Source organism: Pistacia vera, unplaced genomic scaffold (assembly GCF_008641045.1).
Source record: "Pistacia vera cultivar Batoury unplaced genomic scaffold, PisVer_v2 Contig68, whole genome shotgun sequence".
Classification (NCBI taxonomy): domain Eukaryota; kingdom Viridiplantae; phylum Streptophyta; class Magnoliopsida; order Sapindales; family Anacardiaceae; genus Pistacia; species Pistacia vera.
In genome coordinates, this window is record NW_022196534.1 from 336652 (window position 1) to 408740 (window position 72089).

At 33.0% G+C, this 72089-nt stretch overlaps 2 protein-coding genes, 1 long non-coding RNA gene and 1 pseudogene across 3 annotated transcripts; 2 read left to right on the forward strand and 2 right to left on the reverse strand.

Moving 5' to 3' along the window:
- Positions 1-5221: 5221 nt before the first annotated feature.
- On the forward strand, positions 5222-14593 carry LOC116113474 (probable LRR receptor-like serine/threonine-protein kinase At1g56140). Its single transcript, XM_031399630.1, has 24 exons — positions 5222-5360; positions 5439-5628; positions 5714-5785; positions 5867-5938; positions 6027-6098; positions 6212-6283; positions 6600-6671; positions 6792-6863; positions 7076-7147; positions 7235-7309; positions 7425-7496; positions 7612-7683; positions 7763-7828; positions 8922-8987; positions 9121-9168; positions 9321-9385; positions 11272-11645; positions 11799-11997; positions 12099-12263; positions 12818-12936; positions 13235-13445; positions 13548-13779; positions 13878-14028; positions 14234-14593. The coding sequence occupies exons 1-24, from the start codon at positions 5222-5224 to the stop codon at positions 14591-14593; spliced, it is 3108 nt and encodes a 1035-aa protein (XP_031255490.1).
- Positions 14594-24615: 10022 nt separating this feature from the next.
- Positions 24616-28142, reverse strand: LOC116113496. Its single transcript, XR_004125419.1, has 3 exons — positions 28050-28142; positions 25206-25375; positions 24616-24726 (listed from the first exon to the last, which is right to left on the reverse strand). It is a non-coding gene; the product is annotated as an uncharacterized LOC116113496 (long non-coding RNA).
- Positions 28143-57111: 28969 nt separating this feature from the next.
- LOC116113475 lies at positions 57112-58910 on the reverse strand (annotated as a pseudogene).
- Positions 58911-62081: 3171 nt separating this feature from the next.
- On the forward strand, positions 62082-65752 carry LOC116113519 (single-stranded DNA-binding protein WHY2, mitochondrial). The gene is made up of 8 exons (XM_031399671.1): positions 62082-62220; positions 63135-63256; positions 63388-63473; positions 63569-63661; positions 63894-63988; positions 64228-64301; positions 65037-65125; positions 65419-65752. The coding sequence occupies exons 1-8, from the start codon at positions 62186-62188 to the stop codon at positions 65533-65535; spliced, it is 711 nt and encodes a 236-aa protein (XP_031255531.1). The 5' UTR covers positions 62082-62185; the 3' UTR covers positions 65536-65752.
- The last annotated feature ends 6337 nt before the right edge of the window (positions 65753-72089 follow it).

The window sequence follows — 72089 nt, forward strand, 5'->3', positions numbered from 1 at the left end:
CCAGTGGTTAAATTAACAATGGGAGCGGAGGATGACTCTATTTTGGTAAAAAGTGTGGAATCTGAAGTAATGTAATATGTTGTTCCGCTATCCAAAATCCAAGGCTTAGTGAAAACTAAATTAATAGAAACATTAGAAAATAGAGATAACTTGCAACATTTGCAAAAGAATTGTTATTACCATTGGTATTGTTTGGTGTCATCATGGATAAGGCACGAGCAATTTGTTGGAGTTGATTAGTAGAAAGGCTATGAGAAGAGTTGATAGAGTTGTTGCTTTGAGAGTTGTCTCCATGTGTGTTTTGTGAGGACTCTGTTGCATTGGTTGAAAGAAAAGAGTGTCCCGGATGATATAAATGACGAACAAAATACGGATTTGAAGAATCCATACCTAAATCATTTCTATTGGTGCTAGGATGTTTGGAAAGAGATTGAGAGAAAAGTTAGGATTTTGTTATGCCGGAGATGTTGGAGGAGTTGTTGCGGGAGATGTTGATGGAGATGCTATTGGAGATTGATAACCTCTTGTTAAAATTTAATAAGCCCAGATAGTTGTAAGTGTTGAAAATGATTCAATACGTACCAGAAAAATTCCCAAAAAACATTAGAAGGGTCACAAACTGTCAGACCTAAAACCCAGCGTCCTTAGACATTTATCGTCTTGTTAACAAAATTTTCCTGGACATGCATATAACCATATAAATAGCTACTCACTGTCTTAAACTAGGCTCTAATACCATATTAAATTGCAAAGAAAAGTAAAAGAGAAGAATTGTAAAATTGTGTTGTGTATTGAATAATGAAAAAGTGTTACAATATATAAACGTAATTCTAGCTATACAAGGTAATGTAATATTCGCTAGGGGTGAGCAGGGGTAAAGGGTAGAACCAAAACCGTAGGTTCTAGGTAGGAACCAAAACTGGCCTTATTAGGTCCTGTTCCAGTTCTGGAAAATTGGAACCCAACTCCTGAGTCCAGTTCTGATTCCTATAGTGTTGGAACCGAGAACTGGAACTGAGGTTCGAGTACACTAGTAAGAGCTGATACTAACTTGTAATTTTTGTAAACTATTGGGGGTGTATTTGTAATTTTTTAGGGTGTATTATAATTTTTCAAAAAAGTAGGGGAAATTGAAATTTACCTAGGTACTCGGAACTGTTACTTATGTTTCAGGATCTGGTTCTAGGTTTCTAGGAACTTGAACCGACTGGTTCTAGATTTCTAGGAATCAGAACGGGAACCGACTAATTCCAATTCCTTCAAAAAATGTAGGGTACTCAAAATCGATCACCTCTAAATTTGCAATAATAATAGTAATCTTGTATACTAGGTAATAAAATATACACATAATCATGCACATAAAGAAATAAAATAAGTGTAATATCCTATGCCTTAATTTGATAATTATATGCCAAATATAACGTGATCCTATGTTAAAGAAATATTCCCTAAACTAAAAAGGAAACAAATAAATTCAAAAAAGTGGAAACCAAATAATAATCTTAATATATTAAAAATCAGCAAAGATTTTAGGGTTTAGGGTTTATAGTTGATTAATACAGATTTTTCATAAACAGTGATAAACTAGTCAATAGCCACTTGTAAACCACTTGATCAAAAGAATAAGGAGGTATTTGTCTAAACTCATAAACTAGTCAAACTAGTTTATAAGCTCTAAAATTAAACTGACATGTTTGTTTATAACTTGTTTAAGCTTATAAGAAAAAAAAAAAAAAAAAAAAGTTGGGGGGGAGATTTTTTTTTTTTTTTTTTTTTTTTTTTTTTTTTTTTTTTTTTTGGCTCTAAGCTAGTTTGACCAAGTATATTATCACATTGTCCTTGTTTAATTTTAAAATTTTATAGTATACTCTTGTTTAATGTAATACCCTTTTTAGTCATTTTATAATAAAATGTACTTATAAACCACGTTTTACCAAATACGTCCACTACTTATCAATCACTTATAAGTATTTTAACCAAATACGTAATTGCTTAAAATTTTAAATATTTATAAGCACTTGTTTAACTTATAAGCACTTGCTAATTTTCATAACCTCGTATAAACACTTGACAATTGGAACCGAGAAGATGCATTTTTATTAAAGCCTGGTAAATTATTTTTAGTGAAAACAACTTTTAGGACACTCATTTATTTTTATTTGAAACAAGAAGATATTTAGATAAAAGTTGGCGTTTGGTATTAACGAGACTCCAATTTTCCAATAATTTCCACGACATTGACTTTTTCATCGAAACAACATAAATTTTAGATCAAAGTCGGTGGACTGACTCCAATTTGCCCATAATTTTCGCAACCAAATAATAGACCCGACTCCAATTTGCCCACAATTTTCGCAACCAAAAAATAGACCATATGAATGGTGTATAAGTATTCCAAACTTGTGTTCATGTATATTTATCATTTTATATAATATTACAGTAAAACAACTTTATAGTGATATTTTATATAGGGATAACCTCTATATAATAATAAAAATTTATAATCCCAATTAAGGATAGTTATAAATAAGAATAAACTTCATAGTATAATACGTTATAATTTTTTTAATTCCCGTTTTAAAAAAGTTGCATGTCTCCATATATTAATAATTATTTGTATATTGCCTATATATATATACACATTAAAGGTTTAAGATGAAATACAATATTTATCTAAAGTTTATGATATATGCTTTAGAGTTGTTATCACGTCTTCTAACTATTGAGTATGTAATAACTCGCAAGCATGAACACATTCTTGTTAAAGCTAAAATATTTCTAGCTTCTCAAGTATATTTAGAGCTTTTTATGAAAAGTTTTGTATACTATCATAATCAGGATTATTTATTTTCTCTTCTTATTTAATTGTAATAATAATGACTACTAAAATAATAAATTGAAATCCTAATACATATTACTAAAACATAAAGTACAAAATAAGAAATTAAAACAGTAATTTTTGTAACTACACTTTTATTAAGTGATGATCTAATTATAGTAATAAATTAGTTTGATCCCATTATTATGACTATAGAGAGATTTTACTATATATATGAAATATGTCAAGTCATTATTAATACACCATTATCACAAGAGTTATTAAAGTCACATTTAGAATGCTCTAGCTAGTCAAGACGTCCTAATGTTAATATCATCAGGATTGTGCTTAATCACCATTAGATTTATTAAATTAGCCTGACATGATATTTTACAACTCAAACCAATGGTATATATTCATAATCTTAACAAATTAATATATATATATATATATAGCGAGTTGGAGCCTCATCAATCTTGACGGATCCAAATCCAATAACCAATAAAAAAAAAAATACATCAATAAATCTCTCTATTTCCTGTTAAACTAGGTGCAAATGGTCTAATTTCATTCCCACTAGTATCCTTTTTTTTTTTTTTTTTTTTTTCTTCTCATCAACTAGTACCGATTAATGAGAAAGAGACATGTGTGAATTGGTACAATTATTGGTAGTGGTAGCATCATGTTCAGGATTCCAAGAGATATCGTATTGGGTTTGGGTTTTTTTTTTTTCAACTGCTCTCGATCCATGTAATAGAATTGAGTAGATCATATATCGTTCCCGGAAGCATATCCACAAATGAAATTCATTTCTTGTACAATACAAAATGAATTTAAGATAGTTGCTTTGATAAAATACTTTGTAGAGTCAAAATATCTTCTTTTCTACTTTCCATTTTGTGTAACTTAAATTATTAGTTTGAATTTAAAATTATCTATCTCATTCAAATTTCACACTGAACTTTTAATATATACCTTGATCACTATTGCAAAGAAAGAAAGAGGAGATTCTCAATAAAATCAAGATAAAGATCAATCAAGGATCTTGCCCCTCTTAGAGGGGGGAATGAATGAATATATGTAAAATATTTTTTAATGTTGTTAATATGATTTTATTGTATTATTTATGAATCATTTTGATACAAAAGTTGAAACCTTATTTTCTTTAAATTTTCAACATTTTTAGTGTGTAAGACTTGATCACATCTATCAAATTACTTTTCTAACGTGTAAAACAGATCAAAAATATGGATCTTTCAAATTATTTGCTGATTCAGTTTCCTTATTTAATTCATAATACGCGTCAAACTTGGATTCTTTGCGATTTTTAAAATAAAAAGAATAGTGATAAATAGTTCACTTTTAGTTTGAGTCTTAGAAAATAGAAAAAGATTATAAAGCACAAATTAACCCAATTTGTATATTTATATGTGTATAAAAATTTACATTTAAATGTAGAATTAGATTGGAAATTAATTCCCTGGCTTAGTTGCCCAGAAACTGATTAACGTGGAATAATCATAAACCACATAAAGAATGAGAAAATTATTAAGTTGACTAGTGAAGTCTCAACTGGGACAAAGAAGAAGTCTTAATATAAATTTAAAGATGGCAATTGTGCCCGGATTTCCTACCCGGCCCGTACTTGATGTCATGATAATTACACATTATTATTCTTGAAGAAACAGTATTAAACAAGAGTAATATTGGTTTATACATGTAACGACAATGTTGATGAAATCAGCCGCTTCAGTTTCAGCAATTGTTTGCTTGTCTGTCAGTTGCATTTTTTTGCACCTTCTTGTACTTGATGTAGCTCAAACCCAATCTCAAGCTACTACAACTCCTAATGAAGGTCTGCTGCTAAGTAAAATTTTACTTATCTTCTTTTTATTATTTTAATTATGAAAGATGCTTCACATTCAGACTCTGTCACTCACTTCATTCTTCTCATTTTTTTAGTTGCTTCTTTTCTGATAACAGTGGCAGCATTGAATGCAATATTTGAAAAATGTGGGATTTCTGCAAATCAAAGTCAATGGAATATAAGTGGAGAGCCATGTAGTGGAGCCGCCATTAACGACCAAATTGCTTCTTCCAAAATGAGTCAACTAAAAGCAATTAAAAAAACTAGAAATTAATAATATATTAAAATATTACTCCACTTATAACTTCCTAAATGGGTTGAACCGCTGACTCCAACAACTTTTCATTATTTCAAAGAAAGTGAAAAAAGCGTAATTTAATTATTTATTTTAAATATATAAATATAGAGTTAAGTAATTGCTTTTTGATTATGGAAAAAAAAAATAGCCAAAAGATTAAAAGATTGATAATATATTCCATTATTATTCTTCTTGAAGAAACAATATTAAACAAGAGTAATATTGGTTTATACATGTAATGATAATATTGATGAAATCAGCCGCTTCAGTTTCAGCAATTGTTTGCTTGTATGTCAGTTGCATTTTCTTGGACCTTCTTGTACTTGATGTAGCTCAAACTCAAGCTCAAGCTCAAGCTACTACAGCTCCTAATGAAGGTCTGCTTCTAATTTCTATATTCATTTTGATTATTAAGATGATTTTCTTGCTTATTTATTTTCTTCTTCTGGTAACAGTGAGAGCATTGAATGCATTATATGAAAAATGGGGGATTTCTGCAAATCGAAATCAATGGAATATAAGTGGAGATCCATGTAGTGGAGCCTCAATTGACGACTCCATTGCCATTGATACTGATGGTTACAACCCATTTATCAAATGTGATTGTTCTTACAATAATAATGCTCTTTGCCACATTATCGAGGTGTAAGTAGAAAAAGACAGAATTTTGAGAACTCGAGCCTTTATTTAATTTCAGGGATGCTTACTTTTACAATTTCTTAAATTATAGGAGAGTTTACAGACTGGAAGTTGATGGTGTGATCCCAGATGAGCTATGGAGTTTGAATTTCCTCATAAGACTGTATGGTTTAGTATAAATATGTTAACTCTCTTTAATTTGAATTTGGTGGTCTTGAATATTAATCTTACCGGTTTCCAACAGGGACTTGAGATATAATCTCTTGTCAGGTCCACTTTCTTCATCCATCAGCAATCTAACTGCAATAAAACAGTTGTAAGCAGCAGATATGAAATTTTAATTTTGAAAGTCACACTATTCCCCCACTCTTTTTTTTATGCTAATTTGTTCTCATTTTGATCAGGAACTTTGCACTTAATAGATTTTCTGGGCAGCTTCCAAAAGAGCTTGGCATGCTCCCCGAGTTAGTGGGATTGTAAGTCTGAAGTTTATCCCATTCGTAACCTTATAAATATTTATCTAAATGAACTCTTTAGTGTAATTGCATTACAATTTTATAACTGAAGAACTAAATTCTTGGGGATGTAGAAGTATTGGATCAAACAACTTTTCTGGTTCTGTGCCACCTGAGCTTGGTAATTTATCAAATTTAGAGGAACTGTATATGGGGACATTGAGACTCTCTGGTTCTCTGCCATCTGAGCTTGGTAATTTGTCGAAATTAAAGACATTGTAAGTTGTTATAGACTTTCCAGTTTCATTTTCAATGCAAAATTTTGATTATTTAAGCACAATAATGCCAAACGTGAAATTCCCAGCTGGCTTTAGTCTTAGCTTTAACATAAACCAAATTCGCAATTACTTCACACAAGATTACACTATCATGTGTCGCATAATTCACTTACTTGATGATGGCTTTATTAGAGTCAAGTTATTGAATTTGTAAGGAATTTATAAATATTCTTTGCTTTGTCAGATTTATGGACAGTTCTGGAGTGAGTGGTGAGATTCCTTCGAGTTTCGCTAATTTAAAGAACCTGGAGAAAGTGTAAGGACTTTTCATTATGTTAATCTGCTAAGGGGAATTTTTCTTTTAATACAAATATCCACTCTGCTGATGAAAAATGGCTTGGATTAGATCTTAATCGAATTGTTCTATTGTGCTCAGGGTGGCTTCTGATGTGGAACTTACAGGAAGAATTCCTGACTTTATAGGAAATTGGTCAAATCTTCATACCTTGTGAGAAAACTATTCTATTTATTTTTTTCATTATTTTGTTCTCAGTCACCCCTGAATTATTTTAGGTTCAAGCTTCTTAGTTAAGAATTGAGTTTCAAATACTGTAATTTTAATGTTTGAGATTGGGAAAATCTATTCGGGTACTTTAAACGTTCCTACTTTGAATGCTATGCTAGTACAGTTCAAAATTTCCTTTGCATATGTTATTGTAGGAGGTTTCAAGGAAATTCGTTTGAAGGACCGATACCATCATCTTTTTCCAGTCTAACTAATCTGACTGAGTTGTGAGTGTTCACCTACAATATTTCATTGATTATGTTTGAATTTTTCAGTAATCAATACTAACAGTCTTATAAAAAATGAAAATGTAGGAGAATAAGTGATTTATCCAATGGGAGCTCCTCATCCTTAGCATTTCTACTGAATATGAAAACATTAACTTACTTGTAAGGCAACATTGTCAAAGTTCTAATATCATGTGTTGAATTGCCTCATATATACTTTTTGTGTTTTTCTTTGTCTTCTTTCTTTGATCCAAAATGTTTGTTGCATATACTATAGAGAATTAAGGAATAACAAAATTTCCGATTCAATTCCATCTAATATTGGTGACTACCAGAATTTGCAGTACTTGTAAGTTATCTATTCTTTGTTCTCTTTTTATTTTTACCTCCATTACCATTTTTTATTTTTTTTTTTTTGCAAGTTTTCATCTTATAATTGTGTAATTCTATTTTTTTTTCGTGAGGGATTTGAGTTTCAACAATATCAGTGGACAGATTCCCAGCTCGCTTTTCAATTTGGGTTCGCTGACTTACTTGTAATCTACCATTTCTGATTTGTTCTGTCTTTTACTTCCCAATTTACTCGTTATATTGAAACATGACTTTTGTACTCAGGTTTCTTGGAAACAACAATTTAAATGGTACCCTCCCGGAAGAAAAAGGGACAACTCTTCTCAATATGTAAATACTTTTGACATATTTGTCTCAACCTCATTACAGTATACCCAAAATGGAATGCTTTACTAATTAATGTTTCAACTGAAAAGGTAATAGTTACAGGACGAGTTTTTCCGGGAACCCTAGCTTTTAGCAAAAGTCACTCGAGCGAAAGGCTAAATTTGCATTTATATTAATCTATACTGACAAAAGTGCATTGCTTCTGCTGGCTAAATGCATGTGAATTAACATGTCTCGCTAAGCTTGTTACCTGTGGGGTTCCAGGGCTGACTTTTGTATACAAAGCCGAAGTCTGAGGGGACATATTTCCCTTTGCCCTTGGGGTAATAAATGCTGCCGTAAGTTTGTAGACAAGGAGCAGTCTTGGAACAGGGAGGTTTCTAGGAAAGAAGATGGGAGTTGTATTGCCGAAGTCTGGTGTGTCATTTATGCTTTTTATGGGTGTAACAGTACTAAGAAGCTAATCCGGGGGAGCGTTTTTGAATTCCTCATCTGGTGCGTCTGGGGAGGAGACATGCTGAAATGAGGCTCCAGAACCATGTTGCAGGCTGGGCAAATTTGAAAATTAAAAGGGGCAAAGGACGGAGGGTAGGCTGGTTATGCTCGTTTTTGGGTGTTAAGGGGGTCTAGTGCTGGGGTTGTAGAATGGGCCTTTTGTGTGGACTTTTGAGTTTTGACGTGGGCTGGTTGTATGGCAGGATGTGCAGATGTATGGGCCACCCTTTAGGTTATGCAGAGGTCCTTATTTGGGCTATGTGGCCTTGTATAGATATTTTGCTTTTGTTTTTTTTTCTAAGGCCTGTTTTTTTATTGGGCCTTTATGTAGAGGATTGCACATCCTTTTGGTCTTCGGCCTATTTTGATTAGCTTCTCCTTGGACTTGTCCAAGGTAAAAGCATATAGGAGAGTTCCCTCTCCTTCCTTGTTTTTTTATTCTTTTTTTAATATAATTACTGGGCTTACAAAATAATAATAATAATAAAATCCAAAAGCTTATAGAAAAAGAAAAATCAGTGTGATTTTAATAATATTTGAATTTTATACTCACTAGCAGTTGCATTGTGTAATTAACATTCTCCTCACTTGATGCTGGCAGAGATGTATCTTACAATAATCTATCCGGTAGCCTTCCTCGTTGGATTCAAGAACAAAATTTACAACTGTACGTCCTTAATTTTTTTAAACATATAATTTACTATCCATTTCACATTTTCTAATATAATTTTTTACTTTCTAGTATAATATTTACACAATGATGAAACTAACAATCAGAGTGCTATTGGTGCAACGTGTAGTAACTTAGTGGCAAACAACTTCAACCTAGAAAGTTCTAATTACAGCAGGTAATTCTCTTGTTTAGTGTTTCGTTAAAATCCTTAAGACTTTCTATAACAATATTGAAAATGAATAGTAATGGATAACTTGTTGAAATGGGTTCTTTAGTTGTTAGTTCCCGTTGTCTAACATGATTTCTATGTTCCTCCCCTTCCTTCAGTGTTCTCCCGTATGGGTTGCACTGTCTCCAACGCAATTTTCCTTGCAATCGAGGTTCTCCAATCTGTAAGTACAACTTCTTCATTTCATGATTCTGAAAGTTTAGAGTTAAAATTTTGTTAGAGTAACGTCTATTTTAATAGTCATCCCAAATTTAAATATTCTATTAAAAACACTTCTAATAGCCTCCATCAGTCCACAACATACACAACAAACATAGGAGCTCTGTCTACACCAATGTTTGTCAAATACATCAAGGATTATATATTTTCATAATATATCTACGTTCATGGTTTTGAATTAGGTTAAACTAAATAGATATTATTCTTTGGATTTAATCATTTGGATGTAGGTTTGGATGGGTTTGTTTTCGAGTTTCACACAACCGTCAAACACCCAAAATGCGTCTACTTAGTTATAAGGACCTAAGCCTTATAAATTGAATCGTAAATTCATTTGCTAACAAAATGTGGGATGTAACAAACTCTTCACTTTATGGATTTTACATCCTCGTGAGGCCGTCACATTGTCAACTAATCCTCGGGGAGACTAACGTAGCAACCCACCACTTAAATCGTGGATATTCAGATGTGGAATCGAACTTAAGACTGTAGGTCTATCCACATTATTCCTAATTCATCCTATCTATTTGGACTATCCATAGCGGGGTTATATGTTTGTTCTTGTCTTTGAAACATCACTATATAAATACAATATCAGAATACCACAAAAAGGAAATAAAAATCATTTTTATTATTATGCAATAAGGGGTGTTGGGAATTAGTTGAGGAATTATTTAATTTTCATGTGAATTTTGATTCAACTAATGTTTGAACTTTTGGGTTTTTTCTTTCCTCTCTCCCATGAAGAAGAAAAGATAAACATGAAATAGACTAAACGACATGTTCCCACCCAAGGTTTTGCCAATCCTCAAGTTCCAATCTGAAATTAGTCCAGTCACCAAACGTAACCTCCCTGGAAACGTTTCTCTCTGGGCATTGACTTTTTAATTTCAAATTATAGTAAATGACCATTTTTATCTTTAACTGTTAAATGAAATGAAACTGTGGTAATTTAAAGGTGGGAATCTAAAATTTTTGAAACCAAGGTGGGACCTCGTGAGTTCGCGAAATCTTGGGTGGAGACATGTTGTTTACTCCATGAAATAAGACAAAAGTTAAAAATTTTAGTGTCATATGTAAATTAAATTTAGAATCAAAATTTGCAATTTATTCTAATTTTGCCTTTTTTATTTATGATTTTTTAGTAAAACAAATACATATGAATAACATAGAGAAATGTAGCAGTAGCAATTAGAAATTATTAATTATTGGAGTAAATGAAATGAATTAATATTATAAATTATGTAGATTTTTTTTAATATATTCTCAAAAAAAAAAAAAGTGAAACACCTAATACAAAATGCCTTTTTCTTCCATAAAATGCATGGAGAAACAAAGAAAGAAATATAACTCAAAAAAGGCAAGAAAAACATATTCCTGAAAATTTAAAAAAAAAAATTATAGAATAATGTCATTTCTTTTTAGGAGGCATGTTGTTTAATTAATCGATTAATGCTTTTATTTTTTTTATTTTTTGAGATAGTATATCTAAAAATTAAAATTATTGGGAAGAGAAAATGATATCATCAATGAAATTTATGTATTTTGATAGTTTGGAAATTTGTAAAAATAGTTATCTATCTTCATTATTTCCTTAGCCACCCTCAAAATTTTAATTTACTCATAACAAAGATATATTTTTTATTAATATACCCTTCTAATACTTTTTTTGTTCTCATTGTTGAAAAAGAAAAATGATTAATATAAAATATATAATCACAACTAATTAAATAAAAGTAAAATAATAAGTGGCTAGATAATATAAATCAAACTTTTAGACATACATATTCTTACTATTTACCTTGATAAGAGGCTAAATTGTGTATGCAGATTCGAGCTTTGCAATTAATTGTGCCGGTCCAACAATTACATCTCACGATATTGTGTATGAGAGTGACAATGAGCCTCTTGGTCCAGCTACATACTATTTGACAGACACAAATAGATGGGGAGTTAGTAATGTTGGATACTTTATTGGAAGCAATAATATACAGTATAACATTATTTCTACGTCTACAGTCAAAAATACTCAAGAGTCGAGACTTTTCCAAAGAGCTCGAATCTCTGCTTCATCTTTAAGATACTATGGTGTAGGCCTTCAAAATGGAAAGTACACTGTAACTCTCCAGTTTGTAGAATTAGCAAATTTCACTACTACCGGATGGAAAAGTTTTGGGAGGCGTGTTTTCGATATATATGTTCAGGTATCTATTACATATTCAGATTATTTTAGCCAAATTTGCCTGGTTGGGGTTAAAGCATGATGAATGACCTTAAATGTAATAAGTTCCCAATATCTTTCCTTTCAATTTTTATTGCATGGTTTTTGTTTCAACTTCTAAATCTGTTAATTCCAGGGAAATCTTGTTGAAAAAGACTTTGATATAACAAGGGTAGCAGGTGGAGTCCTTAGAAGAGCAGTTCAAAGAAAATATCCAGCTCAGGTATTCAAAAACTACATGGAAATCCACTTGTTTTGGGCTGGGAAAGGGACCTGCTGTACTCCTGACCATGGCACATATGGACCCTCTATTTCGGCCATCAGTGTTACCCCAGGTTCAATAAATAGCAACTTCTTTTTTTGTCCCTTTTCCACTTTTTGGTTGATTTCCTTGCATTATATAAGATATTGAGTCAATTACTGAGCTTGAATACAGATTTTAAACCTACTAAAAGCCCTCCAAGTGGACCAAGTCAAACCATTGAGAAGAATAAAAAAGGCCTAATTGTGGGGATTGTTGTTGTTGCTGGGGTTGTATTTCTGTTACTTGCAATTTTCTTCGTTGTGCGAAGGAGAAAAAAGCCACAAACTGTTGATGATGGTAAATCGAAAGATCTTTGCTATTACTGCCTCCTTATCTATCATATTTACTAACTATGAAAATACTGATGTTAATCTACATCTGGTTCTAGTCTTTTATTTAGGTTACCATCTCGGCGATATGCTAACTTAATCCTTTTAAAATGTTTGAATAAGAAGGCGAGCTACATAACTTATCAAGTAAAATTTGGCTCAAGTACAAGAAAGCTATTGTATATAAAAAAGAACAATGTATTTTACTAATGCTTGCTCAATTCGTAAAGCAGAGTTACATTAGTAAGTTCTTAAGTGCATTACAAGATAAGAATTGGATTCTAGGTTAATTAAAAGGAGCAAAACTATGCCATCTTTTTGAAATATATGAAACTCTTGTCATTTTAGTTTTTTACCAAATTGGTTACCCTTCAGGCACAAAACTGTGTTACAATACCACCATAAGACAATTGCATCTGCTATTTCTAGCATTTCACATGTTTGACTTGATAATGCCGCTAAGGTATTTGATTAGACAAACAAGTTCCTGATAGTAAGCTACGTTTGTTGTTGAATTTTCAGAACTTGTCAGCATGGATGTTAGACCATACACTTTTAGTTATGAGGAACTAAAGACTGCTACAGATAACTTCAGTATTGAAAATAAGCTTGGAGAGGGAGGATATGGACCAGTTTATAAGGTAAGTCATTGTTTTAGTCAGCACCAAATTAGTGGTGAGCACATTTGGTGCCTTAAGATTAACTATTTTTTCTAGAACTAAATACAAGTTTCAACATTACTTTTTATCCTGGATTAACTTGAAAACACAATCTTTTTGGCTTTATATCAATAAATAGCCAGACAGTCTTTGAGTTCTGTTCTCTTTGGTTCATTAAATAAAGACAAGATGTGGTATTTGGTCAATAATAAGCATATAAAATTGATCAATTGTTAATTGATTTTTCTCACCATTTCAAGTTGAACTTTTTACGCGATAGGGAGCACTCAGAGATGGAAGAGTAATTGCTGTGAAGCAATTATCTATAGCATCCCACCAAGGGAAGAGCCAGTTTGTTGCAGAAATTGCTACTATATCTGCCGTGCAGCACCGTAACCTAGTAAAACTTCATGGGTGTTGTTGTGAGAGAGCACAACGACTCCTTGTTTATGAATATCTGGAAAACAACAGTCTTGATAAAGCATTATTTGGTATGCGAATAGCATATATGTAGTAATAATTTTTTCTTGGGAGTCCTAGCATTATTGGTCATGTCAATAATAGTTTAAACTTTTGTGACTTTTACGAAGCAGGAAAAGAAAGTTTGGACCTTGACTGGTCAACGCGTTATGATATTTGTTTAGGAGTAGCAAGAGGTCTGGCTTATCTTCATGAGGAATCAAGGATTCGAGTTATACATAGAGACGTGAAAGCCAGTAATATTTTGCTTGATAGTAATCTTATCCCCAAAATATCAGATTTTGGTTTGGCCAAATTTTATGATGATAAGAAGACCCACAAAAGCACTCGTGTTGCAGGCACAATGTAAGACTTTTAATTAACACTTGAAATTTATTAAAATATTATGTTTTTTCATTCATTAGATTATTGAAATGAATTTTTCCTCTATTGTATTGATGTAGTGGATATGTTGCACCGGAGTATGCCATGCGTGGATATCTAACGGAGAAGACTGATGTGTTTGCCTTTGGTGTTGTGACTCTAGAGGTTGTTAGTGGGAGGCCAAACTCAGATTCAAGTTTGGAAGAAGAGAAGATGTATCTTCTTGATTGGGTATGAATGATATCGCAGTACCATTTTTTTCTCCTTATACTATTTTCTAGTACTTGATAAACAAATTTGAAAGAACCAAACGAGGCCAAATTTGATATATATATATATATATATATATACACACTTTTCACTTTTATTTCTGCTTCTTCTTTTGATCCAATCACTCATATATCACAAACTTCTATATTTCCTGGTTAATTCCCAGGCTTGGCACCTATACAAGAACAATCGTCAACTTGAGCTAGTGGACTCAAAATTGTCAGAATTTAGTGAGGAAGAAGTAAAAGTTCTGATAGGAGTAGCACTTTTGTGTACACAAACATTGCCCTCCTCAAGGCCATCAATGTCCCGCGTGATTGCTATGCTTTGTGGAGATATGGAAGTGAGTACAATAAATTCTAAGCCTGGATACTTGATTGAATGGGCATTTAATGATGTGACCACCTTCGTTAGTGATGATATAAATGAAGAATGTGAAGATACCAGCCATTACATCTCCTCAACAAGGTTACGTACAACGGATAAAACTCTAGAAATAAGTGCTAGTGAAGCCCTGCTCCATTGATTGGCTTTTCCTTTAGATTCCCGTTTTATTTTATGTTAGTTCAACATGATTGTTATTCATAATGTTAAAAAATTTAAGACCAATAAACTAAAGTAAAAAATATACGGAATAGATCTTGAACTACTTCCTGGTAAACAAGCACATGACTGAATCTTCACCAGGAAATGGAAATAGATTTTGAATTAGTTCTTCTTCAACAAGCACAGGGGCTAAACCTTCACTAGGAAATTGAAATAAAGGACTTCTCCATGACATTATTGGAAAGGTAGATAACAAATTAATATTTTTTGCTTGATTGAAGTATGAGTTATTGAAGCTTCTTTTATGTATATTCTTTTATTTAAAAGGAAAGGTGCCCAACTGGTTTATAAGCTTTAGCTTAGTAATGTGGGATGCAATTGGGTTGTTACAATACACCGTGTTTTTGCAACCGATAGCCATGATAGTCCATTCATTGAACTAGATTTTGTCTTTTTAAACAAGTCAGGAATACTAATTAAACATCCACTTAAAATGTTTTTAAACTTTAAATTCAATTCAGTTGATTTGGGGATAGTACCAATTAAATTTCAATGAGATTGTTTAAAACTTCAAATTTCAGGGTGTTACATTTTCTACTCCCTAATAAAAATATAGTTCACGAAATCTAATTTCAACGTCAAGCTAATATGAAAGATATTATCCCAACATATATATATATATATATATATATATATGGTGACAAAACGAGATCATTTTGGGGGATTTTTCTTAGGGGTGAACATAGGTAGCGCGTAGAATTGGAACCAAAATCGGAACTTACGTAGAATCGACACTGTGTGGGTAGGTTAGGGTTCCAATTTTTGGAACTGTAACTATGCGGGTCCGGTTTTGTTTCCTATATGTGTAGGAACTAGAATCGGAACTTGTGATAGGAACCTGAAACAAGTACCTTGTTGGGTGCCCGCTCTGGTACCCTGAATGGAACCTGTCTTGGAACCAAGTCCGGGTACCCGAGTAGGAACCTGTATTGGAACTTGGATTTAAATAAAATATCAATAAAGAATTGGGGGTTGTTATAATTTTACATATAAAAAATTTAAAATGGCCAAATGGGATGAATAAAAAATTATAGTGTAACAATAACAATAATCTAATCAAATATATATACAATTAATTATACATATATACTTCATCATATAAAAAACTTTAATATATTATAATAACCTAATCAAATTAATATATTAAAATTTTTACATATAAAAAACTTTAATATATTATAATATTAAAGTTTTGGTTAACTAAGTGTATAAATTATAATTGGAATTCAGATCCAATTAAAAGTGTTTTAATGTTATTAAAAGAATTATTTTGAATAAAATAATATATTTGATCGAATAATATTTAGTTATTTACTTCAATTATCAAATACTATGTATATCTATAGTAAATTAGTAATTAATTAATTATATATGATAAATTGATAAACATTAGTACCTTATTAGTTAAATGATTACCTAATTATGAATTAATTATAGCATTATATTATAAACATTAATAATTTACTATATTAATACATTACTTTATTAAATGATTATAAATTTAATTAATTATAACATTACATTATAGTTACATGATTAGTTAATTAATTATAATATTACATTATAAACATTAGTAATTTACCACATTAGTACTTAATTAAATGATTAGAAATTTAATTAATTATAACATTACATTATAGATTTAAAATATGATTATTTAATTAATTATAACATTAAATTATAAACATTAGTAATTTACTTAATTTTTTACATTACTTAATTAAATAATTAGTACATTATAGTATGATAACTCATGTCTCATGAGTCATAATATATTAAGAAATCATTAAACAAACTTAAAGTTAGAGACTTAGAGTCATACTAATTATTTAATTAAAGATTCATAAATCATATTAATATTAATATTTAATTTTATTCTTTTGTCACAAATTCACAATTAAAGTTGATTTAACTTTATTTTCACTCTAATCATTATAATATTATATAATATTTGTATTTTTGGATAATAAAGTTTACTAAAATTTAATTCCCAAAATTAATTCCATAACTATACTTTGTATAATATATACATTTATAATTTTAAGGATTTCTTAGTTTGTCAGGGGTGTATTTGTAAAATTTTAAGGTGTGTTTGTAATTTTTTAAACTAGTAGGGGGTAACTAATTTTTTGGTACCTGGGTAAGGAACTGGAACCTGCATTTCAGGTTCCGGTTCTGGTTCATTTTCCTAGGAACCTGCAGGTTTCGGTTCCCCCAAAAAACGCATGGTACCCAAAACTGTTCACCCCTAATTTTTCTTGTAAATATATACTTTTTTGCGGTCTTTTGCGGAAATTTGTAGGGCTTGAAATGATGATGTATTGTTGTTGTTGAAGGTGGTCTATGTAATGGGAACTGAAACACAACAACAATTAATGGAGAAATTAAAATGCAAATCAGTACTTCCCTATTTTGCCCTCGTTTTTTATTTTGTTTGTTATGTGTAATAACTGCTATTTTTTTGTGCAAGTGTTGTTTGGCTGCTGATAAAATTTTGTTAGGTGGTTGAAAAGAAGGGTAGAAAAGCAATAGGATAAATAATCAAGTAATTTCTTAATTCTTATTTGGATAAATCTTCACACATATATACCCATTTGTTTTACTAATTCTTAATGTGGAAAACAATTTATTTTCTTCTTATTTTTTTTTTTAGTTTTTTTTTTTTTTGGTGAAAATCTTCAATAAAATGGGTATATACGTGCTTGTCCAATAAGTACAAGACACATTAGCAACTTAGGTTTGTTATTACCAGATATGTAAAGTGACAAATAATAATTTTGTCCATATAAAAGGTACATTTCAGACCAATAGATTTTCGCAACCACTAATAAGTCAAATATATGATAAAAAAATGTTTAGATCTATGTGAGTGATAAATTATGGCAACCATTTAGAACCATATAGATAGATTTATATATCATTGTCAAAAAGACAGATGTTAGATTTTAGATAGATAAATTCTGTCATATACAAGAAAAGATAGTACAAATTTGTGTGGATGATAGATTCTAGAAGCCATTCAGTAGATGTAAAAACGATTGGTGGTAGATTCTAGGAGCCATTAAGTAGATATACAAACTATAGACAATAAATTTGTAGCATATAGATGATAGATGTTAAATAAACAAATTTTCAAACCCAAATATATCACAAGATAGTGCTTATGTGTATAGGCAATAGGCCATTTAGATGGTAAATTACGATGGTTTTCTAGATTATAGATCAAGCTATAGAGAATGCAGCGGGCAAGTAAACCGTACATGTTGGTCCTTGAGCTTGGTCGAAAGTTAAATTAAGAGGTGTTTAAAAGGGCGTTGATTTTCCGTTATTTAAAACAATTTATACTAATGATTACATGCTTAATTCATTAATTTCTTCAAGGAGAGCTTCACATTTCCGAATTAGAGAACATTAGTCATCAAAACCAAATAAGAGAGCCCGTACTGAAAAATATGAAAGATATAGAAATATTGTTGTTGGAATGGGGATCTCAATCTGATGGCTCACCGAATGAGGAAGTAGAAAGACATGTTCTTTAGATGCTAAAACCTCATAACAATTTGAAAGAGCTTGTAATTAAGTGCTATGGTGGTGCATGTTTTCCATCTTGGTTAGGAGATTTGTCATCACTCTCCAATGTGACAGTCCTCAAATTAAAAAATTGTAACCACTGTGGAAGTTTTCCTTCACTCTGGATGTTGAGCACACTTAAAGACCTAACCATTGAAGGGATGAAAAGGCTAGAAAAAATAGATTTCAAGTCATTAGAGGTTCTTCGTTTTCAAAATTTGCAAGAATGGCAATGTTGGAACACTAAGAGAGAAAATGAGAATGTTGAAACATTCCCTCTTCTTCGAGAGCTTTCCATTGTTGAATGTCCAAAACTTACTGGAGAATTACCTGACTATCTTCCTTCATTGGAAAGACTTTTTATTAAGAAATGTGCAGAGTTGGCGGCTTCAATCTCAAGTGTTCATCGCTATGCAAATTAGAAATTAATGACTGCAAGGAATTGGTGTGTAGTAGTACTATTTCTACTTAATTCCAGTCATTAAATTCTATGTGTATTTCAAGTTCTCCAAAGTTCGGAAGTTGGATAAAGCAAGGATTTCAAAAGGTTATAAAGATTGTGGGTTGTGAAGAGCTGGCAAATTCGTGGCAAAATTTGACTTGTGTAGGTAAACCACTTCATGGTATTCATAGCCTTACCTCCCTTAAAGAGTTGTATTTTGTAAACTGTAGAAATCTTGTTTTGTCTCCAGAGATCGATTTTCTTCCCAATCTAAGTTCTTTGACGATTGGTAATTGGAAGGCTCTAAAATCTTTACATGAAGGATTGAAGCAAAACAATCTAGAAAAGCTTGTCATTGAATATTGTGGTTCTCTAACAGTCTTTGAAGGAGGTATACTGCCGTTATCTTTGAAAAGACTAGAGATAATATTTTGTATCCGATTGGAACATTTGGAGGGTTTGAGTAATACTCGTTTGGAGTACTTGATGATAAGTTGTTGTCTATCTCTCAAGTGCATATCATCAAATGATTGTTTGCCTAGCACACTCTAAGAATTTAGCATTCAGACATGCCCAGAGCTCACAACGCTATCATCTACACAGTGGGGTTTTCCATATATTGACCATTGTTCAAAGCTAGAGTCAATAATAGGGACTTTTGAAAATAGCACGTGTCTCAAAGATATTATTTTTGTGTGTTGTGAAACCCTTAAATCTGTACCTTCAGACCTATGCAATTTTACATGTCTTCAGAGTATTATGATATTTGAATGTCGAAATATGGAAATATCCTTCAAATTTCCAAAATCTCTCCAAACATTACGTGTAATGAATTGCCCAATCTTGTTTGCAGAAGAAGGTGTTCCAACCAACATAACACAACTCAACATTTACGAAGGTTGCAAAATCTGTAAGTCACTAATGGAAGGGGGATTGCACAACCTGACAGCGGCCTCTTTATTACTAAATGTCAAGATTCAGAGCAAAATTCTCAAGACGGCACAGGAACGCCCTCCTCTCTATCTTCTCTATCGACTTTGGGTCTTCAAAGTGTCTCCTCTTTGGGAATCAACAATTTTCGAGAGCTAAAAGCCATTCCAGACTTGGGAAGCCTCACCTCTCTTGAATCTTTGTTCATTTCACAATGCTCAAACCTCGAATCCATTCCAGACTTAGGAAGCCTCAGCTCTCTTGAAGCGTTGTTCATTGATGAATGCCCAAAGCTCAAATCCGTTCCAGATCTGGGAAGCCTCACCTCTCTTGAGTCTTTGTCCGTTAAGGAATGCCCAAAGCTGAAATCATTGCAAAGCCTGCCACCCTCACTTCTGTCTTTAAGTATTAAGCATTGTCCATTGTTAAAAAGAAGGTGGAAAAGGGGTAGAGGAAAATACTGCTCAAAGATTGCTCACATCCCTAAAGTTTGCATAGATGGAAAATTAATCTTCAATTCAAAGGAGGAAGAGTATCAAGAATCAAAGAATCATCTAACTTCAATCCAGGTTGGTCATTTTCTTTCACTATTTTCTTTTATCCTCCTTCTTAACTTCAAAGTTTCCTAAAATTGTTTTTCGTTTAACTTTAATTGACTTGTTTTCTAACATCTTGTACTGCAATTTGTCTGTCACTTGTCTTATTTAATAACTTTTCTGTCTTATATTTTGTTTGGTTCACTAGATTTAATCAGTATATTTTTTAGGATGAACCAAGTGGATAGCTGAAATCTAAAATCTGGAGTACATTCTTCAATCTCATACTCTCATGGAAGAAAGGTAACTAAAAGAAATTTAAATTGTGATTTAGTTTGGTATTTGAGTTTTGATATTAGAGATATAATTTGAATTATTTTCCTCATCTTTTTGTGTTTCAATAGAGTTAAGCTTCTACCACTCAGAGGAGTAAAATTTAAGAGGCAGAATCCGAGTCTTATTCCAATTTCAGGTTTGTCGATTTCAAACATGTGAATTGTTTTCCATATTTTAATCATAAAATAGTGTTGAATATATTACATTCTGTTGTTCTACAATTTTCAATCCAAGAGTGGAGTAGGACATTTTGATACAACAATACTTGAAATTTGAAGGTTTTTATATACCATTTTTTTGAAGTCATCAACTTCTTCAACTCTTGTGGGTGAAAAGTAACCAAAAGAAAGTCTTCAACACAAATTCAATGTTTTCAATTATTGATTTATATAGATAATATCTGCCAAAGTTCCTTCACAATATATGGTTGCCAGACTTGAGATTCTTTGTTGAGGTGAAATGAAATCAGACTGCGATTGCAATGCCATAAAATTTTCCTTATCTAGCTGCATGTAAACATTTTTTACATACCTTTTATATTTAAACTCTTAGTAAATGGTAATCCCAGATCATCTTTGATTCATAGGATCAAGTTGCCCTCATTGGCACAAGACTGACCTAGCCCTTATGGTAGTTCATTTGGTATAGATGAAGAGGACGATGACAGTGGATTCTTCTGTCGACATGTGTGTAATGTATGAAATAACTCTCGCGCTATGATTTTACAATTTTGATTTGACAACTTTTGATAGCAGTTTAACATTGTATTATTGCTCTGTTCGTGTGCTCTGTATATAAAGTAACTCTCTGCATTGATTGGAAGGCTGGAAACTAGTAAAATTCTGTTTTTCAAAAAGATGCTAGAATCCATGTAAAAAGGTTAATAATCGTCTTCTTCTTCATTATTTATTTGTTTTTTTCAATTTGTTATTTACAGAACGAGATAGCCTTATATTTCCTTCATCACTTACTACTCTCACTTTTCATGGGTTGTGCCACTTTGTTAGTATGTTGTCTGATTCATTTAATTAAGGAGTCAGAGCAAACCCAAGGTGATGGATCTCTATCTATTGCAAGCACTTCAGGTATTCTTTCTCCACTCATGTAGACTTATTATTATATTTTCCCCATATCATTGCCTTTTTTTATTGGGAGAGCATTTCCACATAATTTGTATTTGTTAATGTTAAAGGTGTATCCTATGAATGGAGTGACTAAAGCAGTGTTGATCAGAAAATGATTCACGGTACTCTTGAGATCTCACTTTCGATGCTGGTATGACCTTTCCAACTTATATAAGAAATTCTTATACATTTTGAGGTCTTTGTAACAATGAAAAGCTAATTGCCATTATGTAGGATCAAAGAGTGCAAAAATCTCCAATACTGCATCTCTTGAGCTTATGGAGATCATCAAGAGAAGTTCTCTTCTTGAATCTTTTTCAAAGAAGGCTTGTTGGATAAGATAATCTCAAGTACTTACTGATGAACTTATTAAAAAATATTCTCAAATTTGCATTTTTGTTGTTGCTTTGCCTAATTGCAACCCAAATTTTGATGTCTATCCCATGATAATTCACAGCTCGGTGCAAGAAAGAGAAGGGAAGCCTGTTGTCCCTTATATGATATAAAATCTACTCATTCGCCATGGCACTATGAACTTCTTGTATGGATAAGAGGAATAAGAAGCCTGAAAAACTGCAGTGGCTTAGACAGCAATGTAAGCACTGGATTTGAGATGGTTTCTTTTGTCCAAATAAAATTAATATGTTCATCTCCTCTTCTTCTTTGTTTATATATAGGCTTGTGGGTGGTGCTGTTAAGAAAATGTATGGGTAAAGAGTGAGTGTTGTGAGGACTTCTTAAATAATAAGAGCTGTAGATTACAGAAGAAAATTTCAGCTTTTGGGATTTGTGTGCATAAAGTGGCAGTGTTGAAAGAGATATAAGAGAAGGGTGTACACGGGTTTCAGGTTTGGATTGGGTATAACGTGAGTGTATTAGACTTATACTATCATTCTTTATTTTAGTCATTTGACTCACATCTGTGGATGTAGGCAAGGTTTTGCCGAACCACATTAATTTGGTGTTGTGTGATTGTCTTTCTACATTCATTATTTTGCATATCTTACCAACCCTATCAGAGTTCTAGTTTCTAAACAAAGTATTCCTTCATGTAAGATATGTCGAAGTCATTGCAATGTTTATTGCAATATGCGTTACAAATTATAACAGGTCATTAATTCTCTGTTCTGTTCACAACATTAATCATCTTACATAACTAACAAAGATAGACAGGGCTTGTAACGTCACTTTCACATTTCATTAGAGCCAAAGAAAGATTGCCAAACTTAAGGGATGAATTTGTTATTCTACCAGAGATCCCATACGGTGAAGTTTACACAACAAAATAAAGGCTCGAAAGGAGCCAATTTGTGGGGCCACCCTTTTCGTCATAATATCAAATACACCTCCTTATTTGCGAATTAGCTCTATAAACATACATTTAAAATCGGATAATAATAAATTAACCAATTTTTTAAACTTAAAAGCAAAATGAATATTAATTTTTATAAACTTAAGAAATTTCAAATTCCTACAGTACAGGAAACATATATAATCCTCTAAAATACAATAATTAATAACAATTAAAAAGAAAATTGATGTTCATTTTCCTGCTCTTTTTTTTGGCATAAATTTCTAACTACTGTATCACAATTTCCAAAAAATAATATTTTGTAGTAATTTTCTACATTAATTTTTATTTAATTCGTAGAAGTATACATGATCTTCAAGTTCTATATAATCTTCTAAGTAAATTTATGTTCCAAGTTCTTTGACATTTTTATAGCTAATGTTAACTCAAGGATATAATCGTATTTCCCTCCTTTACATTTCCTCCTCTTTGAACAAGTCCAATAATATAAGTGCCTGCAATATATCCAATTGAAATATTAATCAACTATATATTCCAAAATAATAAAAATCCCAATAGTAAATTTCTATTATGCCATACCGAGAAATCGTTTATATCAATTTGATAATATCATAAGATCAATAATTAAAGGCGAACATATGCATGGCATTATATCCAAAATATTTTTAAAATTAGAATCATTTATTCACAACCGAATAGTAAGTTTGACTCCATTTGAAAAATAGTAAACATTAGATTGACATTAAAAATATGTGAAATGCTAAGTATCGTCTCTTTTTCACTTTCTCACTCTTTTTAACACATATACAAAAGAGAATAGACCAATGAGGAAAGTGTTTTTTGCACTTCTCTGTAAAATACAGCAAAGTTTTTTAGATGTCGGTCGAATACTATCCCAATTAACAACATCGCTTTAGTAATATTATCGATTTATTATCAAAGTCACTCTGCATTTCTAGTTATTATTATTTTATTTTATTTTTTCAATCAATATTAGGAATAAAAGAACACTTTGTGAATCAATTACAAGTAAACAAAATTAACCCTAAGAATTAAAATGAAAGAAGTCTATATATATATAGTCATTATTAATTATTTGTTAATTATTCTCCTTCAATTTCCAGTTCTAACTTAGATTAATAATAATTAAAATTTAATTAATTATAATTAAGAATTAAAATTACCTGGGCTAGAAATCTTGATTCTCCTCTGCACTTCTTATCTTCCCATGCAATTGGCTCAATGTTTGACCTTCCAAAACTTACAGCCTTAAATTTATAAATAAAAAGAAAATAGAAAATTTAAATGAATTTTTAATATTCAAGGAAAGTGTTATAAAGTTCTTAGCCATTTGAATTAAATTAGAAACTTAATTCTTTTTAATTTTTTTTTCTATAGATTAATTGTGATTAAAATCTAATTATACATTATTAAACAAACCTTAAAAACTCCATAAAGCTAGCGAGCAGTATAGCCATAGAGAAAAAGCAGCAACCCAGGAGTTATTGTCCTTACAGAATCCTGTGGAAGCCCTACAAACATAATTCAAAAACCGTTATCAGAGTTAAAAGCTACAAAAAATGAGAAAAAAATGTTTCTTTTTTCTTTGCTTTTTTAATTTTACACTAATTTGTAGAATTGGGTGTGAAATTTTACCAAAGAGTTGGCGGCGAAGATCTTCTTGCATTATTTCGTTGTTGCAAACAAAAATGTTGCCTCCAAGAGGCTCATTCCTTGGCAACATTTCGCCCGGAGGAAGAGTCTTGTACCATTTATGATCAGCAGCCTGATGTTGCAGCTCCACTGATAAATTCCTTAACAAAGAAAAACTATAATTGTAAATGATACAACAACCACAATTTGTATTATTTTTTCGCAATGAATAATATTTCTGTACTATCAATATTCATCCATATAAAAATTCCAACCCTCCCCATAACAAATTCATGGTTTCACCCCTAATTATTTGTTTTCCCTCTAAGGTTTTTCTTTTTATGCTAGAACCTATATTTCACTTGTTGAGCTACAATCAAAAAGATTTATGTTACCATGATACATCAACCATTCAGTTCACATTCTCTAATATTTATTTATTGAAGTTAACAGTTTAAATGGAACAAAAGGCAATCATAATATAAAGCATTAAAAATGCTAAATTACAGTACCACCATCACATCAACAACACTTAGAAAATTATGCCTAGTCCTACAATAAGCAGAATAAGATAAATTTCAATCTAGATAAATAAACTTCCCACAATAAAAGAAGGTCAGTAGCCATACCAGCCACGAAGCTTCAATTTGAAGTACTGCAGTATATCCAAATGCTTAGGCCTCAAGAAGGTTTGCAGCAGGCATATCTTGTCAGAGATTTCCTGATCAATCTTCACATCCTCAGCAGTTGAAGTAAACGTCTGAGAAAACAGCTTAGACATGACATACTTCTCCAATCCCTGCAGCATATGGCAATGTCTCATCGCATAATTGAGTATGAGATGGTGAGCTTCTAGAAAATTTTATAAAAACGTCACTTTTGAAGAGGTTCATGACTCTTTTCAAAAACCTTTGAGAAGGTCAATTAAATTTTCACATCGTTGGCATTACTTGAATTATCCATTTACATATCCAGTCATGGTGACACATTATATATAGATTACTAAAGTAATATGGTGTGAGAATTCATATTTCATTACACTGGTTTCATGTTAAAGTTTCCCATGGTTATACATTAACAGCTAATTATTTTGTCACATGCTACATACTATAAAAAAGAACTTGAATTATATTCATCATGAACCCCGATAAATCTATAAAGTCTATCCTTACGTAGGAGTACCTAAATTATGAAAACCTGACCCGCTTTGTTACTGTGTCACATCTCATTACACTTAATTGGGTACACTTGGACCAAAGAACATACTTAAATTCCATACTAATTTAATATTTTCAAAAACTATTAAAAACCGACCAGCCTAGTTATTTTGTCACATGTGATATATTACTAAAACGGACTTGAGTTATACTTTATATCTCATACACAAAATTATCAAAAACCACGAGCAGCGTTTTTTATGTTAACCGCAGTCCCCACTTAGATACTCTCTTCCCATCATTCTCAGGATTTGCAGTACAAAACGAAGACAAAACTATGAAACTGAAATAAACATATGACCCCCACTTAGATAAACCAAACCTAAATCACATGAAGCAAGTTTGCAACAGTGCAATGGTATTGAGTCTATCAATATTACTGTACCTCTGTTTTCGTTACTACATGTAACATTGTTTTAGAATTCAAACACTATCTCCCCAATACCATTTATTTACACGAAATATCAGTTTAGTAACGATACCACAAGGATCTCCTCCGGTATTGGACCCGGTAATGTGACTGCACCTAAATTATGGTTAGGAGTACTCATCTTTATATACTTCACACCCATTTCTTTGATTAATGTAGGTTTATCCACGAGAAACTAACTCACCCAAATAAACCAAATTGTGACTACAACTCGGTACATATCTCACATGACGAAGATTATTGACAACACCATTGTGAAGCTTGAGATGAACACTACCAACGCCTTCAATCTTCACTTTCTAGTTATTACCGATAACCATATTTTCATAATTTCCATCTTCTTTCAATTCAACAAAACAATCATTATCATTACAAACATGCATAGATATAGTAGAATCTAAAACCCAACATTTTTCACTCTTTGAATTTTGAGTTTCATCTTTATGTGTTACTAAAAATTCACCTTCATTATCAACAACACAAGCGTCATTCTTCCATCCATCATTCGAATCTTTTATCAGTTAAGCCTTCTTGAAGGCAAACATATCCTCTCTTAATTTCTTGTAGTGTTGTTGGATATGTCCATTCTCTTCACAATAATAGCACTTCTTATTATTGTAATCTTTGACTTTTGATTTAGATCCCCATCTTGATCCATCATCTCTCTCTTGCGTCTTCCCTCGATTAAAACTTTCTGATGAGTACTCTGATCTCATAGATCTTTCATTCTCACGCAATAAGGCTGTTACATCATCTAATTTTAAAGTAGATCTGACTACCACCAAAATCTGAACTAAAGGTTTATAATATTTAGGCGAAGATGAGAACAATATCAATACATTTTCTTCATCATTTAACTCATGAGAAATAGCCAATAATTGAGATACTAGCCTATTAAATTCGTTTAAATGATCATGGAGACTCGTAAATTCATCCATCTTCAAAGAATACATATCCATCTTCAAACATAGTCACTTAGTCAACGATTTCGACACATAAATCCCTCCAATTTTTCCAACAAACACTTTGGTGTAGCCTTAAACAGCATGTTGTATTTCATCTCTGGAGCTAGGGTCAATTTGATTGCACTGACTACTCTCCTCTAAATCTATTCCATTTTCTATCAGACATTTTCTCTGACTTACTCTCTTCTAATGCCTGATCAAGACCTTGTTGTACCTACAAGTCTTATATCGTACTTTGTCATGATATGAAATTAATTTTACCATCAAATAAAGGAACCTCAAACTTAGACATACCTCAAAAAATTTGAAATGTCTGACAGTCGCCAATCTAATCTTAAATCTAGTCTCCTCTCGAGCTTACCTTCACTCAGATCACAAACCATGAGCTCTATTACCACTTGTTGGGAAAAAAGATTCCCACAATTCAAACGCAAAATATAGCAAACAACTAAAAAATAAAGCAAACCAAATGTGAGAATTTTAAAGTAGTTCGGCCTAATCAATTTAGCTTACATCCACTATCCACTCAAACAATCTACTAAGAAAAATCTTACAACTATGCAATTTTTAAAAGAGAAAAATTACAAACTCCATACACTGTCCAAAAAAGCCCAATTATACCCTTAATAACAGCTCACTCTGACTATTCTTTTGATGTCTTTTTTAATACTTTTTTAGATATATTAAAAGTCCTAACTACTAATCTATTTAAATGTTTTATCAAGAGCTAGTGGCTTTATCATGCCTCATAAACATGGTGGAGGCAGTAGTATTTTCGTTCTCTTTTACCCACAATATTATTTTTGGTTTGCGCCAATCAAGATTATCAAGGAACACAGTGCTTCATTGGGCAGTACTTACAAGATTTGATCAGTTGATGATACACAACGTACTGTTAGCATAGTCCTTCTGTAGAAGTTTATGCCTGCTAGCATAGTACGTATAAGAGGCCTATAAAAGGCGGCCAACTTACCTCAAGACAATGATTAGGACAAAAATAATAATAACCTATACAAGACTATGTATATACACAAAAATCTCTTCCTGTCTGGGGACATACCCTGGGTTTGGTACATAACCAAAGAAAGCTATAAGACAATGTCCAAAGAGGTGACAAAAACTAAAAAACCACCTCTACATCACATAGCCCCCCTATGCTCGACAAAAAGCCTTAATAACAAGTTTGTCTTAGAGCCCCACCACCATCAAGACCACAAGACCCAGAGTGTTCACCCATAAAAAATAGACATTGGTAATTCCCAAATTTGCTGAAGCTTCTATTTCCCCTGGATTGTTATAAACAGAATGGATATATATATATAATGACAATTATCCCTATATTAAATTTTTAAAATTAACTTACAGGACGTTACAGGTCATATGACTCAGGTTCTCTGTTTTCTCTCTTTTTTTTATTTATTTACATTTTTTAATATAGAAGAGTGATACATTAGTCAAGTTAATGCTTCCTACAATCTTCAAATTTCGTTGTTCTTTTCATAAGTCCCAAAATTTTATTCATCCTCAAGTTATCTTTCTAGTTCTAATATCAAATGACCCTACAAATTTTCAAGTTAAATTTTTCCAAACTAACATACTGGCCTCATAACAGATGTCTATATTACTGACCGGAATATTAATCAAGCACCTTCTATTTCTACTTGGTGAAGCCAACCTTCTTGTTAGTTATTGAATATATGATTATATACAGGGAAATCAAGAAATGCAAATTTCCAATCTCCAAATAGCAGTAAAACAAAACTCAGGCTAAGCACTAGGTATTAGCCATTTGTCATATCATAACTTAAATGAATAGCTGAAAAGTACCACAATTATTTGCCAGCTTCTAGCATATATGAATGGAAACACAAGACAACAGCTTTGTGTTAATAAAGCTAGACCAAACTGAACTGTCAATTCAAATGAACTATTTGAAAGAACCTACATGAACACAAGTACAGGCAAGACACATGTACCAGGGATCTAACCGGTGACAAAATAAAACAGGAAAAACTACTTAATGTAACCTGTATTAGGTACAATCTGAACCAACGGTGATTTAAGAAAGGTTTGGAATAACTATTCTAACATTTTCAATATCAGCACAAGAGGTATCATACCGTACGTTACATATTCCTCTATTTGTAGCAAGGATTACGATTGGAGATAGTGAGCTCTCTAAAGCACGAATCAAGTATGAAAAGCACTTCATGTCCAGCATATGAACCTGCAGATTGTAACATAAGAAACATACAACAGATCTGAACATATATATATATATATAGAAACAAAATGGGTTTAGGAGAGAACCTCATCAATGAATAGAACTCCAGGAACAAGCTCTGCCACACCTTCATCAATATACCAATTAACAACCTGGCATCGGCGAAAATTTTCAGTCAAAGCATTACATTTACAGGTAAAACTTAGAAGTGTGACAGTTGAGATTAAAGACCATTGCAGACTGTCATCCTTATTATTATTATTTTTTTTTTCAATGCAATTATTGGGGTCATGGCAAGGCATGCTTCAAGTGCTTTTCTGGTAAATGACAAAACAAAGAGGATTCAAACTAGAACCTTATTTATTTCTTGACGTACTTTTTCAGTAATTTCTGTTTTCCTTGGCTTCATCATCTGACCCATTAAAGACAATATATCTTGCCCATCTTGAGGCCTCACATTTGCAGCATCCAGATAATGCAGTGTCACATCCTGATATAAGAAAATAGACAATTCAGCATGACATAAAATTAATTTCATCATAGTGTAATGCCCATAAAGAAGTCATGAAGGCATCAAAGTCATAGCTAATTTTTATGGGGTAGATTAGAGCCATCAGGCCCAATAACAAAATATTGCAAGTCTTATGTTCAGTGAAAAAGGTTATAGGCCAGAAATCTCCAGAAGCAGAAACTATGTATCAACTTAAGTTTGTTTACTTGGATCACATATTCTTCACAGAAACGTGAGTCGTGTGAAAAGACAGAGCATCTTAGGGCCAATAAATTATCAACATGAAAAAGAAGATAGCATTATTGATAGTATAACAATCAGAAGACAAAAAAGCACTTTCATTATTTAAAAAACATAAACTGATGTCTTTTAACATCCAACATAACCATTATCATAAAATAAAACATCATGAATGATATCAACAAACGTGCACAAAGCAGCCACAATTCACATGAGACGAACCTGGACTATCTCTTTCTTTTTGTGAATTTCTCCTTTAGGAAGTGGAACATACTCTTCTGCTTCAAGGTCAAATTCCGTAGCAAAAGCATCACTCCTTTCCACCCTTTTGACTGCACCACTATTTGCCTCAATATATATAACATCTCCAACAGCCACCTGCAAAAGACCAAATTAAAATCAAAAACAAAAATATGTTTTCAAAAATAAGCTCGCAGACGTGCAATAGAAAAGGACGAATAACAAAAATGCAGTAAATTCCTCCAGAGAAAAAACAACAATATCTGAAACAGATCAAAGAACACATATTATAGCTCTCTGCATTGAAAGGAAAAGAAATAACAAGAGCTCACTTTTTCTTTGATCAAGGCATCATAAATAGTGGGCTCCAACTTCAGTTGCTTGGTTCCTTTGATAGTTTTTAATCCAATAATCACATGGCTAATGCTTTTACCACAGCCACCTGTCACACTCTCAGCTTCTTCTGGGGAGAACTCAGTCACCTATAACAAGAAAAGAAAAGCATCATGAAACTCAATATGACAATAGCAAGGAAACCATGATCAGACCAGACTGATAAAAAATCACGTAACTTAACTGAGCTTACCTCTCCTTCATCGACCTCTTTATTTTCCTTGATACGTAGACAATAGCCCTTCGGAATTTTTCCATCAAAACCTCAGTTTTCTTTACTTCTGATGAGTATACTTCTGAACCAACAAAATGGAACCTGCCAAAAAGTAGTAAAATGTACTTTTTTTTTTTATACGCACGAAAGCCCATCAATGTTGTTAATATCAAAAGCAATCATCTACTAGAAGAAACAGGAACACGAACAAAAGATTCCGATTAGGAACATCAAAACGCAAAAAAGATATTAACAGATGTGAAAATGGCAAGAGCACCTTGCTCCCAAGCTCTCGACATATTCCGAGGGCCAGCGCAGTCTTCCCAGTACCGGGAGGAACAGCCAGTAAGAGTGCACAAACAGCCATCTTCTTCTGCCTGATCATATCAACAACAAGACCAGCAGCTTCTCTTGCATCCGCCTGACCCACGAAGCCAGCAGCCAAAGATATTGCGGTTCCATTTGGCTACCAAAAAAAAAAAAAATTTAATTGCATCAGAACAATTCACAAACATTTATCAACTAGTTGATACAATCACCTGCAAATCAGTCCAATATCCAAACCACACACAAGAACAGATGACTAGAGACAACAATTCTTTGGTAAACCTCAATATTTGTATTAATCAAGAAAACTGGAAATTAACAGATCAGAAATGGAACAAAATAGTAGGCGGATAGATCCTAGCATTTCGAGGAGCTAGGGACCTCCATTGGTTATATCTAAAAGAATGCTTAACCTTCTCTCGGCCTAATCTTAACAATATATACTAAGTATCTCACAAAATACCCCTCATTCACACAATTCTCACACCCAATTCTACACACAGCCACGTGGACAAGATTCTTTTAACTAACTGCCCTTAATGCCTTTTGCGTCCCTTAAGCTTTTAACTAACTGCCCTTAATGACTTTTGCATCCCTTAAGCTTGTAGACCTTATGTATAGGAGGCCTATCATTAGTCCAATGTAGATCAGTCCAGTAAACCATTCCCTATCAAATAAAGAGATAAACCAAAAGTGACCATTTTGAAATTGATATATGTCAACTCAAAGAAATTAGCATTACTAACCTGTCAACATTCTTATTTTTAACACTTCAAATTATACTAAAACCTTTTGCTTTACCCAAATTCTAGAAACTTTAAAAAACATGAATAAAAATATAATAAACACAAGCCAATTTCCTGAATCTTGTAACTTTGATAACATAAAGACATGTATTAAACACAACCCAAAAGGCAGTGTGAAGTCAAACACCAAAACATGGATACCTAGAAACAAAAACGAAAATAAAATTCCGTACACAGCATAATCCCTAAACCGTAAACATAAGAGAAAAAAATTTGAACTTTTGACAGCAAAAAGAGCAATTACAGTTGAAAGCAGCAGGAAATTAGAACAATTTTTTCTTAATATTTAAGAGGCAGAGAAAGAGAAGGAAAAATGACCTAAAGACCAAGGCCTTTAATGTGAGTGTGGGATGCGATTCGCTGCTTCTTGGCAGTAGATTGAACTTCTTCTATTTTAATTTTGTCCATGATTTTTTAGCTTTTCTTCTTCTTCTTGTGTTTTGGTTTTGCAGAAACTCGGTTCCTGCTCTTTCCAGTAAACAACTCAATTTAATATACAATACATAGAACATTAGAAATGGCATTGGACACACAGAGAGGGAGACGGAGAGAAAGAGATTGAAACCCACCTGAAGGACAGTGGGTGAGAGAGAGTGGCCCTTCTTCTCCTGACGAAGAGTGGCAAACAAAATCTAGAACTTGAATTTGAATTTGTCATTGCTTACCACAAATAAAAATAATGCTGTGCTGCTCTTCAACAATTCCTCGAAGTGCGTCTGAATTTTCCCACATTCAGGGCTGGCTTCCTGGCATCCAAATGATAATTTAATTAGAAACAGAGAGCCACACAAGGCATAATAATGTAAATGTTCTGCACAACGTCAAATGCTCTTCTTATAAAAGGTACAACAGCCTAAGCAATGAAAATTCTCCAAAAAGTACCCTGCAGGATCTCCACTGTGCATATGAAAATTTTGTAATAGCCAGCATGAAGAATCATAGATCTCACCTTTAGTACAGCAATTGTCATGTTGTAGTTATTCATCAGAAACACAATCTGTAATTTTGGTCTTGGAAACATTTTTGCGAGCTTCATAAGAAATTTCTCAACCGTCCCATATTCAATTCAAGCTGCAGATACAGAAGGCTGCATATTTAAGTACTCTTATTGAACAGTCAAACAAAATAACAGTTTATGAGTTCAGTTTCTCAAAAGCATCTCACATGGCCATCTCCATATTCAACATTGAGGTGAACAAGAGAAGCTGTAAATTCAGCATAAAGCCTCATTACATAATGATGATGAATATCATCTTCCCACAATGTCCTCACATTTGCATTACACAAACTACCAAGATGCAAGTCAAAACCATCTTAAAACAAGGCCACAAAGAAATATTGACGTGCTCAGATTTAGTAAAAAAGTTAGTCTATGTTGGGACAACTTTTACCTGCAAGGTACAAAAGATAACAAACCTTGTCTAAATATGAATCCAAGCATGGGATCTGCCACCGAGACATGATGAGCTGTAACAGAAAATGAAAAAGAAAAAAGAACATTATAGGCAAGTTCAGATTGTAATTGCAAAGACAACTCTACTAGCTCTCTTTTAAAAGTGCAAATTTGAAAAAAGACACTGCAAAAATATGCTGAGACTCTTAACACATGAACACTACAATCACAAGAGCTTGTAACATCGCCTGGTACTCGTGTATTATGCAAATCATAAGCATTAAACCAATAGCATCATAACAATTTGGTAGTATTGAGTTGAAGGGCTCATTAATGACTGCAAATGGAACTGATAATATCAAAGATGACATGAGAAGTTCTTATAATGTCTCTTACTTAAAATATGATATTTATCCAAAACAGTATGTCTCTATTTCCACTCTACAAGGCAGATATTTTTTCCTCAGTCCATCAGTCAAATAAATGATTTACAACTTCAAGATTATTGGAAAAACTCTTAAGTGCATGATAATGTACATTTACTAAATGAATTTTGTTTATACCCAGAAATTCCTCAACTTTTCCCTGCATGGGCACTGAAATCTAAGCTGAAGGCTACTTCCCAACCCTGCAACCTTGTTAGCCAGAAACAAGTGAGATATAATATACCAAGTAGGTGGCCCCAAGGGGATTTAAATCCTTGACCTCTTCAGTTACAATTAAGGGATTTTTCCACTATGCCCAATCCTTCGATTTTTTAATAAATGCAAATAACAATCCTAGTAGTACCATTGATTATCAAAGGCAAATAATTCAGTATCAGTATCCTGCTTTTATTTTATATTTTGGCATACTAGACATGTTCTTAAGTTGGGCCTCTTCTGGTGCGTATCTTGACCTTATTATTCATAAAATTTTACCTGCAAAAATTTCATAAAATATAGATTCTTCCACTAAGAAATCATCACAGAAGAGATACCTGCAAATTAGAGAACAAAAGAGTCAAAAACTATACAACAGACTTCACGTTCACTTACATCTAACAAACAAAATCAAGAAGCAAGGCAAAAAGGTACTCAGAAGTTGCAGTGTCCATAAGCTCCTTGTGTAAGCTCCGGAAAAGGACCTCATAAGGATACTTCAAGGAGCTGGTTTCAGATATATGTGGAATCAGTGCAGGTTGATCAATTTCCTGAAACCAAAAAAAGATTCAAACCATGGAACCTCATTTGCCAACAAAGAATGATAGATTTCATAAATAGTGAAACATTTCTTTCATACTGATGAGACCCTTAGTGTGCTGGTCTGTAATAAGAAATGTGGGAAAGGGCAGTAGTGGATTAACTGTGATAAAAAGGCAATTAACGTGTGAAGAGAAGAAAAAGTGGAATGGACAGGTGGCGAAGGGAGAATGGTGGATGGTTGAATTCTGTTAGGAGAAGGGAGTGAATAAAAGGAGCATCAGAGATTGAGAGGGGTATATCTGAAAAGTGAATTTAGTGAAGGGGAGGTAGCTGTCCCTCGAAGACCAGCATGGAGGTAGCTGGCCCTCGAAGTCCAGCATATTAGTTTTCCATTGTTATTGTTTGGTTAATTTCTTGTTATTCTTGTGTTGGGATTTAGTCAATCTGGAATCTGAGTAGGTTCGCATCAAAATGGTATCAGAGCTGTTCGGTCATGGGATGGTTGGTACAAGAATGGAAGTTAGAATAGAGAAGGTTGAGAGAGAAGTGTCAAAACTTGGGAGAGATATTGGTGTTGTTATGGATGGTTTAATGGAGATGCGAGAATGGGTGAGGAGAAAGGATGAAGAAGACGAGAAAAGAAGAGGCAGAGAAATTTCTTCGAAAAGACAGAGGTCAAGAGAAAACGAACAGGGACGAAATATGGGGCACCGAGCTGAAAGAGAAAACTGGAACGCTGGTGGGCTAAGTCGGAACAATCTTGGTGGCCGGAAACTAGAGCTTCCCATTTTTTCCGGTGAGGATCCTCACGAGTGGATATTCCGAGCTGAACAATATTTTTCAGTTAATGGAATCATCGAACCAGATCGTCTCACAGCAGCGGCCACGTGTATGGACGACGATGCCGTAAATTGGTACCGAGGAATGGAAGTTCGAGCTCCGATAACTTCTTGGGCAACCTTTAAATTGTCGTTGCTTCACCATTTCAGTGGGTCACAGGAGGGAATCTCATACGAAGAACTGATGGGAATCCAGCAGCTGGGCATGGTGGAGGAAGATCGTCGGAAGTCTGAAGTGATCTCTGCTCCGTTGGTTGAAGTGAAAGAAGAAGTTTTAATGGTTGCCTTTCTTAATGGGCTGGAATCAGAAATTTGGGCCGAAATCAGGTTAGCCCAACCTAATAATTTAGTTCACTTATTAGATTTGGCCCAACAAATAGAGAAGACAAATTGGGCCTGGGAGGACATAAAATTTGGGTTGGACAAACATGGGAAAACAATTATAATGGGGCATGGGCTTGGACAAACTGAAATTGGGCTTGGGAGAGGGCATGGGGCAGCAAACTTGGGGCTGGGGCAAGGAACTGGGTCAGAGGAATTCGGGTCTAGGGTTCAATTCCCTTATAACAAAAACAAATCGCAAGAATCCAGATTTTCCCTTCTTCCCGAAAGTCCAAAATATCCAGCCAACCCAACGTCGACACACCGATCTTGGGAGAAGTTGCATTCTAATTCCACGCCAACCGTCGGTTACCCGAGCACAAGCTTAGAAGCACTTCGAACGATCCACCCCAACATCCCTCAACTGCGAACAACCCCTTTCTGGCGAATGACAGAAGTGGAGGAAGAATTTAGTAAGGAAGAAGAGCGCGGTGAAGGAGTGGAGGAGCGGGATGGTGTCGGGTAAACAATCTCCCTTTTCCCACCTTGAGGACAAAGTGGTACTGCTTGGGGAGGGTAATGATGAGACCCTTAGTGTGCTGGTCTGTAATAAGAAATGTGGGAAAGGGCAGTAGTGGATTAACTGTGATAAAAAGTCAATTAACGTGTGAAGAGAAGAAAAAGTGGAATGGACAGGTGGCGAAGGGAGAATGGTGGATGGTTGAATTCTGTTAGGAGAAGGGAGTGAATAAAAGGAGCAGCAGAGATTGAGAGGGGAATATCTGAAAAGTGAATTTACCAGCATGGAGGTAGCTGGCCCTCGAAGTCCAGCATATTAGTTTTCCATTGTTATTGTTTGGTTAATTTCTTGTTATTCTTGTGTTGGGATTTAGTCAATCTGGAATCTGAGTAGGTTCGCATCACATACACAGGAGAAACATCCCACAAATCACTTTTCTTCCTTCATTCTTTTTTTCTTACTTTCTTTCTTTCTTTCTTTTTTCCCCTGTTTAAGCACATGGCCTAGATATCATCATTTCACATCTCTTTACAAAACTGTCATCTTTCATAGATATAACAAATTATAAATTTTAGGACAGTTTAAGAAAAAAACGAAGAGTTTAATACATGTATCTAATTATAAGGTTGGGAAAAGGGGGGAGCAGGTGTTTGAAAACTGACTTCTGTGACTTCAAGCACACCCAGAAAAGTAGGAAACAGAAACAACCACTAATAATCAGCAACCATGGCAAAAAGGTCAAACAAAAAATTGAGCCCAGAAGCATTAGGTAAATGTATTAATATTTTAAACAAGAACAAGCACAAAACATACAGGTCATCAGCAGTGTCGATTATCTAAAAGAACATCATCCAAAAGTTTGAAGTTTTAGGGAACTAATTTTGAAGATATATGATGAACTAACTCTTCAAGAAAGAAAGATATTCCAAAATTGTATTTTCACTGGAACCAATTCAAAATTGTGGTAGTTTTGGTATGTGCCAAAAAGATTGAAAGAAGTACCTATTTAAGACTAGGTCACTACAATTTTAAGGTCCCAAGTCAAGTTTTGCAATTAAATTACCTTCGAAGTTTGCTAGGTTGGCACAAAATACACTTCCACATATTTCAAGAGAAAAATTGAATGCCAAACTTCAACAGCAAGAAAGGTTGAGTTCTCCTGACCAACTGGCTACTTATTAAATTTTTTTAATGGCCATAAAGACAAGAAAATGATTGACAGGTATGCTAAGAATTACTAAGAAGAATGCTACTGTTACTATTAAAATCTTCATAAAGTTTTGGAACAAATGCTCCCCATAGGGTGCAATCCTTTCCCAGAGAGAGAGGAGAAAAAAAAAATTAATACAAATTACCTGATTCATAAAAAATGAAGAATAGAAGGTAAAGGGAAAATTTTGAAAAAAGCATAAAACAAGGAAAAATTATAAAGTTAACATATGAAAGAAGCTGATGGCCATAATAATCCGCACAATATTAAAAATCTAAAGGTTGCAGTCATGGCAAAATTGTATTTCAGATGCATGATATGTTCTAAAGCAATCACCTTGTTCATTGTGCCGATATATGCAACACAAATCTCATTATAAACCTCCTTGCCATGTTCCTTAAGAAAAGAAATAACATACCTACATTGTCAAGTTTTTTTTCATCAAATTATGGTGAAAAGAGTGAAATTATGAGTACATGAAAAAATTAAAGGCTAAAAACGAATTGTGACACTTTTTTACTGACAATTTAATAACACTACCGACCAACTTATCAAGGACAAATAACCATGAAACAATGGTGCAATATGTAAATAAACTAAAATAATTTTAAAAAAATCAAACTACTAATAGCATCCAGCTTAAATCGGTAGCTAATGATACATAAATCAGATGTCATACAAACTAAAACTGTTCAGTTATGATAAACTCCACTAATGCTTCTAGGTATAGAGTTGAAACAAAATATTGAAAAATGATCAAACACAGGACCAAAAAGATACAAGTCCCATATAAGTAGCTCACTTGTATTTAAGAAGAATATTCTGCTGAAGGATCTGAATGTTTGTTTTTGGTTTTCTCAATGTATAAAGCTCCTGGACAATGAAGTCAAAAACCTGCAAAATGATAAAGATAGTCACAATGAATTCTTGTGCCCTTGTTAGCAGACAAAGGTGCAGTGAAGAAAAGTTCACTGCATGGTCATTTGACATCATTTACTTCCCTATTCAAAACTATCATCATTGTTTTCATAAGAGAAGTCATAATTCTAAACCGCGCTCAGGTGGACACCTGGGAACACCATTTAACTACCTTTGAAACTGCTTTCTGCCTCAGTTTTTCAAGCTCCAGCTAAACATCTTTAAGGGCTTTAGTTTTAACCATCAGATCCACTTCAACAAATTTCAGCTTCTTACTTAAGATCTCAAGTGTTCTCATATACTCCTCGTTGACCTATATGAAAATTCCACTGAAAATATTATATGATGAAAGAAAGGAAAACCAGTATCTTCCACATTAGATAGATAACAAAGCAACATTTATGGTGAACAAGGAAATACCTGAGGATATATGTGTGTGTAGCCATGTATAAGGTGAAATTATGGAATTTGACCGATCATAGTTTACAATTTAAGAAATTAACTAGAAGGAACAAGTGAAGTCCAGATCTTTCATAAATATGAATTTAAGCTCTACGGGCTAGGGTACTTCAAAGAAGAAAGAAGATTAAACAGACCAAAGGAGTATATAAAAATACTTTATATCTATAAAAAGAAGAGATGAACATAGAGTTCAAAGGAAGGAGTGCTCAAAATAGAGATGAGCTAAAACAATCTTCTACTATCTTCAATTGGTTATATTTCCATTTCAGGTCTGGATACCATCTAAAACTGATAAGATTTGTACATAGACATCATGAAAACCCTAAGAACTAGTATTGCAAAGCTTTTCCCTACGAATATGGTAACCAGTAAAACTTTTTTTTTTTTTTTTTTTTTGGGTTAAGATACAGTATAATATTTTTTGCTATATGGTAAGGTGAACCATTGATCCATCACAAGACGTACAAAACAACAGTGGTACAAAAATGCCTCTACTCTATAATCTCAATATACAATTTAGCATCAACCATTACTGGACAAAAGCCCACCACTTTCCAAAGATGAAAAATAAAGAACCCTGAAATTCTTCAGTTAAAAAAACCTATAAGGATATCAAAAGACAAGCTCTGCCCACAAGAAGGAAATCTCTCCTCCTCCAGAATCCTTTTCCATAAAGTGTTGCAACTTGCAAGCACTAACATCGCTATGAAAACTTTTAGACTTTCTGCCACACCAAAGCAGAGAAATACTCTCAAATCAGGAATATGCAAGACTGATAACAACCCTCACCAACCTAGCTGCTCTAAAGAGATGACGTCACAACTTTAGTGAGAAGACAGATAATATTATTGATACTCTCCATCACCTTTACACACAAACACACCAGTGATGACATAAGGAAAACGCAATACATTTCTTTTGTAACTACAATATTAAAATCTATGTCGATCAAAAACTGAATCATGACAAGGACTTACTCACATAAACTTTGACCAAATAAAGAGAGCACCACTAACCCAAGAGACCTTTAGGAAGAAAACATATGAGCAGTTGCAAAATAAAATAACAAAACCATCATGTTTAAATGAGAATCCAAATAAACAAAGAAATACCTCTCTGTCAACAATTATATCTACCATCCTTGGAGGGATTATAATGTCTTCAACAAATTTTGCTAGTTTTGACTCTGCCACCTATTCAAAAAATATAACCAATTACCACATATATTCAGAAGATAAAAATGCATGAGAAATAAATAAAAGTATTGACCTAGTGGCATAAAAATCATTTCCCTTAATAAGCAACAAACATTTAAAAAATTGAAACATAAACTGCATATGAGAACAACAATTGAAACTTAGAGTTTTGTATCCTAGTCAGTCCACATGTTGCAATTGCTTTCTAATCAAAACAACCAAATAAAATATCAACACTTTTTTGCAAATTCACATGAAAAAATTTATTGTAAGAGAGAAAAAGAACTTAAGAGGTCCCTCTATTAATCCTACCATATAAAACCAACACCTTTTGGATGTAATATACAATTTATTTATTTTTAATTTTTTTTGAGAAGAAAGAAACAAAGAGAATACTATTGATTGAAAAATTAATGACAGAAGAGTGAACAAATGGTCCACAAAAGTTAGGATTCATTTAGAGGATCAAAAAAAAAAAATAAAAAATAAAAAATTATACAACAGAATGAAAAGCTCAAACAAAGCTCAGGGTAATTCGAAAATCAATGTCAATAGCACAAAATTAATCCAAAAGCCCTTCCCATTGATTATCTTGCTTAATAAAGTACTTCAAAAGCATAAGTTCTTTTTGTAGAACTACCGATGCTGTAACTTGATTAACTATCTGACAAGCAGCATATTCTCAAAAATGATACTCATAGGCATGGAGTTCGTCCATGTTCACCCCACACACACCAAGAAAAGGGAAAATGGTAGGTACAAATTTTTTTAGTATAATAGAAGGCAAGGGTTAATATTTCCAACACAAACAAATTCCTTCCAATTGAACAAGCCACCTATTGAAAAGTTTAGCTAGACCACCTAAAACAATTCTTTGAGTATGAGAGAGCACATATGATTAACAAAAGTCTGAGGACAAAACTAATTTTATTAAAATAACAAAACTAGACGTCACTCCTTGACAACCATCATAGCCTCCATTAAGATTAAGATAACAACAGAATCTTCTGGGATACAAAACTTCCCCAATGGAAACCATACCTTGCGATTCTTCAGCTTCAGACCCATATCCATTACCTTCTCCTGGAGGATTTTTATGTCTAAACTTATAGAACTAATCTCAGACTGGAACAAAATTTCTAAAAATGTTAGTACTCTTGATCATACAACATCCAATTAAAACAAAGAACAACTCAAGAAACACAATTAAAAGAGGTGGCTTTTCCTTTGAAATAATAATAACCGTAATAACAAGATTACCAAGAAGCTAAGCAACAAACTGTAAATAAACACCAAGAAACATATTTGAATAAATTGATGCAAGCAAAGAAGAATGAATGAGAGAGGATAATATTTGAAATGTTCCTGAATGTTCTCATCCAAATAAATGAATAAAGCCTCTTATGTGCGATTCTCAGATGCTAATAATGCTTGTATCAAGGATTGTTATTTTGATATCATGTATGATACCAATGAATTCATATCTTGGAAGGGCTAAATTAGTAAAAGGTCCTTTTCAGCATTTTTGTGTAAAGTGGATGCTCTCAGAACTTGAACTATGTATGTGATGTGTGGCAATGATTTTTGTTATTGCAACAGACTTTTACCACTAGTCATGGGTATTGTGATATAAACAGAAAGTAAGACCACGTTTATAAAACTTTTTTCTTCAAGCAGCAGCAAATATGAAGCTAGTAGTCCTGTCAGCTTATACCAAGCAATTTTAGAAATAGCATCTGATTGGTGATATGTCTTTGTGTGTCCTACAAAGTCCCTAACCTCCTAATTTTATTGTAAGGAATTATTCAACAGCTATGACAGCAATAAGTATTTTAGTATCCAGCATTCGTTGTTACACAGATTCCTATCAAGAACTCAACAAAGAAAATTTTCTCTTGCTCCTTTCCTCCTCAACTTGATAACAATACACAATCCATGACAGGTTCTACTACTACAAATAGTTGACCATATTGCACAACTTTATTATCACTTTTTCAGTTGCAAAGTTATATAAATAAGCATCAACTACCACATGAGAGTGTTCCATACAGCACTTATGAACTAAAGGTCAAACAGGAGTTTCAAATAACAGCATTAGGAACAATACATAATGTTATCAGTCATAAATAATTCTTGAACATACCTAAAAACCACTGAGAAGAGTCTCCATCTGTGACAAGATGACATCGCAATCACAAATTTGATCATGAAGGGACACCAAGTTATCACTTTCTTTAATATAATCTTGCAGCATTGAAAAAGTTCTAGCATCAATCAATAATAATTCATAAATGAAAAAACAATAAAAGTACGATACAAGAAGATGATTAAAGAGCATCTCAGCAATACATAACCCTCACTGAGTGATAGGACAACAAACAGAAATTGAAGATAAGGCACAAAGGCATGAATTGATTCAATACATTTTTTTTTTTTTTTTTTTAATAAAAACATAAGATAAAACAACTGAAGTACTTTTGTTTAAAAAGATAAAAGTAAAACAACTGAAGTACTTGATCTTATCAATTTACACCACAATATTACATACGAAGCATCTCAGCAAAACAAAATAACCAGAACCTGAATAGAGTCAAACTCAATTTGGCGTAAATCATTCTCAACCCCCTTCGTGTATTGCCTTAGTGTTGTACCTTTAAACGATATGTTTTCAACTACCTATATGAACACATAGACACATACATTAAGGGATAAAATATGAAGTTTAGCAAAAACAATTATGGAAACAAATATAAAATATTTAATAACAGGATAGTGCAAACTTCATGTGGCAAGTACAAGAAGATCATACGGTATGCAAACTTCGGACCAAACTACCAGATAATCAGAAATGTAATCCAGACGCTTTACTCCTTTTTTATTGATAAGTACTAGATAGTGCAATCTGTCACTTCCTGTGTTACTCATTTAACAATTTAATTTTATACTAACATCTGAATCACTTTGTTCTGCAAATACTCAGACACTATAGGCAAAATTTCACCTCTGACGAACAAGACAACCTTGATTTAACAAACATCATATATTATCCCTATCATACATCAAGATATCACAATTTTCCAATAGTGTTTTCAACACAATAATCATCATAACAAAAGAAGCAGTACTCATAGATCTAATCTATGTAGCCTACTGTAGAAACTTACACCATGTCGACTCAAGGAGTCACACAGATTGAAAAACAAGAACACCCACCCTACTTTCACTACTTGTTATCCTCAACCAGCAGATCCTATCTCAAAAAGTAAGTTATAAATACAATGCTACCTTACCCTAGTTCCCCATATAACAACTACACATGCAAAAACCACAAAAACGAGACTATAGCTTCGTAAAAAAACAACACAAAAGTTACATCATAGTTTTTAAATTCTTCAAGCTCCTTCGCAAGTCCTTCCAATGATATATCATCACTGCCAAAAACAGCAACAGCAATCAATATCTTCACAATAGAATACCTAGTAGTCTGAACAAAAATACAGGACAGTTTACAACTCTTCTCTTACAATTAAAAGCACTCTCCATGACCTATCCCACCAACTTTTCCTAAGAATCTTCCAAGCAATAATCTCTAAAAAGGAAAGAAAATTTATTTCTTTTCCAGGTTTACAATTAAATTCAGTCAGCATCACTACAAGATTGAAAGAGAGTAACACTTTGGTCACCGGCAAAGGCTTCCAAAGGTGACCCTCTCAAGTTTCCAGCTATTTCCAAGATTTCAACACCTCAATCAACTCGCCCAGAGAACTTACAGTCACCCATCACTTATTTCCTTATTTTAAGTTACTTTACTAAGTGATCGTTACTCAAACATTCAAGAAAACTTGAGAATAGTCAAATTCTCTAAAACAAAGATCACATCTTAAATAAATCAACGAACAAAATTCTACATAAATTATACAAAAAGCTTCTACAATTCTTAACTTACCCACTTGCATCTTCCTCAAAAGTTAAGTCTCCCACAAATGCGCCTAGATCAAACACATTTTTCTGGGCATCATTTGCATCACCAAAAGAACCACCCTACAAACAATAAAATTTTCATATTTAAAATCACAACAAAAGTAAACTGTCCAAATTCTCAATAAGGCCAAAGCAATTAACATTTCACAAATAAAAATTATCACTTGGTTTGCCACAACATCCGCCATTTCAAACACGCAAAACAGCTTCACTTGCACAAATTTAAAAAAAAAAAAAAATCAAAAGAACTTCAAAATTAAGTGAAAAAATGTATAATAAGATCGGATATTCGTTTAATTGCTTGTTTACCTAGAATCGGAACGGATTCTCGTACAACATTTGAATGAAATTAAATTTGAATTTTCAATCTCCAAAAGAGAGTTTCAGATCTTCAGTTGCTGAGATGAAGAGAAAATTTGTAAAATGAGCGGACTAGTTCGATTTTAAACAACGGTAATATGGCTAATATTAACATTTATTTTGGGAAAATTTTAATAAACCCCTTACTTGAAAATTTTTAATTTTATCCCAGCCTGCTAGTCCTAGGTACCATTTGGGATTTGAAGAGAAAAATTGGAAAGTGAGTGGACCAGTTGGGTTTTGAACAACGGTATTATAATTTTTGAACACTGGCACTATGATTAAGTCCAGGTAGTTTAGAAAACAATCAATAAACACCTTTCTTGAAAAGATTTAAGGGACCAATGTAGACTTGGCAAAATAGGCCCGTACCCATTAAAAAATATAGGGTCGTCCAACTTTTTGGACTCCTTTTTTTTAACTCGTACTTGGCCTAGCCCAATTTTTTTGCAGGTGGGCTAGGTATACCGCGAGTACCCATGAAAAAAAATTGTTAACCCTACTTCCTAAAACTGTTTCCTTTTGAAGTCTTCTCTAATTCCTTAAATCATCAGTTAGAGATCAAGTTTAGGGTGTCATGCATAAAAAATCAATGTTTTAAAACTTGGCTCGGCCCGACCGATTGAACCGGTTGAACCAGGACCCGGCTAATGAGCCGGGCCGGGTGAGCCTAAAAACCGGTGTTTTTGTTCTGTCCGCTGGCGCCCGCGGTTGGACAGGTATACTATAGCACCCACCGGTCCAACCGTCCATTTTAAAAAATCCGGGCCAACATTTATAATATAAAATAATTAAATTTAATAATATACACTTAAACAGTAAACCCCAATATCATTTCCTTTCCCTCATTTCCCCCTGTTTCCCACCCATTTTCACGCGTTTCCCACCCTTTGCTTTGAAAGTCTGAACTCTGAAGCTTCACTCTCACTGAACTCTGAAAATTACCATCGGAGTCTTCCCTTCACCGTCAAAACTCGTCGCTGCAGCCTTCATCGTCAACGGTTTGCTTCGTCGTCAGCTGGGGTGCCGCTCATTTTACGACCTTCTCTGGCGTCCACTCTTCATCACCACCGATCTACGCTGTAATCCATCGTCTTCATTCTTGATTCTTCCCGAAGCTGCACAGTGCACAGTCGATCTGGATCTCGGAGCTGCACACACTCTTCTTCACATTGCTTGAATCTGACTCAGCTCTTTATAGTTGCCCTGATTCACTCCACTTCAAGTTCAATCCACAATTATCACCTGCACTCTGATTTTGACGAGCTTTACTGCCTCCATTACCAATATATGTGGTGATTGCAGCCGATTGGAAATTCGGATTTGATGTGATAACTTTCGTTGTCTCAGTTAAGGATAGCTGAAGATTGTTCATGTAAGGCGCTGATTGGGAAATACGTTGCTTTCCAAAAATTTAAATTTAAAGACCCAATAGGGTTCTTATTGTACGAGAGAGTCCCATGATTAGAATCCAAGAAATTAGTATATGTTGGAGTGGACAATTTGAGACTTGTTGAAGAAAATCTTGGAGTTGAAGATTAAGTCTATTTAAATGAGAGAAGGTGGTGAGATCAAGAACAACCGTTGGGTGAGAGTTGGTTGCAGAGATTGTAGAGTTATGGAAATACAATTGATATGGTCTTTCACTTTGGGAGAAAGAGTAGTTGGATCCATGGAGGTTAGATAGGAAAGAGGTAGAGTTAGGGGTGGAAAGTATTGTAACATTGAAGCAGCAGCAGAAGCGGTGGAAGCCATGGTCGTCGCTAAAATGGGAAGTGGATGGTTGTGGGTTCCTTCGTAGGTAGTGATCACACCCATCTTTGCACCTAAAATTAATTTAATTAGAAACTTAAAACATTCTAGGGTGAATTTAATAGATATTGATATATTAAAAAGAAGATGGAAAACTATTTTATCCTCTTGAAACCATTTAGGACACAGAAAAGAAAATCAATCGTCAATTGAGGGCAAACACCTTTTTTAAAATCATCTCTAAGAAATTATTATCCTATGTTTTCTCACACTTTAAAAGGGAAAATCAGTTTAGGATCTTCAATTATATTGTTGAACCTCAATTTGTTACTTCCAAGGAAAACAACGTCAAAGAAGCATGATGATTAATGTGTTTGTTCACATATATACCTCTATACTATATTGTCTATCAAAAAGAAATAAGCATGCATGCTCATATTTGGGGAAGAAATGTATTATGTGAACAGTATTTTGATGACATCATCAAATTACTGTTCACCGGTTGAACCAGCTTAAACCGGTCGACCTGGGACCCGGCCCTCTTGTCGGGTTTTGTCTCGGGTCAGTTTTTAAAACATTGTAAAAAATGCACTAATGAGATGAAATCTCCGAACTCTTCATCTTCCACCTTTCTTCTTCAAAGTTGTCACTGTTAGCATCTCTTATCGACTTTCAACCGAGTTTCTTCCCCATTTCAATTGACCTCACCTTCCTCCACCATCTTTTTCAACCCAAATGGAAAGATCTATCTTTTTGACCCATTTTTTCACTTTCCCCTAAGCCACCTCCACCCCACGCGATTGCTGGCTTAAGCCAGATTCCAGTGCCATTGGACATCCCCATCACTACCATTTGTTTCCCCATTCTCCATTGATCAAAACCCCTAAGGTTCCAGCCTCATTACACCCATCGTTCGCCTGCCACCACAAAGATAAGGTTTCGCTGTTCTAAGCCGAATTTTGGTTGATTCCAACAGCCAAAATCCACTCTGTCACCGCTCCTACAACCATCGGCCTCAACTCTACAAACACTGCTCTAACCTTGGCACCTGGTCTCTCGCCGTTCGTCGATTGTGACTCGCCACCTGCCTTCTTGATTAGGTTTTGTGTTTCGAGTGTTTGGGTGTTTCTTTTTTTTTTTTTTTTTTTTGGAAGCTAATTGATTGTTTTAATATTGGATGTGTAATGATTTGAGATTTTGGGCTTGATTCTGGGTGTTTTTCTAGTTTTCTCCACCTTTCCCAACTTTTCCCACAGTTTGGCCCAAGAGTTGAGAGAAAATTGATTGTGGCAAGGGTCGGCGGGTCCAAATACCTGCCCAAATTCAAAGGAACTAGAATCAACTAGTTCATTGGAACAAGAATCAACTAGTTCCTTGGATTTGGAACCAAAACCGATCGGTTCCAGTTCTTAGAAGCTAGGAATTGGAACCTAAAATATATGTTCTGATTCCAGTTCTCGGTACAAGATTAATTTAAATTATCCCCTACTTTCTAAAAATGATAAATAAACCCTCTAAAAATTACAAGGAGACCTCAATATTTCACAAAATTATAATTTAGTCCTAGTTCCTACTCGAGTACCTAGATATCGGTTCTAATTTTGGTTCTGGTTCTGGTTCCGGTTCTTCATTCTTACAGGGTGGAACCAAAACCAAAATCAAAACCAGCCAGCTCCTGATTTCTAGAACCAGAAACCTACCTTATAAGGGTCAATTTTGGGTAGGAACTGAAACAGGAACCCCGAGTACCTATCGGTTCCGATTCCGGTTGGTTTTTTTTTTTCACACCCTTAGATTGTGGGGATGTGATTATAAAAAATGAAAACTGCAAAAATTGTGGGGTTGTAACTATAAAAATCTAAAACTGAGGTGAACAGTATGGGTATCTGTGGGTTTACCCGTACTTGCATAGGAAGTGTAAGGGTCCAACATTTTGGGCCCACTTAGAACCAACCCATTGGACCCATACCAATTGGGCCTAACCCATATCAACCTAGCCTACCTATTTTGCTAGATCTAGACCAATGGGATTTAAAGAGAAGAATTAGAAAGTAACTGGACCGAGTGGTTTTAAACAATGTTATTATGGTCAATTAATTAACTCCAAGTAGTTTAGAAAACAATCAATAAACCCCTTTGTTGACTCAAGGAATCATCTTGCTCTTAATATGCCCCTAAGCATATTAGTTAATGACTCTTGCTTAAGTGTGAGCTTAGATAGCAAGAAAATTTTCTCAATGCATTCAAAGGATTATCAGGAAAGGAAAAGACAAAGTTTGGACAAAGAATTTGGAAGATTTCAAGAAAGCTTAGTCAAAGCATGAATCTTGGTTAGAAAATGTCATTTGCATATGAAAGCTCTCAAAATGTTGTAATGTCATTATCAAACTAAAGGGGTTAAAACAAATTTACCAAGTTTTGAGTATTCATAGTTTAACCCATTAGGTCAACCGAATAAGTTTTCCATTATTGATTCTTAATCGTGATCTACTATTCAAATGCTTCAGGTATGATATTGTTGTTTTTGGCTATTGACCTAGTTATTTTCATATAAAATAGAGTTTTCAAATTCTTCAAGTGTATACTAGGAAATCAATAAGGCAAATAAATTTTTAAATGTTGTAACAATGTCGTTATATTGCTCCTAAATTAAACTATATTTATATTGTCTAGATGATAAAGTTAGTTAAGATGTTGAATGAAATTATATAGTAGAATTTTATTGGATTGATGGTCTATTCAAAACTACAATGAATGGAGTCCTGAACTTGTCCCTCAAGAGTTTATGTCTTTCGAAACTGATCTTTATTGTTGGTGAAGTCAAAAGCAGAAGAAAGTTCACTGATGTCAATATAGTATATTTAGCTACTAGTATAAGCACTTGTTAGAGTCCATAATGTTTATGGTTTTATATAGACTAAGAGTAATATTGGTCTATAATGTTTTTGTACATGCATGGGATTAGATGAAATACATGCACCATTTAAACTTGTTCAAAGTATCTGCTAAAACTTTTAAGAGCATTTTAGTCTTTTCACTATGAAAAAAGAAATCACTAACAGCACATGACGAAGATACCTGTTGTTGTTTCCAAACCTTTTAGGTACCAATTTGTTATTACAGCAAACCTTGGTATGCGCAAGCGTTCGGCCTTGGAAGTGTGATCAACTTAAATCGGTACCTTCAAACCTACAAAATTTACATGTTTGAGATGATTAGGATATGGAATTTCAAAAATGGAAATATCCTTCAAATTTCCAACTCTTTTCAAAAATTAAGTGTCAAGAATTGTCCAATACTGTTTGCAGATGAAGGTGTTCGAATCAACCTAACAAGCTTTATGTTTTTAGGTTCTAAAATCTATAAGTCACTAATAGAGGGGGGATTGCACAACCTCACCTCTCTTAGACAACTTAGTATTATGGATGTGATGATTCAAAGCCAATTTCTCAGAGGTTAATAGCCACTACTACTCAAACACTTATAATGAAATACATATAAAATACATAAAGAAATTGAGCCCAAAATTTCTTTTTATTAAATTATATATATTTATTTACAAACATATACATTTTACACAACTTATAATGTATACAAAAGATCTAAATATAGTGGACAGTGTAACCGTTTTCTTCGCGTGTCGACGCCCATCCGACTGTGTCCTCACCTGGATCCTGCAAAACATAGGAAACAAACGGGGTGAGCACTAAAATGATGTTCAGTAAGTAAATCCTCTACTCATCTATCCCCGTAACTCTCCTCTCTTATTCTTTCCTTACAACCCACTCTCATAATTCTTTTGGGTACTTCTCTCTCTCTTTCTCTTTCTCTTAGAACTATTTTCTAATAACTCTTTCATAAATCACAGCCCCATCTTACCGGGGACACGGCCGGGACTCACTCCCCTCTACGTGACCTCTACTATTCTAGCCGATCGGACTCGGTTATGCATGGATTCGGAACCCTTGGCCATGTGAGTATATAATCTCTCTCTCTCGGGTACTGGGTATAGCCCTCATCCACATGCACTCTCACGGGCTACACCACTTCTCTATGACTCATGCCGCTCTCTCAATGCGGCGTACATGCGGGAATATCTACCCATTACTCCCGGGTTCCCCATCGCACAACCTACCTATCTCTTTTCTTAACTTTAAAGTAGCTTATACTCACATTCTCTACTAATCTCAAGCTCTTCTTACTACTTAAGTGCATAACAATTGTGTATAGCTAGCTCATGCTCACTAATGCACTAATGAAATTTCAAATACAAGAATCCTCAAAACAGTCATTCTGTACAGTTCCCACTAAATGGCCATAACGCATTATACAACTCGGATGCTACAGTTCTGGTCTCATTTAAGCTTAAAAACAGGGCTATAACTTCATGTTTTGGTCTCAGCCAGTTAAATCGTAAGATGCACAAAATTACTTAGAAAGTTATGGCAGTGACAGGGTGATTTCACTTAGGTATTTCCTCAAACAACTCATGTGCATATAAATACTCTACTATAATTACTACTATACTTCATTCTCTAGCCATCCAAATTGGGGGAAGACTCCCTCAAACAACCAAATCCCTGTCAAGAAAAGCACTTCTAAAAAGGTTTACACAACCTTTCTCAAAACTTCATCTCAAGTTTAATTTCTCAATACACATTAAAACACTTCTCATACATGGAATCTATCCAACAACTACAAAATGGCTACTCATCTCAACTCAATTTCTCATTAATCATACTACATACTGATCATGCATACATCTCTACTCAAAAGCTTATTCAAATCTTAACTTGGTTGGATTTACTTACCTTGTCAAAAGGTGACTTCTTTAGCACTTTTCCTTTCCTTTCTTGTCTTGTCTCTTCTCTACAACTCAAAACAACAACAAGAACAATAACAACCAAATAAGACTTCACTATAATTATAAGAAAACTCACATCTAAAGCATGAATTCTTACCTTAGGATGCTTTAGATGAAATCTCTACTTAAAACCCCTCTTAATTCCCTTAGAAATCTTAGAAGATTGGATGGAGAAATTGAGAGAACTTAAGCAAATGGAAGAGGTGGTGAAAATGAAGGAATAAAGGGTTTCTCTACACTTAACTCTTTTTAGTTCATATTATAAGCATCATTTCCCATTCTGCCCTTGGCCTTCCTTGAAAATTCCATCCATATCCTTTGATTCTTTACAACTACACCCCCATCCAAACACAATCTCTACTAAATTTCCTTACATTTTACTCCCCACTTTTCCTACTAATTAGGGGTAGAATGGTCATTGTGCCCCAAAAGAAGAATTCTCTAGAAAACTCAAGAAACTTTGTATTAGGCTAGTCGCCGTGGCGAAGAACTTTCCGTCGCCCCGGCGAAACAGGGCAAAACCTACCCGTGGGTGCAGCTCCTCCTCGCCGCGGCGAAGCTTCTTCTTCGCCCCGGCGAAGATTGGATTCCCAAACTTCACCAAAATTCAACCAATTTCAAGGCAACCATTCAACAAACAAACTCAATTAAAGTTGAAAAAGTAAACTTTTAACTAATACAGTAATTCTTAAGTACATACCTCAAGTGGGATATTACAAGAGGGCATGGGAACGACCTCCTCTCTAACTTCTCCATCTACTTTGGTTCTTCAAAGCCTCACCTCTCTTAAATGGTTGGCAATCAACAATTTTCGAGGGCAAAAAAACCATTCCAGGCCTGAGCTGCCTCATCTCGCTTGAAAGTTTGATAATCAATGATTGCCCAAACCTTGAATCCATTCCAGACCTGGGAAGCCTCACCTCTCTTGAACTTTTGTACATTTGGGAATGCCAAAAGCTCAAATCCATTCCAAACTTGGGCAGCCTCATCTCTCTTGAAAGTTTGGGTATTAGGCATTGCCAAAACTTTGAATCCATTTTAGACCTGGGAAGCTTCACCTCTCTTAAATCTTTGTCCATTTTGGAATGCCCAAAGCTCAAATCGTTGCAAAGCCTGCCACTATCACTTCTGGATTTAAGAATTGACCATTGTTCATTGTTAAAAAGACGATGGAAAAGGGGCAGAGGAAAATACTGCTCAAAGATTGCTCACATCCTTAAAGTTCGCATAGATGGAAAATTAATCTTCAATTCAAAGGAGGAAGAGTAGCAAGAATGAGCATAGTTATTTGATTTCACAACATCCAATTAGAGAATCATCTCACTTCAACCCAAGTTGGTCATTTTCTTACACTGTTTTCTTTTATCCTTTGCCTTAACTTCAAAGTTTCCTAAATTTTTTTTCGTTTAACACCTTGTACTACAATTTGTTTGTCACTTGTCTTATTTTGTTTGGTTCACTAGATTTAATCAATATATATATTTTTCAGGATGAAGCAAGTGGATAGCTGAAATCCCAAATCTGGAGTACATTATTCAATTCGATACTCTCGCAGGTGTAAGGTAACTAAAAGAAATTTAAAATATGATTTAGAGATATAATTTGAATCAATTTCCTCACCTTTCTGTGTTTCAGATGAGTTATGCTTCTGCCACTTAGAGGAGTAACATTTACCGGCAGAATCTAAGTCTTTTTAGATCCCAAAATACTGAGCCAATTAGAGAATCATCTCATTCCCAATTCCAGGTTAGTCGATTTCAAACATGTGAATTGTTTTCAATCCAGTTGTGGAGTAGGACATTTTGATACAAGAATACTTGAAATTTGAGTTTTTAGATAGTATCTTTTTGAAGTCATCAGTTTCTTCTACTCTCGTGGGTGAAAGGTAACCAAAAGAAAGTCTTCTAACACAAATTCCAATATTTTCAATCATTGATTTATGTAGATAATATTTGCAAAAGTTCCTTCATAATCTATGGTTGCCAGATTTGAGATTCTTTGTTGAGGTGAAATGAAATCAGACTGTGATTGCAATGTCATAAAATTTTCCTTATCCAGTTGCATTTAGGCATATTTCACATACTTTTTATATTTAGACTCTTAGTAAATGGTAATCCTAGGTCGTCTTTGATTCGCAGGATCAAGCTGCCCTCATCAACACAAGACTGACTTAGCCCTTAAGGTAGTTCATCTAGTTGGATTCTTCTGTCTATATATGTGTAATGTATGAAGTAACTTTCCCACTATGACTTTGCAATTTTGATCTGACAATTTTCGATAGTAGTTTAACATTGTATTCTTGCTTTGTTGGTGTGCTCTGGATATAAAGTAACTCTTTGCATTGATTGGAAGGCTGAAAGCCAGTAAAATTTTTTTTTTCAAAAAGGGGTCAGAATTCTTGTAAAAAGGTTAATAATCTTCATCATTTTTTTTTTTTAGTCTTAAATTTTGTTAGTCCAGGCTTACAAATAAGACCTTTCTTAAATTTGATTACTCTATTGTCGATGAGTGCAAAACCAAGTAATGGACCTCTATATATCCTTGTTGAGGCACAATTCGCTTAATAAAGCATGTGAGACAATCTTTCTCCACTTATGTAGACTTATTCTTATATTCTCTAAAATCATTACCTTTTTTCTTGGACAACATTTATACATAACTTGTATTTAGTAATATTCAAGGTGAATATATCCTGTGAATGGAGTGAGTGAAGCAGTGTTTGTCAACCAGAAAATGTTTTGTAGTACAGTTGTGATCAATTCCTATGATGGTATGGCATTTCCAACTTAGATAAGAAATTCTTTCTCCTTTACTGAATTGTAATCTCAGATCATCTTTGTCTTTGATTCATAGGATCATCTTTTAGTGAAGAGGAAGATGATGGTGGATTCTTCTGTCTACAAATGTGTAACTTATGAAACAAATTCTTTCCTGTTATGATTTTATAGTTTTAATCTGACAACATTTTTTAATAGTATAACGTTGCATTATAGCTTTCTTGGTAATTGCTCTGTACTGAAAGTAACTCTCTGAAACGGCTGGTAGGCTGGAAGTGAGTATCCATGTGAAAAGGTTAATAATCTTCTTCTTCATTATTTATTTGTTTTTTCAATTTATTATATACAGAAAGAGATGGCCTTATATTTCCTTCATTGCTTGCTATTCTCAGTTTTCATCGGTTATGCCACTTTGTTAGTCTGTTGTCTTATTCATTTGACAAATGAATGAGAGCAAACCCAAGGTGATGGACCTTTGTATCTTGCAAGCACTTGAGATATTCTTTCTCCACTTATTAGACTTATTCTTATATTTTCCCAAAATCATTTCCTTTCTACATAATCTGTATTTATTAATGTTCAAGGTGTATCCTATGAATGGAGTGACTGAAGCAGTGTTGGTCAGAAAATGTTTGCAATTCAGTTGAGATCACTGTTTCGATGCTGGTATGACCTTTCCAACTTATATCAGAAATTCTTGTACATTTTGAGATCTTTGTAATGATGAAAAGATCATTGAATTTCTGCAGGATCAAAGAGTGCAAAATCTTCAATATTGCATCTCTTGAACTTTTGGAGATCATCAATAGACGTTCTCTTCTTAAATCTTTTCCTGAGAAGGCTTACTGGACAAGATAATCTCAAGTACATACCAAACGAACTTCTTATTAAAAATTTACATTTTTCATTGTTGCTTTGCCTAATTGGAACCCGAATATTAATGTCTGTCCCTTGATAATTCACAGCTTGGTGCAAGAAAGACAAGGGAAGCATTGCCCCTTTATAGGATACAAAATCTATTCATTTGCCATGGCACCATGAACTTATTGTGATGGATAAGAGGAATAAGAAGCCTAAAAAACTGCAGTGGCTTGACAGCAATGTAAGCACTGGATTTGAGATAGTTTCTTCATCCAAGGAATGTTGATCTCCTCTTCTTCTCTGATTGTATTTAGGCTTGTGGGTGGTGTTATTAAGAAAATGTATGGGTAAAGAGTGAGTGTTGTGAGTTGTAAGGTCTTGTTAAATAATATGAGCCATAGATTATAGAAAAAAATTTCAACTTTTGGGATTTGTGTGCATAAAGTGGCAGAGAGTTGAAAGAAATATAAGAGAAGGGTGTACATGGGTTTCGGGTTTGGGTTTGGGTATAACATGAGCGTGTTAGACTTATACTATCATTCTCTATTTTATTCATTTGACTCACATCCGTGGATGTAGGCAAGGTTTTGCCGAACCACGTAAATTTGGTGTTGTGTGATTGTTTTTATGGCTTACTTATTTTTCATATCTTGCTAACTCTATTGGAGTTATAGTTTCTGAACAAAGTATACCTTCATGTAAGGTATGGCTATGTTGTGTATACCTTCATGTAAGATATGGCTATGTCATTGCAATATTTATTGCAACCAATTATAACAGGTCATTAATGCTTTGTTATATTCATAGCATTAATCATCATACATAACTAACAGAGATTGATAGGGATTGTAGTGTCACTTTTACAATTCTTATATTTTATAAAAAAAATAAAAAAAGTATGCCTCAAATTAATTAATCAAGTTTTATACATTAATCATTATTAACCGGCCAACTATTTTTTTCAATTTTTTATTTTTATTTTTTCAAATTTTTATAATTTTTTTATTGTAATAACTGACTTTATTTTTAATTGTTTTTTATAAATTTATTAACGCTAAAATTAATATAAACCAAACTAGGGTTGAAAAATACATTTAATAAAGTTTGGGTGGGAAACGGTCATTCAAACTAGTTAAAATTATAAAGTCAAATAGTAAAGGGTATTATAATATTTTTTTTAGCTTTACCCTTGTCAAGTAACAAATACCATTGACGGAGATTGACTATGGTTGGGAAATTGTTTTTCTCAAAGTTTATGGGTGGGAAAACATAATAATGACAAACTTTGGGTGGGAAATTGTCAATCCCTCATATTTTTATTTTGAAATTTTTTATTTTATTTTATTTAAGGATGAGATTAAAATATTTATTTGGGAAATGTAAAGATACAGAAAGAGGTGTAATTGGGTGCGGGTGGAATAAGGTGGAGGTTTAGCTTATAAGTTAGATCTGATTTTGATGTATATGATCTGACCCATCATCTTTTCCATTTTATTAGCTAAGGCTAACCCCTTCAATGTAACATTCATGCTATGTTATTTAGAAACAAAATCATGTACTACATATTTCAGAAAGAGAGTTTTAACTTATTGTTTCGCAATACAATAGTGTGAGAGGTAGAGGTTCTCACACGGACACCCCTTAGGTTTAGTGAAATTAAACAGAGACTCACAGGTTTCAAAATAAAACATTTATACCCTGACACTTTGTTTAAAATTCAGACACAAAATCTTGGTATAATGACTAATATACTCTTATTTTGTCTTTTTTTTTTTCTATAATAAAAAGTAGTTAATATCTGACATTTGTCACATGATCTAGATATTAAATAATTACTTTTTAGCAACATTATTCTATTACAAGGATACAAGTGTTGTATTATGATACTATAAGAATATAAGTGTTTCATTTTAAAGCCCGTGGGTCTCTTTATTTTTATCTCTAGGGGTATCAATGTAAAACCTCTTGAAAGTTAGGTATTTAATTTACAAATTCCAAGACTTCCTCCTAGGCACAAATAGGGGTGATTGGACCCGGTTACCCAACCCAAATCCTAAGAACCTGAATCGAATCCGCATAGTACCGGTTCTTGGGATTTAGGAACTGGAACTGGAACCGACATGAGAGGAGAAGATGTGCAGTGAACATTAATTAAATGCGTCCACCAACGTTACTATAAGAAATGGAAGGCCTTAACCTTTTCCAAAATATATCTTAGTTACTGGCAAACTTTAAATTAAGTCCATAAGTTACATCATAGGAAACGAAGACTGCAATATTGTCAAGCCCCAAATATATAAGAAGATACAAAAGCAAACCCAAAGCAATAATCAAAGCTTTGTAAGGACATTTAACATGCACTCTCGAGCTTTGCACATATCCTCTAATGGCTTGACTTTAGGCATTTTAAGACCTGTTCCTTCTGTCAAGTCCACTTCCTCTTCACTAATTCTCTCCCACTCAAAGCACTGAATTAAAGTGGCTAATGCTAATCCCATTACTCTATTGGCAAGGCCAGCTCTAGGGCAGGATCTTCTTCCTTGACCAAATGGTATGAAGTTATATGCCTCAACTTCACCTTCCAATCCTTCAAACCTCTCTGGTCTGAAACTTTCAGGGTCCTCCCACACCTTGGGATCTCTATGAATGGTCCATGCATTAACGATCAACATTGTTGATGGTGGTATATCATACCCTCCAATTGTGCAGTAATCGGATGATTCATGTGGGACTAGAAGTGGTGCTGCTGGAAAAAGCCGAAGAGTTTCATTGATTATGCACTGGAGGTAAGGCAACTTGACCAAATCAGTTTCTTCTGCTAAACGGTCATGACCAACATGATGGTCAAGCTCAACTCTGGCTTTCTTTAGCACAACATGATGGTTGAGGAGAAGTGACATAGCCCATTCTGCAGTCACCGAGGTTGTGTCTGTTCCCGCAACTAGCAATGTCTGTTAGAATTACCCGCACTTAAGATCTATCAACGCAATAAAATGTGGATTTTAATTTTGATTACTTAAGCATATACAATTTAAGATTCAATCCTAGAAAGTGACTGAAGAATTGATAAATTTAACAAGATAAGAACAACAGAAACTCTTTATAGGTGCAGGACCATGTAAAGGTTCCATTTTCTTTGTGTCATGCTTGAGGAAGACACCAGTTTACTTATCGAAGTCTATCTAAATATTTAAGTAGAAACAGAGAAGATAAGACATACCATTATCATGCCTTTGATAATTTCATCAGTGTAGTATTCAGGTTCGGAGTCTTGTAAAGACAGCATAGAATCGATTATCGTCTTAAGTCTTGCTCCTTCACCTGAAGAATTCCTTGTGTTTCGATGCTCATCAATCAAACTCTGCATGAACCTATCAGAATTTTTATGCAGTCTTATTATTCTCTTTTTGTAGCTCTTGTAATCCACCCATCGCAAAAAAGGTAAGAAATCTCCTGGATTTGATGCTCCACTGGCATCAAAAATGTCCCTTACGATTTTTAGAACGCGTTTAGACTCCTCTGGATCATCAACTTCTTCCCCAAAATATCTTTTTCCAGAAACCATCCTCATAATGATGTTAAAAGACAGTTCTGATAACTTTGAATTCATCTCCACTTTGGTGAAACTTTGGCATGAACTGTGATAAAGATTTTTAAGTAAGAATCTAACCTCATCCTTTCTAATTCCCAAAAACATGTTCAGCCGATTCGTTGAGAAGATGTCAAGTGCAGCAATTCGTCGTAGATTGCTCCAAAGAGGACCTTAAGTGGCAGCGCCCATTGCCGTGTAGTCATAGTTTAAGTACTTGCCAGAAATAAGACGAGGCCTATTGGCAAAGAGAATATCATTTTTAGAAAAGCATTCTTCGGTGGCAGATGGAGAGGATATGAGTAGCACACGACGGTTTCCAAAGTAAAGATTTACGATTGGACCATATTTGTTTGATAGCATCTGTAATGATCTATGGATGGGTTCTTTCACTAGATGGAGATGGCCAATTATGGGAAGTGATGTTGGGGTTGGAGGTCGATTCTTATATCGTGTTTGTTTCCATAGAAAACTCTTCAGAATAAGAAAAAAAAGCAAGCATGATGCCGAAACGATGACTAACCATGATAGTTCTTCCATGAGCTTGAATTGGCCACTCCAATAATCTATAAAGGAATAATGACGGAGAATGGACATACCCTTCACATCAATATAGTATTATATGACTTTTGGGCTTTTGTGTCCGCCATCTTTTGGCAAAAAGGACTCTAGCCGCAAAAATTTATCGTTTTACAGAGAGATGGATTAATTTGCCTTGCTTCCCAAGACGGCCATTAATGTCCATTGTCTGCTTGCCATTGTCTTGTGTGTTCACTCATCAAAACAGCAGTATGGTAGATTTAGTAACCACTCACAAATCACCAAGTTCAAGAATAGTTAATGTATGGAGCCCCATTTTTTATTTTATTTATTTTTATAAATTATTGCCATACATTCCAATAATATCTTGATTCTTGATTGAGACGCTTTCTTTTTTGTGTTCTGGGAGAATAATTTCTTTTTAACATGTATTTTTACGATTAATATGATTAGTAGTTATTAAATTTAATATTTTATAGTTTTTTTAAAGTATAATCTTTAATTTCGCTATGACGTCTCATTAAGAAAATCATTAAGTGAAATAATAAAAGGTATTTTCATCTCTAGAATGTCTACAATGACTACATCAATAGAGGATTGACGATCCCTAAATACTATTGAAATGTATATCACAATTCACAATATTGAAAAACTTCCACTTAATTACGTAAGAGACACGATTCTTAAAAAATGGCAGACACTTTTACAATATTTCTTAGAGTTGATGATATTAATCCTTGAGATATGATCTATTAACAAAAATGAATTGTAGAAAGACAATTTGATAATATTTATTAACTCAGTATAAATTTTAACAATTTATTGACAGTTTATTAACGACATGAAAATTTCTGTTAATTTGGACATCTCAAGAAAATTTTTCACTATGTTTGGCTTATTATTTTTATCCAGATTCTGGATCCTATTCTCCAAATAATGTTTGGCACATTATTCCAAGAATATTACCTTATTTTTTAATTATTTTTAGACCCCATAAGGTTATTAATTTCATCAAATACACCCTAAAAAAAAGTTTAAAAATTATCAAAAACACCCCCGCAACCCATACTCGCCAGATTCCGGCAACCACCGTCGGTGGTAGCCGAAATCTATACAACGGCCAATCTGCCGACCATAAATGGTCGGAAGTTCACCGATCTGGCCTTTTCCGGCCTGATCCACCACAGATTTGGCCGGAAAAGGCCAGATCTGGCCGTGAATGACGGCCAAAGAAATGGCCGTCCTTGAGGTCAATGACGGCCAAATCTTGGCCATCGTTGACCGAAAACGACGGCCATATCTTTGGCCGTCGTTTTGGCCTTTTTCGACCGTCGACGGCCACGGCAGGCCGTAGATCTGGCCTTTTCCGGCCAGATCTGTGGTGGATCTGGCCGGAAAAGGCCATAACGACTCGTTACGACACAGATCCGACCGGTCTGTGTCGTAAAGCGATTTTCCGACCAAATTCCGGCGGTGGTGGCCAGAATTTGGCACTGCAGGTGGTGGGGGTATTTTTGTCAATTTACATGTTGGGGTATTTATGAAATTAGCAAACTTAGGGGGTTTTCTATAAATTTTTAAATTTTACCTCGTAATACTCCCATATTCAATTATCCAATACTATCCCCAAAATCCTACCCAAAATAATAAAACAAACGCACCCTTTGTTATTATATCATATCTCAAGGGGATTAATGTCATTAACTCTAAAATTAATGACAGTGAATGACATTAATCCCTCTCAAGTATGATATAATAATAAAAATCCTCTGCAGTTAAGTTTTATGTGTTAAAATAAACAGTAAGAGGATAATTTAAAAATATTTACTAACTTATAATAGTATAAGTTCTAACGGCTCATTAACAATCCGTTAATGGTAAGAGAATTTTTGTTATTTCAAAAACTTCAAAAAGATTTTTGTTATTGTATTATATCTTGGGGAGCAGTATCGTCATTAGCTTTTTATTTTAACACAAAAATTTATCGTAAGGAGATTATTTTTTTAATAATTAGATCCACAACCTTCTCTTACAACTTCCGACATTGCAGCTCATCATTGGGTAGCTTGCAAATGGACAGACGAGACGCATACAAGTAGACAGGACCCATTTTGCAAGTTGACTAATAACGAGTTGTCAAGTCAAAAGTTGTGAATTAGATTGTGAACTTAGCATTACTCTATTTTTTTTACTACAACCTTAATTAGTTGAAGTTTTGTTATTCAATTAAGGGTGTGTTTGTTTTAATGTTTTGGATAGTATTTTTAAAAAAGTAAGAGTTGGGTGGTAATAACGGCGTAAGATTTCAAAATTAACAAAAACACCCCTTAGGTTTGTTAATTTTTAAACACCCCTGTAATAAAAATATTAAAATTACAAAAACACCCCTACCCACTCATTAAATACCAACAGTTGGCCACCACCGCCGGAAGGTGGCCGAAGTCGCGGTATTTGTGCACGACTGGTTGGATCTGGCCGGTCGTGCTCCAAGATGGCATTTTTCAGCCAAATCCATGACCAAATCTAGTTGGGTTTGGTTGTCAACGACGACTAAGTATCTGACGGCCAGATCTTTGCTTGTAGATTTGGCCTTTTCTAGCTAGATCCACAGTGGCTCTAGCTAGAAAAGATTATATCGGCGCACTATCAGCCAAATCTAATCTAGTCGGTAGTGCGTCATTATGGCAGATTCTGGCCACTTTTTGATGGTGGTGACCAGAATCTGGCAAATGTGGGTTTGTGAGGGTGCTTTTATCAATTTTTAAACTTTTTTTTTTTAGATGTTTAGTTAAATTAATAAATCTAAGGCTTTAAACGTAGTTGAATAAAATAGATTATGATTTTTATAACAGGAAACAAATATGTATTTTCAGAATTATAGAACTAAGATAATGTAAAAATATTAAAACAAACAAAGCCTAAAGTATTAAACATAGAATTATTTTTTATTAACCCGTAAATCTATACCGGGTCCAAAATTAACACCCTGCCGTCTGATTATTTGATTTGATTTCATTTTTAACGATCTCGATTATCTTCTTAGCATAGGGACGCACGCAGCGGATTTCTCTCCTTTCCCTCCATTATCAATAATTCCAAATAATTAAAACCCCAAAAAAAACCCACTCAACACATGTCACAACCTACGCACGGTTACACAGAGTATACGTGCACCCTGTCCCTGCCACTCCCTCTTTTTATCGAACACTGCCAGTCTGCCCTTAAACCTCTCAGTTTCACTCTCTCTTTAAAACCCTAATCCTCTCTCTCTAAAAATGATGAAACTTTCTCGCTCTCTGCTTCGCTCCAGGTATCTTCTTCAAACCTCAAACTCTAGCCTAATCGAAAACCAATTTTTTTCTTTTTATTTGTTTTCTCGAGAAAGTGGTTTTATTTCTGTTTGGTTGCCGAGAAACCGTAGGAAATGAGTTAGAAAATGTAAAATTTGATTTTAAATTGAAGTTTATTTTTTTACTGTTTTGAGAAAGGAAGTAGCTACATTTCGTCGGTTGAAATAAAAACTCGAATATTGTGTTTATTTCGGTTAGAAAATGAACAGTTAGAAGCTTATAAAGCTTCTTCACTGGTTTATCATAGTCAAATAGGTTTATTTTAAATTGAGGGATAGCGAGAGAAATTTAGCAAAACATTGAGAATTTGTTCGATATAGAAATGAAATGAAGGTTTTTTTTTTTTCCCTCCAAAATATAAATTTTATAAATAAACCCCTTTTCAAAAACAGATTTCGATACAATTCTAAAAACAAGCTTTCCGACATAAATGGTTTTTCGGGTATCCTAAGTGAGTATATTACCATGTATTTGAAGTGATTGTTTATAGACTTTATTATGTCCGCTTGTGAGAGTACTGCCTTCTTTTAATTGCTAATGGCACATACCTTCTTTACGATTGTTGGAAGCCTTATATCGAAGCTATGAAAATTACAGGCTTTATCGTTCTTTCACTTGCATTGATGACTTCAGTGTAACCTCAAAAGTTCAAAATCTAGGACTTTGTAAGCGTCCTTAAGTTAGTATATTTGATTTTAATCTAGCTTTTTCTAATTTTTGGTGATATGAAGGGAATAAATTATAGTCCAATTTTGCACACGTCCCCTCTACACACATATATATATGGAAGTGAAAATAGCTTCTATCCTAAGTTTTATAAGGATATGTGATCTAACATTCTAAAGTTTATTCTTGATTTTCTTTTCTGAGGCAGGAAACTGTCTTCTGATAAATTGTTTGCTGGAAAAGCTGATGATGTAGGAGATGCTTTATGGTCAAAGTCTTACTCATCTCTTGCTAGCTTGTCAACTGCAAGACAGAATGTTGGTGCGAAAGGTATTTAATGGTTTTGATAGGCTCTGTTGGAGGATTGTTAAAGAAATTTTAGACTTTTCATAGTGTCAGTGATGATTATGTGTAGCATCTGTTCTTTTTCTGTACCTTAAACTTTGTAAGGAATTATGCAGGTCGAGTATTTGCTCCTTATTCTGTTTATAAGGGCAAAGCTGCACTTTCTGTCGATCCTGTTCTTCCAACTTTTGCTAAATTGGATGTATGGTTGAATCTTTCATCACTATCAATCTTTTTTGTGCATTTCTGTGTTAGGGGGTTCGTTAATGCTTTTCATTTATCTTTCATGTTTCACAGTCTGGGGATTTAAGAGTCCAGCGCAAAGGCGTCATTATGTTGACTTTTTGGCCTGCTATTGGTGAGCGCAAGTATGACTGGGCAAGGAAGCAGGTAATTTGAAATTGCATTTTGAATTCTTATTATGTGAAATTGTCAATCAATATATGAGCCACACAAACTATTCTCTTCCGCTGTAATGATTTATCTGTAGATTGTTGTACCTTTTAGCTATAATAGCACCCAGGAGACTCAACTGAGAATTTTTTTTTTTTAATAAATACATGCTCTCTCTTGCTTTTTCCATTATGTTGCTTTACTAACTGCTTTAGTTAATACTTTGTAGCATTTTGGTTTGTCACCGACAGAAGTTGGGTCTTTGATAAGCATGGGTCCCAAAGAGTCTTCTGAGTTCTTCCATGATCCTTCAATGCTATCAAGGTTCATGTCCTCTCATGCCACTTTTTTTTTCTTTTTTTTTTTTTGGTTGTGTTTCATTGTTGTTGGTGGACAAAAGGGGAGGTGATTTGATCTGGGCTTACTTTTTTCATGGGTTGTAGCTTTACTTTGGAAGAAAAATAACATTGTGATGAAAAGAAATTAGTGTTTAATATGGCATGTAGTGCCTTTTTTAATTTCTGAATGCCTTAAGTGTTTTTGACAAGCAATTCTTGCTGCAGCAATGCTGGTCAAGTGAGGAAGAGCTTATCAATTAAAGCACTTGCAGATGGCAATGGTTATTTCGTTTCTTTGAGTAAGCACTCTATCTGCAAACTAGCGGATGATATGAAATTAAAAATTTGCCTTTTCTTCTCTTACATATTTTTGTTTTTAACTGCATCTTACATCCTACATTTTTTTTCCTATAAGAACAAGTAATTTAATTTTTAAATTACAAATTGATTTTTATTTGTTTGAAACATTAATGTGTGGCTTTGTGGGTAGCTGTTTAATTTGCCTCATGTGGTTATGTTGTTATGCTATGAGCACAATGACAATGTTTTTGGTAAAATAAACAAATAATAACTGAATTTTTAATGGTAAAGATATTATTTGCTCATCAATAAAATTGTTCGTGAAAGATGGGTTGTAAATATGAGTTGATGTAACCCAATTAATTGACATTTTATTAATTGAACTTAAAGGAGAAGAAAGAAAGAGAAAATGGAAGAATTGTATCTTTATTGGATCTTTTTATACAAGTAATGTCCTTTTTTTCCTTCTAAAAAGCTATATTGTATAGAAACTTTGGGTAAACCTATTTGTGAATATGAGCCTACATTTAGAAAGTAAACTTGTATCCATGACATCAAGTTTATTTCCTGTTGAGTTGTTTAAGAATTTTATTTTTGTTGTATGATTATAATTCCTTGTATTATTTATCTTGCAAACAGGATTTTCAAAGTATTGTCAGGCCTACCACTCTTTACCTTTCTTTTTTGGAGTCCCTAATAAAATTCTAATTATTGCCTATACAATTTCTTTGCAGATGTCGTCAATAACCTTTTGAAAACCACTGAACGTTTTGTTGTTCCTGTAACAACTGCCGAATTCACTGTGATGAAGACTGCTTGCAGTGTATGATATCTCAATCTGTGGAATTTATATTATAGCCTATATTGTTTGTTTGGGTATTTAATTTTTTTTTTTACCAAAGTTCATAATCTAATATTGTTGATTAATCAAATCTTCCAACTGCTGCTAGCTTGATTTATCGCACGACATGACGTAAACATTGTTAGCTATTGATATTATTTTTCTTGCCCTAAGAGTCACATGTAAAACACACACTACGACACGTTGCTGTAGTTTGCTTTATTAGTTGTTTATCTAGCATTATTTGGTTCCAACAACTTGTTATTTGTATGCAGTTTGCATTGCCCCATCTCATGGGTTGGGATCGGTTAACTAATCCACTACCGGTGGCCAGCAATAAGAGTTCATCAAAGGTGGATCGAGAATCATTCGATTTAGAATGGGAACGATGAACTCGACTGATTTAAAGTACATGAGCGTGCTAAACAATGTGCTTTTGTTAATTGTTTGTATTATCTAAAACTTCTTTTCCCCTCTGTTGTAGTGTTCAGAGAGTATGTAATATTTTGTCTCCATGGATTCTTCTGTGTACTTGCAAGGATATTAGGGCTTGATTTTTCATTACCTATGTTAAGCCCACAAGCCCATTTATTCTTATTTTCTTGCCCACTTCTCCGTGCGGGTTCCCTGCCCCCATCCTTTTTGGTCGTTATCCCTGAAAATTGTCAACCGTGTTAAATTGGTATGATATTTTTGCTTAGGGAATAGAGTAAATGACATGTTGCCACCCAAGGTATTGGAAATCTGCAAGTTTCCACCTGTTTCATTTATTCTATATCACTGTTTTAAAACCCGGATTGGAGAGCAATCCGTCCTGTTGCTTGGGTCAAGGGTCAACCGGTCCAACCAGTTGGATCGGTGATGTCAACATAGAAAAAAAAAAACTCTTTTTTATTTTGTATTTTAAGATTTTCATTTTTTAATAAGACAATAATAACTTAAATATTCTCAAACATGATTTAAAGTTGAAATTCAATAATAATCCTAACATGATAGTAAAAATTGTTGCAAACAAAAGAATCATACTTAAGCATTAAAAACAAAATCACATTTAAGCATGACTAGCCACCTGAGTTGGTGTTCCTGACATTACTACATTCCTTGAAATACTCCTCCAATCACCCTTTCCAAATTTACTCAATCCAGCATGATTAGCCACCTGAATTGGTGTTCTTGACATCACTAAATTCCTTGAAATACTCCTTCAATCACCCTTTCCAAATTTACTCAATCCAATCAGAAATGACCTGTTACAAGAACCGCTGAAAATTAGCTATAGACAAAAATGACACAGGGCAGACAAAAGTTTGATAATTCATGTGTATACAACTCCTAGCTAGGGGTGAGTATAGGCAGTGGGTAGAACCGAAACCGGAACCTACCTGGAATTGACATTGTGCGGGTAGGTTCCGGTTCCATTTTATTAGAACCGATACTGTGCGATTCCGGTTCCGATTCTTGTGTGTGGAAGAATTGGAACCAAAACCAGAACCAGAATCTGGAAAAAGAACCTAAAACGGGTACCCTGTTTGGAACCTGTAGCGGGTACCCGGTTTAGAACCTGTTTGGAACCGATTTTTGGAACCTGTTTAGAACCTGGGCTACACTGAAATATTTGTGAAATATTAATAATGGGGGGTTTCTATTATTTTACATATAAAAAAAATTAAAATAGAAAAAGTTAAATTTTCAGAATAACGTAATTAAATAAATACATAATTATACTTATTACATATAAATTACACCATATTAAAAACTTTAATATATTATAATATATTAATATTAAAGTTTTAATTAATTAAATGAATAATTGGAATTGTGATCTAATTAAAAGTGTTTTAAATTTTTAATGTTATTAAAAGAATTATTTTTGAATAAAATAGTATATTTGATTGAATAATAATATATTTAGTTATTTACTTCAATTATCAAGTTCTAAGTATATCTATAGTAAATTAGCAATTAATTAATTATATATGATAAATTAATAAACATTAATAAATTTAATTACTAGTTAAATATCATACTTAATCAATTATAACATTACATTATAGTTAAATGATTACTTAATTAATTATAATTTTATAACATTACTTAATTGATTTATAGTATAATTAATTATAACATTATATTAATTAATTACTACTTAATTAATTGACTTATAAGTTATAACATTTAGTATATTACTTGATTAAATAATTAGAAATTTAATTAATTATAGCATTACATTATAAATTTATAGTATAATTATTTAATCAATTATAACATTTCATTATAAACATTAGTACAAACTTAATTAAATGATTAAAAATTTAATTAATTATAATATTACAATCAAGATTTATAGTATGATTACTTAATTCACTATAACATTACATTATAGGATGATTACATAATTAATTATAACATTACATAATTAAATGATTACTTAATTAATTATAATTTTATAACATTACTTAATTGATTTATAGTATAATTAATTATAACATTATATTAATTAATTACTACTTAATTAATTGACTTATAAGTTATAACATTTAGTATATTACTTAATTAAATAATTAAGAATTTAATTAATTATAACATTACATTATAGATTTATAGTATAATTATTTAATCAATTATAACATTTCATTATAAACATTAGTACAAACTTAATTAAATGGTTAAAAATTTAATTAATTATAATATTACATTAAAGATTTATAGTTTGATTATTTAATTCATTATAACATTACATTATAGTATGATCACATAATTAATTATAACATTACATTATAATTAAATGATTACTTAATTAATTACAATATTACTATATTACATTATAAACATTAGTAATTTATTACATTATTACATTACTTAATTAAATGATTAAAAATTTAATTAATTATAACATTACATTATAGATTTATAGTATAATTACTTAATTTATTGTGACATTTCAATATTTCATTATAGTATGATTACATAATTAATTATAACATTACATAATTAAATGATTATTTAATTAATTATGACATTATATTATAAACATTAATTATAACATTACATTATAAACAAATGATTACTTAATTAAATAATTAGAAATTTAATTAATTAAATATTACATTATAGTTAAATAATTACTTAATTAAATTATAACATTATTATATTACATTATATTATGATTACTTAATTAATTATTGTATTATATAGTTAAATGATTACTTAATTAGTTATAAATTTATAACATTACATTATAAACATTAGTAATTTATTACATTATTACATTACTTAATTAAATGATTAAAAATTTAATTAATTATAATATTACATTAAAGATTTATAGTATGATTACTTAATTCACTATAACATTTCATTATAGTATGATTACATAATTAATTATAACATTACATAATTAAATGATTACTTAATTGATTATGACATTATATTATAAATATTAGTAATTACTAATTTACTACATAAACATTAACACAATACTTAATTAAATGATTAGAAATTTAATTAATTACAATATTACATTATAAATTTATAGTATGATTACGTAATTAATTTTAACATTATATTATAATTAAATGATTACTTAATTAATTATAACATTCTACTATAAACAAATTAATTATAATATTATATTAAAGATTTATAGTATAATTACTTAATTTATTGTGACATTTCAATATTTCATTATTGTATGATTACATAATTAATTATAACATTATATAATTAGATGATTATTCAATTAATTATGACATTATATTATAAACATTAATTATAACATTACATTATATTATAACCACTTAATTAATTATTGTATTACATAGTTAAATAATTACTTAATTAGTTATAAATTTATAACATTATATTATAAATATTAGTAATTTATTACATTATTACATTACTTAATTAAATTATTAAAAATTTAATTAATTATAATATTACATTATAGTATGATCACATAATTAATTATAACATTACATAATTAAATAATTACTTAATTGATTATGAGTTATGACATTATATTATAAATATTAGTAATTACTAATTTACTACATAAATATTAGCACACACTACAAGAAAAACTATATTATGCAATCAATTTTTTAGTAACTAACTAGAATTAGCTGCAAAAAGTTACATTTACCAACTAAATTGCCATTGGTCGGGCAAAGAGCAACTCAATTTCGGTGTCCACACGTTCCAACTTTTGGCATCTAAAGTTAATGTTTTGCGACTATTTTATTAGTTGTAGAACAGATTGCTTTAGTGACTAATAAATTTAGTTGAAATTTTTGGCAGGCGATTTTTCCCTCCATAATTTGACAATTTGCATATAAAATATTATATTTTGCATCTACATTATTGGTTACAAAAAAACATTTTTTTGCAACTACCCCTTGGTAGCTAAATTAGTTGCGATTAATTAGGAATTTATTAGTAACTATTATGATTAGTTATAGAAAAATGAAATTACCAAAATATCCCATATTTGGATAATAATTACAAGGGCCCCAAGGTATTTTTAGCAACAAATGTTTGTCTTCATACTAACAGTAGTTGCAAAAAATTATATACAACAACTAAATTTGGTTTAGTTGCCAATTTAAGTTGAAAAATTCATGTTCCCCCCAAATTATTAGTTCCCGCCAAACTTCAATTATAGGCAACTATAACTAATTCTTTCCTGACTAAAAATTTAGTTACAAATTGATTTGTTTGCAAAATATAATTATATTTAAAAATTAAACAACAAATTAAAAGTCTTACTTTTTAAAGTTATTTACAGAAAACACTAACCTATATAAAGCAAGCCTTTCCCCAAATTCCTAATCTCTTCTCCACGCAAGTCCCTGGCGATTTCTCCAATAGAAGAAGTTTGAGTTGGTGCTCATTTGATGGATTGATGGACCACGTCAGACTTGGTATGTATTGTGTTAGGAAACTGGTAATGTACAATTATAGGTGATTTTGAGAAAGATGATGTGCTTTTCATACTGTTTTCTTGTTTACAGTAATTCGTGTAGTTGATTAGTTTTTTTTCATTTTTTTGGGTAATATCAATGTTGAGTTTCCCGTTATGTGAATGAATGGGCAGCATAGCTATTTTTCTGAGAAGAATATATAGGGCTCCTAAACGAAAATTTGATTAAGGGTTTTCCTCCAATTGTGTCAACTTTAGCAACATTTTGGGTTTGGTCTATGCGCTACTAAGTTGGTTGACATCTTGCAACTTTATAGTTAATTTCCTTTTGGTTGCTGAAGGCTAGTCATACTCCTTGTTGATCTCGGCGGTGTCTCTCTCAAAAGTACACATGCACTTGCTAGTCATTTATTTAAAGGCTTACGGTGGTCAAGGGAAAACCGCTTCCCTACTTCCACAAAAGAGTTTTATACCAATTTTTTTCATACACTCAATGTAGGACATGGTGGGTTGGTCAACAAAATGGAGTGAGGCACAGGGTTCCATCATGTTTTCTGTTATGGAACTATGTTTTAACTCCTTTAAACGAATCACATTCATATAGCATGGAACATATATTCCAAGGCATCATGCTTTGTTAGTGGCATGAAGAACAAGATGAATGTTGGATCTGATCTAAGAGGACTTTAATTTAGTGATATTGGCTTCTTGCTTTTCTTAATTTTTGGGTAATTTCTAGCTTTTCTTTCAAATTGTATTGATGATCATAGTTTTAGGATAAAACTTGTGTCGCTCCTTTATAATATACAAGAAATACACGTTTGTAGTTGAATATGTACTTCACATTTTAGATTATTTTCTACTATCCCTGTCATCTTTACACCCTTATTACTCCATTTATCGGCCCACCTCATTGAAGCCTTGTATTGAATTCTTGGTTTGGCTGCAAGACTGCCAAGTCCTTTCTTTTTTCTTGTTTTTGGTGGTTGTGTCTGTCAAGTTAATCCAAGGCCATATCCTCTGAATTATAAACTTATCTTCCTTATCTTTTAGTCTTGTTGCTTGTTTTCAGGTTGCTTTTGACTTTAATTTTGGCCATTGCTTGCTGATTCATTTATTGCCACATGTGGCAGTGGCACACATGCTAACATACGTAAAGGACTTTAAGTCATCATCAAAAGATGCCATATCTCAGATTATTTTATCCGCCCATTATCTCATTTCAGCTGTGCCATTCTCTAGAGTAAGTGCTTTTTTTTCAGTAATTGCCTGTTGCCACATTTACCTCAAATCATTAGCCTTCAACATTGAATGTTTCCTTCACTTGTGTTCATCTTTATTTTTATAAAATATGCCAATTTTATTCTTAAATATATCTTCTACGATGAACACTAAACCAAGAAGGATTTTGTGGTTGCCTTAACATGGTTCTGGTTTTAATATTGTGCAGCATTTAGCTTTAAGATTGCTATAGTATTCTGAGTGATGGTCTGTGAGTGAACTTGTAGGGAAACCTTGGGTTTCTAATGTACTTAATTGACTTGTAATGCATTCACTTGAAATTTAAAGTGTGGTATTTCTTTTCATATAAGGAAAATGACATATTATTGATAAATTATAAAATTATAACCTAATTATTTTGTTTTAAAAGGTATTTGAGGATTTTAAAGTTGACTTGAAGACCGAGGCTAAGAAGAGTGTGGGCACCACTACTACTACAACCATAAAAAAGAAGGTATAAGTTATGTAAATTGATATTTAATTAATTTATTGATCGTTTATACTCATTTACATTATCACTAGTACTATATTCTTTGTATGGATGAATGTGGTTTAACTGGGTTGAGTATTGTCTTTGTGATAGAACATATTTATGATACTAAATTTATGTTTTGTTTGTGAACCTAGAAGGTCACAATGGATAGAAGATGGATTTGGTTGTCTAATAGGTTGTGCGATGAATATATTCAAGGAATTGACTCTTTCATAGACATTGCAAAACAACATTGGATAGTGAGGGTAAGACCC

Coding starts and splice junctions, on each gene's coding strand:
- LOC116113519 (XM_031399671.1), top strand. CDS start 62,186: ATGATGAAACTTTCTCGCTCTCTGCTTCGCTCCAG. Junction 63,474..63,568: donor CAACTTTTGCTAAATTGGAT/GTATGGTTGAAT, acceptor CATGTTTCACAG/TCTGGGGATTTAAGAGTCCA. Junction 64,302..65,036: donor TGGTTATTTCGTTTCTTTGA/GTAAGCACTCTA, acceptor ATTTCTTTGCAG/ATGTCGTCAATAACCTTTTG.
- LOC116113474 (XM_031399630.1), top strand. CDS start 5,222: ATGATAATATTGATGAAATCAGCCGCTTCAGTTTCAGCAATTGTTTGC. Junction 6,864..7,075: donor TGGTCAAATCTTCATACCTT/GTGAGAAAACTA, acceptor ATGTTATTGTAG/GAGGTTTCAAGGAAATTCGT. Junction 11,646..11,798: donor TTTTCGATATATATGTTCAG/GTATCTATTACA, acceptor TGTTAATTCCAG/GGAAATCTTGTTGAAAAAGA.